The sequence below is a fragment of the Coregonus lavaretus genome (genome assembly GCF_964263955.1).
Source record: "Coregonus lavaretus genome assembly, chromosome: 22".
Classification (NCBI taxonomy): Eukaryota; Metazoa; Chordata; class Actinopteri; order Salmoniformes; family Salmonidae; genus Coregonus; species Coregonus lavaretus.
The window spans coordinates 46,534,416-46,606,504 of NC_140009.1; positions in this window are offsets into that span (position 1 = coordinate 46,534,416).

Below are 72,089 nucleotides of genomic sequence, written 5' to 3' on the forward strand. Positions count from 1 at the left end.
TGCGATTTTGAAATCGATTGTGGATTTGAAAAGCAGAGTAGTAGGGGAATATTTCATTATATGATACCATTTTTCTCAAACTTGTTGCGTTAGTGGTCAAATCGGCAGTTTTTTGGGATGTAGTGAATCTGCTATTTTCTGACAAGATTTACAGCAGATAGTAACCCACCAACAGTGCCTTTCTAAAACAGCTCTAGTTTCTGATTGGTTGATGCGATTTTGAAATCGATTGTGGATTTGAAAAGCAGAGTAGTAGGGGAAGATTTCATTATATGATACCATTTTTCTCAAACTTGTTGCGTTAGTGGTCAAATCGGCAGTTGTTTGGGATGTAGTGAATCTGCTATTTTCTGACAAGATTTACAGCAGATAGTAACCCACCAACAGTGCCTTTCTAAAACAGCTCTAGTTTCTGATTGGTTGATGCGATTTTGAAATCGATTGTGGATTTGAAAAGCAGAGTAGTAGGGGAAGATTTCATTATATGATACCATTTTTCTCAAACTTGTTGCGTTAGTGGTCAAATCGGCAGTTGTTTGGAATGTAGTGAATCTGCTATTTTCTGACAAGATTTACAGCAGATAGTAACCCACCAACAGTGCCTTTCTAAAACAGCTCTAGTTTCTGATTGGTTGATGCGATTTTGAAATCGATTGTGGATTTGAAAAGCAGAGTAGTAGGGGAAGATTTCATTATATGATACCATTTTTCTCAAACTTGTTGCGTTAGTGGTCAAATCGGCAGTTGTTTGGAATGTAGTGAATCTGCTAATTTTTGACAAGATTTACAGCAGATAGTAACCCACCAACAGTGCCTTTCTAAAACAGCTCTAGTTTCTGATTGGTTGATGCGATTTTGAAATCGATTGTGGATTTGAAAAGCAGAGTAGTAGGGGAAGATTTCATTATATGACACCATTTTTCTCAAACTTGTTGCGTTAGTGGTCAAATCGGCAGTTGTTTTGAATGTAGTGAATCTGCTAATTTTTGACAAGATTTACAGCAGATAGTAACCCACCAACAGTGCCTTTCTAAAACAGCTCTAGTTTCTGATTGGTTGATGCGATTTTGAAATCGATTGTGGATTTGAAAAGCAGAGTAGTAGGGGAAGATTTCATTATATGATACCATTTTTCTCAAACTTGTTGCGTTAGTGGTCAAATCGGCAGTTGTTTGGAATGTAGTGAATCTGCTAATTTTTGACAAGATTTACAGCAGATAGTAACCCACCAACAGTGCCTTTCTAAAACAGCTCTAGTTTCTGATTGGTTGATGCGATTTTGAAATCGATTGTGGATTTGAAAAGCAGAGTAGTAGGGGAAGATTTTATTATATCATACCATTTTTCTCAAATTGGTTGCGTTAGTGGTCAAATCGGCAGTTGTTTGGGATGTAGTGAATCTGCTATTTTCTGACAAGATTTACAGCAGATAGTAACCCACCAACAGTGCCTTTCTAAAACAGCTCTAGTTTCTGATTGGTTGATGCGATTTTGAAATCGATTGTGGATTTGAAAAGCAGAGTAGTAGGGGAAGGTTTCATTATATGATACCATTTTTCTCAAACTTGTTGCGTTAGTGGTCAAATCGGCAGTTGTTTGGAATGTAGTGAATCTGCTAATTTTTGACAAGATTTACAGCAGATAGTAACCCACCAATATTGCCTTTCTAAAACAGCTCTAGTTTCTGATTGGTTGATGCGATTTTGAAATCGATTGTGGATTTGAAAAGCAGAGTAGTAGGGGAAGATTTCATTATATGATACCATTTTTCTCAAACTTGTTGCGTTAGTGGTCAAATCGGCAGTTGTTTGGGATGTAGTGAATCTGCTATTTTCTGACAAGATTTACAGCAGATAGTAACCCACCAACAGTGCCTTTCTAAAACAGCTCTAGTTTCTGATTGGTTGATGCGATTTTGAAATCGATTGTGGATTTGAAAAGCAGAGTAGTAGGGGAAGATTTCATTATATGATACCATTTTTCTCAAACTTGTTGCGTTAGTGGTCAAATCGGCAGTTGTTTGGAATGTAGTGAATCTGCTATTTTCTGACAAGATTTACAGCAGATAGTAACCCACCAACAGTGCCTTTCTAAAACAGCTCTAGTTTCTGATTGGATGATGCGATTTTGAAATCGATTGTGGATTTGAAAAGCAGAGTAGTAGGGGAAGATTTCATTAAATGATACAATTTTTCTCAAACTTGTTGCGTTAGTGGTCAAATCGGCAGTTGTTTGGAATGTAGTGAATCTGCTAATTTTTGAAAAGATTTACAGCAGATAGTAACCCACCAACAGTGCCTTTCTAAAACAGCTCTAGTTTCTGATTGGTTGATGCGATTTTGAAATCGATTGTGGATTTGAAAAGCAGAGTAGTAGGGGAAGATTTCATTATATGATACCATTTTTCTCAAACTTGTTGCGTTAGTGGTCAAATCGGCAGTTGTTTGGGATGTAGTGAATCTGCTATTTTCTGACAAGATTTACAGCAGATAGTAACCCACCAACAGTGCCTTTCTAAAACAGCTCTAGTTTCTGATTGGTTGATGCGATTTTGAAATCGATTGTGGATTTGAAAAGCAGAGTAGTAGGGGAAGATTTCATTATATGATACCATTTTTCTCAAACTTGTTGCGTTAGTGGTCAAATCGGCAGTTGTTTGGAATGTAGTGAATCTGCTATTTTCTGACAAGATTTACAGCAGATAGTAACCCACCAACAGTGCCTTTCTAAAACAGCTCTAGTTTCTGATTGGTTGATGCGATTTTGAAATCGATTGTGGATTTGAAAAGCAGAGTAGTAGGGGAAGATTTCATTATATGATACCATTTTTCTCAAACTTGTTGCGTTAGTGGTCAAATCGGCAGTTTTTTGGGATGTAGTGAATCTGCTATTTTCTGACAAGATTTACAGCAGATAGTAACCCACCAACAGTGCCTTTCTAAAACAGCTCTAGTTTCTGATTGGTTGATGCGATTTTGAAATCGATTGTGGATTTGAAAAGCAGAGTAGTAGGGGAAGATTTCATTATATGATACCATTTTTCTCAAACTTGTTGCGTTAGTGGTCAAATCGGCAGTTGTTTGGGATGTAGTGAATCTGCTATTTTCTGACAAGATTTACAGCAGATAGTAACCCACCAACAGTGCCTTTCTAAAACAGCTCTAGTTTCTGATTGGTTGATGCGATTTTGAAATCGATTGTGGATTTGAAAAGCAGAGTAGTAGGGGAAGATTTCATTATATGATACCATTTTTCTCAAACTTGTTGCGTTAGTGGTCAAATCGGCAGTTGTTTGGAATGTAGTGAATCTGCTATTTTCTGACAAGATTTACAGCAGATAGTAACCCACCAACAGTGCCTTTCTAAAACAGCTCTAGTTTCTGATTGGTTGATGCGATTTTGAAATCGATTGTGGATTTGAAAAGCAGAGTAGTAGGGGAAGATTTCATTATATGATACCATTTTTCTCAAACTTGTTGCGTTAGTGGTCAAATCGGCAGTTGTTTGGAATGTAGTGAATCTGCTAATTTTTGACAAGATTTACAGCAGATAGTAACCCACCAACAGTGCCTTTCTAAAACAGCTCTAGTTTCTGATTGGATGATGCAATTTTGAAATCGATTGTGGATTTGAAAAGCAGAGTAGTAGGGGAATATTTCATTATATGATACCATTTTTCTCAAACATGTTGCGTTAGTGGTCAAATCGGCAGTTGTTTGGAATGTAGTGAATCTGCTAATTTTTGACAAGATTTACAGCAGATAGTGACCCACCAACAGTGCCTTTCTAAAACAGCTCTAGTTTCTGATTGGTTGATGCGATTTTGAAATCGATTGTGGATTTGAAAAGCAGAGTAGTAGGGGAATATTTCATTATATGATACCATTTTTCTCAAACTTGTTGCGTTAGTGGTCAAATCGGCAGTTTTTTGGGATGTAGTGAATCTGCTATTTTCTGACAAGATTTACAGCAGATAGTAACCCACCAACAGTGCCTTTCTAAAACAGCTCTAGTTTCTGATTGGTTGATGCGATTTTGAAATCGATTGTGGATTTGAAAAGCAGAGTAGTAGGGGAAGATTTCATTATATGATACCATTTTTCTCAAACTTGTTGCGTTAGTGGTCAAATCGACAGTTGTTTGGGATGTAGTGAATCTGCTATTTTCTGACAAGATTTACAGCAGATAGTAACCCACCAACAGTGCCTTTCTAAAACAGCTCTAGTTTCTGATTGGTTGATGCGATTTTGAAATCGATTGTGGATTTGAAAAGCAGAGTAGTAGGGGAAGATTTCATTATATGATACCATTTTTCTCAAACTTGTTGCGTTAGTGGTCAAATCGGCAGTTGTTTGGAATGTAGTGAATCTGCTATTTTCTGACAAGATTTACAGCAGATAGTAACCCACCAACAGTGCCTTTCTAAAACAGCTCTAGTTTCTGATTGGTTGATGCGATTTTGAAATCGATTGTGGATTTGAAAAGCAGAGTAGTAGGGGAAGATTTCATTATATGATACCATTTTTCTCAAACTTGTTGCGTTAGTGGTCAAATCGGCAGTTGTTTGGAATGTAGTGAATCTGCTAATTTTTGACAAGATTTACAGCAGATAGTAACCCACCAACAGTGCCTTTCTAAAACAGCTGTAGTTTCTGATTGGATGATGCAATTTTGAAATCGATTGTGGATTTGAAAAGCAGAGTAGTAGGGGAAGATTTCATTATATGATACCATTTTTCTCAAACTTGTTGCGTTAGTGGTCAAATCGGCAGTTGTTTGGAATGTAGTGAATCTGCTCATTTTTGACAAGATTTACAGCAGATAGTAACCCACCAACAGTGCCTTTCTAAAACAGCTCTAGTTTCTGATTGGTTGATGCGATTTTGAAATCGATTGTGGATTTGAAAAGCAGAGTAGTAGGGGAATATTTCATTATATGATACCATTTTTCTCAAACATGTTGCGTTAGTGGTCAAATCGGCAGTTGTTTGGAATGTAGTGAATCTTCTAATTTTTGACAAGATTTACAGCAGATAGTGACCCACCAACAGTGCCTTTCTAAAACAGCTCTAGTTTCTGATTGGTTGATGCGATTTTGAAATCGATTGTGGATTTGAAAAGCAGAGTGGTAGGGGAATATTTCATTATATGATACCATTTTTCTCAAACTTGTTGCGTTAGTGGTCAAATCGGCAGTTTTTTGGGATGTAGTGAATCTGCTATTTTCTGACAAGATTTACAGCAGATAGTAACCCACCAACAGTGCCTTTCTAAAACAGCTCTAGTTTCTGATTGGTTGATGCGATTTTGAAATCGATTGTGGATTTGAAAAGCAGAGTAGTAGGGGAAGATTTCATTATATGATACCATTTTTTTCAAACTTGTTGCGTTAGTGGTCAAATCGGCAGTTGTTTGGAATGTAGTGAATCTGCTATTTTCTGACAAGATTTACAGCAGATAGTAACCCACCAACAGTGCCTTTCTAAAACAGCTCTAGTTTCTGATTGGATGATGCGATTTTGAAATCGATTGTGGATTTGAAAAGCAGAGTAGTAGGGGAAGATTTCATTAAATGATACCATTTTTCTCAAACTTGTTGCGTTAGTGGTCAAATCGGCAGTTGTTTGGAATGTAGTGAATCTGCTAATTTTTGACAAGATTTACAGCAGATAGTAACCCACCAACAGTGCCTTTCTAAAACAGCTCTAGTTTCTGATTGGTTGATGCGATTTTGAAATCGATTGTGGATTTGAAAAGCAAAGTAGTAGGGGAAGATTTCATTATATGATACCATTTTTCTCAAACTTGTTGCGTTAGTGGTCAAATCGGCAGTTGTTTGGAATGTAGTGAATCTGCTAATTTTTGACAAGATTTACAGCAGATAGTAACCCACCAACAGTGCCTTTCTAAAACAGCTCTAGTTTCGGATTGGTTGATGCGATTTTGAAATCGATTGTGGATTTGAAAAGCAGAGTAGTAGGGGAAGATTTCATTATATGATACCATTTTTCTCAAACTTGTTGCGTTAGTGGTCAAATCGGCAGTTGTTTGGAATGTAGTGAATCTGCTAATTTTTGACAAGATTTACAGCAGATAGTAACCCACCAACAGTGCCTTTCTAAAACAGCTCTAGTTTCTGATTGGATGATGCAATTTTGAAATCGATTGTGGATTTGAAAAGCAGAGTAGTAGGGGAAGATTTCATTATATGATACCATTTTTCTCAAACTTGTTGCGTTAGTGGTCAAATCGGCAGTTGTTTGGAATGTAGTGAATCTGCTAATTTTTGACAAGATTTACAGCAGATAGTAACCCACCAACAGTGCCTTTCTAAAACAGCTCTAGTTTCTGATTGGTTGATGCGATTTTGAAATCGATTGTGGATTTGAAAAGCAGAGTAGTAGGGGAAGATTTCATTATATGATACCATTTTTCTCAAACTTGTTGCGTTAGTGGTCAAATTGGCAGTTGTTTGGAATGTAGTGAATCTGCTAATTTTTGACAAGATTTACAGCAGATAGTAACCCACCAACAGTGCCTTTCTAAAACAGCTCTAGTTTCTGATTGGTTGATGCGATTTTGAAATCGATTGTGGATTTGAAAAGCAGAGTAGTAGGGGAAGATTTCATTATATGATACCATTTTTCTCAAACTTGTTGCGTTAGTGGTCAAATCGGCAGTTGTTTGGAATGTAGTGAATCTGCAAATTTTTGACAAGATTTACAGCAGATAGTAACCCACCAACAGTGCCTTTCTAAAACAGCTCTAGTTTCCGATTGGATGATGCAATTTTGAAATCGATTGTGGATTTGAAAAGCAGAGTAGTAGGGGAAGATTTCATTATATGATACCATTTTTCTCAAACTTGTTGCGTTAGTGGTCAAATCGGCAGTTGTTTGGAATGTAGTGAATCTGCTAATTTTTGACAAGATTTACAGCAGATAGTAACCCACCAACAGTGCCTTTCTAAAACAGCTCTAGTTTCTGATTGGTTGATGCGATTTTGAAATCGATTGTGGATTTGAAAAGCAGAGTAGTAGAGGAATATTTCATTATATGATACCATTTTTCTCAAACATGTTGCGTTAGTGGTCAAATCGGCAGTTGTTTGGAATGTAGTGAATCTTCTAATTTTTGACAAGATTTACAGCAGATAGTGACCCACCAACAGTGCCTTTCTAAAACAGCTCTAGTTTCTGATTGGTTGATGCGATTTTGAAATCGATTGTGGATTTGAAAAGCAGAGTGGTAGGGGAATATTTCATTATATGATACCATTTTTCTCAAACTTGTTGCGTTAGTGGTCAAATCGGCAGTTTTTTGGGATGTAGTGAATCTGCTATTTTCTGACAAGATTTACAGCAGATAGTAACCCACCAACAGTGCCTTTCTAAAACAGCTCTAGTTTCTGATTGGTTGATGCGATTTTGAAATCGATTGTGGATTTGAAAAGCAGAGTAGTAGGGGAAGATTTCATTATATGATACCATTTTTTTCAAACTTGTTGCGTTAGTGGTCAAATCGGCAGTTATTTGGAATGTAGTGAATCTGCTATTTTCTGACAAGATTTACAGCAGATAGTAACCCACCAACAGTGCCTTTCTAAAACAGCTCTAGTTTCTGATTGGATGATGCGATTTTGAAATCGATTGTGGATTTGAAAAGCAGAGTAGTAGGGGAAGATTTCATTAAATGATACCATTTTTCTCAAACTTGTTGCGTTAGTGGTCAAATCGGCAGTTGTTTGGAATGTAGTGAATCTGCTAATTTTTGACAAGATTTACAGCAGATAGTAACCCACCAACAGTGCCTTTCTAAAACAGCTCTAGTTTCTGATTGGTTGATGCGATTTTGAAATCGATTGTGGATTTGAAAAGCAAAGTAGTAGGGGAAGATTTCATTATATGATACCATTTTTCTCAAACTTGTTGCGTTAGTGGTCAAATCGGCAGTTGTTTGGAATGTAGTGAATCTGCTAATTTTTGACAAGATTTACAGCAGATAGTAACCCACCAATAGTGCCTTTCTAAAACAGCTCTAGTTTCGGATTGGTTGATGCGATTTTGAAATCGATTGTGGATTTGAAAAGCAGAGTAGTAGGGGAAGATTTCATTATATGATACCATTTTTCTCAAACTTGTTGCGTTAGTGGTCAAATCGGCAGTTGTTTGGAATGTAGTGAATCTGCTAATTTTTGACAAGATTTACAGCAGATAGTAACCCACCAACAGTGCCTTTCTAAAACAGCTCTAGTTTCTGATTGGATGATGCAATTTTGAAATCGATTGTGGATTTGAAAAGCAGAGTAGTAGGGGAAGATTTCATTATATGATACCATTTTTCTCAAACTTGTTGCGTTAGTGGTCAAATCGGCAGTTGTTTGGAATGTAGTGAATCTGCTAATTTTTGACAAGATTTACAGCAGATAGTAACCCACCAACAGTGCCTTTCTAAAACAGCTCTAGTTTCTGATTGGTTGATGCGATTTTGAAATCGATTGTGGATTTGAAAAGCAGAGTAGTAGGGGAAGATTTCATTATATGATACCATTTTTCTCAAACTTGTTGCGTTAGTGGTCAAATCGGCAGTTGTTTGGAATGTAGTGAATCTGCTAATTTTTGACAAGATTTACAGCAGATAGTAACCCACCAACAGTGCCTTTCTAAAACAGCTCTAGTTTCTGATTGGTTGATGCGATTTTGAAATCGATTGTGGATTTGAAAAGCAGAGTAGTAGAGGAATATTTCATTATATGATACCATTTTTCTCAAACATGTTGCGTTAGTGGTCAAATCGGCAGTTGTTTGGAATGTAGTGAATCTTCTAATTTTTGACAAGATTTACAGCAGATAGTGACCCACCAACAGTGCCTTTCTAAAACAGCTCTAGTTTCTGATTGGTTGATGCGATTTTGAAATCGATTGTGGATTTGAAAAGCAGAGTGGTAGGGGAATATTTCATTATATGATACCATTTTTCTCAAACTTGTTGCGTTAGTGGTCAAATCGGCAGTTTTTTGGGATGTAGTGAATCTGCTATTTTCTGACAAGATTTACAGCAGATAGTAACCCACCAACAGTGCCTTTCTAAAACAGCTCTAGTTTCTGATTGGTTGATGCGATTTTGAAATCGATTGTGGATTTGAAAAGCAGAGTAGTAGGGGAAGATTTCATTATATGATACCATTTTTTTCAAACTTGTTGCGTTAGTGGTCAAATCGGCAGTTGTTTGGAATGTAGTGAATCTGCTATTTTCTGACAAGATTTACAGCAGATAGTAACCCACCAACAGTGCCTTTCTAAAACAGCTCTAGTTTCTGATTGGATGATGCGATTTTGAAATCGATTGTGGATTTGAAAAGCAGAGCAGTAGGGGAAGATTTCATTAAATGATACCATTTTTCTCAAACTTGTTGCGTTAGTGGTCAAATCGGCAGTTGTTTGGAATGTAGTGAATCTGCTAATTTTTGACAAGATTTACAGCAGATAGTAACCCACCAACAGTGCCTTTCTAAAACAGCTCTAGTTTCTGATTGGTTGATGCGATTTTGAAATCGATTGTGGATTTGAAAAGCAAAGTAGTAGGGGAAGATTTCATTATATGATACCATTTTTCTCAAACTTGTTGCGTTAGTGGTCAAATCGGCAGTTGTTTGGAATGTAGTGAATCTGCTAATTTTTGACAAGATTTACAGCAGATAGTAACCCACCAATAGTGCCTTTCTAAAACAGCTCTAGTTTCGGATTGGTTGATGCGATTTTGAAATCGATTGTGGATTTGAAAAGCAGAGTAGTAGGGGAAGATTTCATTATATGATACCATTTTTCTCAAACTTGTTGCGTTAGTGGTCAAATCGGCAGTTGTTTGGAATGTAGTGAATCTGCTAATTTTTGACAAGATTTACAGCAGATAGTAACCCACCAACAGTGCCTTTCTAAAACAGCTCTAGTTTCTGATTGGTTGATGCGATTTTGAAATCGATTGTGGATTTGAAAAGCAGAGTAGTAGGGGAAGATTTCATTATATGATACCATTTTTCTCAAACTTGTTGCGTTAGTGGTCAAATCGGCAGTTGTTTGGAATGTAGTGAATCTGCTAATTTTTGACAAGATTTACAGCAGATAGTAACCCACCAACAGTGCCTTTCTAAAACAGCTCTAGTTTCTGATTGGTTGATGCGATTTTGAAATCGATTGTGGATTTGAAAAGCAGAGTAGTAGAGGAATATTTCATTATATGATACCATTTTTCTCAAACATGTTGCGTTAGTGGTCAAATCGGCAGTTGTTTGGAATGTAGTGAATCTTCTAATTTTTGACAAGATTTACAGCAGATAGTGACCCACCAACAGTGCCTTTCTAAAACAGCTCTAGTTTCTGATTGGTTGATGCGATTTTGAAATCGATTGTGGATTTGAAAAGCAGAGTGGTAGGGGAATATTTCATTATATGATACCATTTTTCTCAAACTTGTTGCGTTAGTGGTCAAATCGGCAGTTTTTTGGGATGTAGTGAATCTGCTATTTTCTGACAAGATTTACAGCAGATAGTAACCCACCAACAGTGCCTTTCTAAAACAGCTCTAGTTTCTGATTGGTTGATGCGATTTTGAAATCGATTGTGGATTTGAAAAGCAGAGTAGTAGGGGAAGATTTCATTATATGATACCATTTTTTTCAAACTTGTTGCGTTAGTGGTCAAATCGGCAGTTGTTTGGAATGTAGTGAATCTGCTATTTTCTGACAAGATTTACAGCAGATAGTAACCCACCAACAGTGCCTTTCTAAAACAGCTCTAGTTTCTGATTGGATGATGCGATTTTGAAATCGATTGTGGATTTGAAAAGCAGAGCAGTAGGGGAAGATTTCATTAAATGATACCATTTTTCTCAAACTTGTTGCGTTAGTGGTCAAATCGGCAGTTGTTTGGAATGTAGTGAATCTGCTAATTTTTGACAAGATTTACAGCAGATAGTAACCCACCAACAGTGCCTTTCTAAAACAGCTCTAGTTTCTGATTGGTTGATGCGATTTTGAAATCGATTGTGGATTTGAAAAGCAAAGTAGTAGGGGAAGATTTCATTATATGATACCATTTTTCTCAAACTTGTTGCGTTAGTGGTCAAATCGGCAGTTGTTTGGAATGTAGTGAATCTGCTAATTTTTGACAAGATTTACAGCAGATAGTAACCCACCAATAGTGCCTTTCTAAAACAGCTCTAGTTTCGGATTGGTTGATGCGATTTTGAAATCGATTGTGGATTTGAAAAGCAGAGTAGTAGGGGAAGATTTCATTATATGATACCATTTTTCTCAAACTTGTTGCGTTAGTGGTCAAATCGGCAGTTGTTTGGAATGTAGTGAATCTGCTAATTTTTGACAAGATTTACAGCAGATAGTAACCCACCAACAGTGCCTTTCTAAAACAGCTCTAGTTTCTGATTGGATGATGCAATTTTGAAATCGATTGTGGATTTGAAAAGCAGAGTAGTAGGGGAAGATTTCATTATATGATACCATTTTTCTCAAACTTGTTGCGTTAGTGGTCAAATCGGCAGTTGTTTGGAATGTAGTGAATCTGCTAATTTTTGACAAGATTTACAGCAGATAGTAACCCACCAACAGTGCCTTTCTAAAACAGCTCTAGTTTCTGATTGGTTGATGCGATTTTGAAATCGATTGTGGATTTGAAAAGCAGAGTAGTAGGGGAAGATTTCATTATATGATACCATTTTTCTCAAACTTGTTGCGTTAGTGGTCAAATCGGCAGTTGTTTGGAATGTAGTGAATCTGCTAATTTTTTACAAGATTTACAGCAGATAGTAACCCACCAACAGTGCCTTTCTAAAACAGCTCTAGTTTCTGATTGGTTGATGCGATTTTGAAATCAATTGTGGATTTGAAAAGCAGCGTAGTAGGGGAAGATTTCATTATATGATACCATTTTTCTCAAACTTGTTGCGTTAGTGGTCAAATTGGCAGTTGTTTGGAATGTAGTGAATCTGCTAATTTTTGACAAGATTTACAGCAGATAGTAACCCACCAACAGTGCCTTTCTAAAACAGCTCTAGTTTCTGATTGGTTGATGCGATTTTGAAATCGATTGTGGATTTGAAAAGCAGAGTAGTAGGGGAAGATTTCATTATATGATACCATTTTTCTCAAACTTGTTGCGTTAGTGGTCAAATCGGCAGTTGTTTGGAATGTAGTGAATCTGCTAATTTTTGACAAGATTTACAGCAGATAGTAACCCACCAACAGTGCCTTTCTAAAACAGCTCTAGTTTCTGATTGGTTGATGCGATTTTGAAATCGATTGTGGATTTGAAAAGCAGAGTAGTAGAGGAATATTTCATTATATGATACCATTTTTCTCAAACATGTTGCGTTAGTGGTCAAATCGGCAGTTGTTTGGAATGTAGTGAATCTGCTAATTTTTGACAAGATTTACAGCAGATAGTTACCCACCAACAGTGCCTTTCTAAAACAGCTCTAGTTTCTGATTGGTTGATGCGATTTTGAAATCGATTGTGGATTTGAAAAGCAGAGTAGTAGGGGAAGATTTCATTATATGATACCATTTTTCTCAAACTTGTTGCGTTAGTGGTCAAATCGGCAGTTTTTTGGGATGTAGTGAATCTGCTATTTTCTGACAAGATTTACAGCAGATAGTAACCCACCAACAGTGCCTTTCTAAAACAGCTCTAGTTTCTGATTGGTTGATGCGATTTTGAAGTCGATTGTGGATTTGAAAAGCAGAGTAGTAGGGGAAGATTTCATTATATGATACCATTTTTCTCAAACTTGTTGCGTTAGTGGTCAAATTGGCAGTTGTTTGGAATGTAGTGAATCTTCTAATTTTTGACAAGATTTACAGCAGATAGTGACCCACCAACAGTGCCTTTCTAAAACAGCTCTAGTTTCTGATTGGTTGATGCGATTTTGAAATCGATTGTGGATTTGAAAAGCAGAGTGGTAGGGGAATATTTCATTATATGATACCATTTTTCTCAAACTTGTTGCGTTAGTGGTCAAATCGGCAGTTTTTTGGGATGTAGTGAATCTGCTATTTTCTGACAAGATTTACAGCAGATAGTAACCCACCAACAGTGCCTTTCTAAAACAGCTCTAGTTTCTGATTGGTTGATGCGATTTTGAAATCGATTGTGGATTTGAAAAGCAGAGTAGTAGGGGAAGATTTCATTATATGATACCATTTTTTTCAAACTTGTTGCGTTAGTGGTCAAATCGGCAGTTGTTTGGAATGTAGTGAATCTGCTATTTTCTGACAAGATTTACAGCAGATAGTAACCCACCAACAGTGCCTTTCTAAAACAGCTCTAGTTTCTGATTGGAGGATGCGATTTTGAAATCGATTGTGGATTTGAAAAGCAGAGCAGTAGGGGAAGATTTCATTAAATGATACCATTTTTCTCAAACTTGTTGCGTTAGTGGTCAAATCGGCAGTTGTTTGGAATGTAGTGAATCTGCTAATTTTTGACAAGATTTACAGCAGATAGTAACCCACCAACAGTGCCTTTCTAAAACAGCTCTAGTTTCTGATTGGTTGATGCGATTTTGAAATCGATTGTGGATTTGAAAAGCAAAGTAGTAGGGGAAGATTTCATTATATGATACCATTTTTCTCAAACTTGTTGCGTTAGTGGTCAAATCGGCAGTTGTTTGGAATGTAGTGAATCTGCTAATTTTTGACAAGATTTACAGCAGATAGTAACCCACCAATAGTGCCTTTCTAAAACAGCTCTAGTTTCGGATTGGTTGATGCGATTTTGAAATCGATTGTGGATTTGAAAAGCAGAGTAGTAGGGGAAGATTTCATTATATGATACCATTTTTCTCAAACTTGTTGCGTTAGTGGTCAAATCGGCAGTTGTTTGGAATGTAGTGAATCTGCTAATTTTTGACAAGATTTACAGCAGATAGTAACCCACCAACAGTGCCTTTCTAAAACAGCTCTAGTTTCTGATTGGATGATGCAATTTTGAAATCGATTGTGGATTTGAAAAGCAGAGTAGTAGGGGAAGATTTCATTATATGATACCATTTTTCTCAAACTTGTTGCGTTAGTGGTCAAATCGGCAGTTGTTTGGAATGTAGTGAATCTGCTAATTTTTTACAAGATTTACAGCAGATAGTAACCCACCAACAGTGCCTTTCTAAAACAGCTCTAGTTTCTGATTGGTTGATGCGATTTTGAAATCAATTGTGGATTTGAAAAGCAGCGTAGTAGGGGAAGATTTCATTATATGATACCATTTTTCTCAAACTTGTTGCGTTAGTGGTCAAATCGGCAGTTGTTTGGAATGTAGTGAATCTGCTAATTTTTTACAAGATTTACAGCAGATAGTAACCCACCAACAGTGCCTTTCTAAAACAGCTCTAGTTTCTGATTGGTTGATGCGATTTTGAAATCGATTGTGGATTTGAAAAGCAGAGTAGTAGGGGAAGATTTCATTATATGATACCATTTTTCTCAAACTTGTTGCGTTAGTGGTCAAATCGGCAGTTGTTTGGAATGTAGTGAATCTGCTAATTTTTGACAAGATTTACAGCAGATAGTAACCCACCAACAGTGCCTTTCTAAAACAGCTCTAGTTTCTGATTGGTTGATGCGATTTTGAAATCGATTGTGGATTTGAAAAGCAGAGTAGTAGAGGAATATTTCATTATATGATACCATTTTTCTCAAACATGTTGCGTTAGTGGTCAAATCGGCAGTTGTTTGGAATGTAGTGAATCTTCTAATTTTTGACAAGATTTACAGCAGATAGTGACCCACCAACAGTGCCTTTCTAAAACAGCTCTAGTTTCTGATTGGTTGATGCGATTTTGAAATCGATTGTGGATTTGAAAAGCAGAGTGGTAGGGGAATATTTCATTATATGATACCATTTTTCTCAAACTTGTTGCGTTAGTGGTCAAATCGGCAGTTTTTTGGGATGTAGTGAATCTGCTATTTTCTGACAAGATTTACAGCAGATAGTAACCCACCAACAGTGCCTTTCTAAAACAGCTCTAGTTTCTGATTGGTTGATGCGATTTTGAAATCGATTGTGGATTTGAAAAGCAGAGTAGTAGGGGAAGATTTCATTATATGATACCATTTTTTTCAAACTTGTTGCGTTAGTGGTCAAATCGGCAGTTGTTTGGAATGTAGTGAATCTGCTATTTTCTGACAAGATTTACAGCAGATAGTAACCCACCAACAGTGCCTTTCTAAAACAGCTCTAGTTTCTGATTGGATGATGCGATTTTGAAATCGATTGTGGATTTGAAAAGCAGAGCAGTAGGGGAAGATTTCATTAAATGATACCATTTTTCTCAAACTTGTTGCGTTAGTGGTCAAATCGGCAGTTGTTTGGAATGTAGTGAATCTGCTAATTTTTGACAAGATTTACAGCAGATAGTAACCCACCAACAGTGCCTTTCTAAAACAGCTCTAGTTTCTGATTGGTTGATGCGATTTTGAAATCGATTGTGGATTTGAAAAGCAAAGTAGTAGGGGAAGATTTCATTATATGATACCATTTTTCTCAAACTTGTTGCGTTAGTGGTCAAATCGGCAGTTGTTTGGAATGTAGTGAATCTGCTAATTTTTGACAAGATTTACAGCAGATAGTAACCCACCAATAGTGCCTTTCTAAAACAGCTCTAGTTTCGGATTGGTTGATGCGATTTTGAAATCGATTGTGGATTTGAAAAGCAGAGTAGTAGGGGAAGATTTCATTATATGATACCATTTTTCTCAAACTTGTTGCGTTAGTGGTCAAATCGGCAGTTGTTTGGAATGTAGTGAATCTGCTAATTTTTGACAAGATTTACAGCAGATAGTAACCCACCAACAGTGCCTTTCTAAAACAGCTCTAGTTTCTGATTGGATGATGCAATTTTGAAATCGATTGTGGATTTGAAAAGCAGAGTAGTAGGGGAAGATTTCATTATATGATACCATTTTTCTCAAACTTGTTGCGTTAGTGGTCAAATCGGCAGCTGTTTGGAATGTAGTGAATCTGCTAATTTTTGACAAGATTTACAGCAGATAGTAACCCACCAACAGTGCCTTTCTAAAACAGCTCTAGTTTCTGATTGGTTGATGCGATTTTGAAATCGATTGTGGATTTGAAAAGCAGAGTAGTAGGGGAAGATTTCATTATATGATACCATTTTTCTCAAACTTGTTGCGTTAGTGGTCAAATCGGCAGTTGTTTGGAATGTAGTGAATCTGCTAATTTTTTACAAGATTTACAGCAGATAGTAACCCACCAACAGTGCCTTTCTAAAACAGCTCTAGTTTCTGATTGGTTGATGCGATTTTGAAATCAATTGTGGATTTGAAAAGCAGCGTAGTAGGGGAAGATTTCATTATATGATACCATTTTTCTCAAACTTGTTGCGTTAGTGGTCAAATTGGCAGTTGTTTGGAATGTAGTGAATCTGCTAATTTTTGACAAGATTTACAGCAGATAGTAACCCACCAACAGTGCCTTTCTAAAACAGCTCTAGTTTCTGATTGGTTGATGCGATTTTGAAATCGATTGTGGATTTGAAAAGCAGAGTAGTAGGGGAAGATTTCATTATATGATACCATTTTTCTCAAACTTGTTGCGTTAGTGGTCAAATCGGCAGTTGTTTGGAATGTAGTGAATCTGCTAATTTTTGACAAGATTTACAGCAGATAGTAACCCACCAACAGTGCCTTTCTAAAACAGCTCTAGTTTCTGATTGGTTGATGCGATTTTGAAATCGATTGTGGATTTGAAAAGCAGAGTAGTAGAGGAATATTTCATTATATGATACCATTTTTCTCAAACATGTTGCGTTAGTGGTCAAATCGGCAGTTGTTTGGAATGTAGTGAATCTGCTAATTTTTGACAAGATTTACAGCAGATAGTTACCCACCAACAGTGCCTTTCTAAAACAGCTCTAGTTTCTGATTGGTTGATGCGATTTTGAAATCGATTGTGGATTTGAAAAGCAGAGTAGTAGGGGAAGATTTCATTATATGATACCATTTTTCTCAAACTTGTTGCGTTAGTGGTCAAATCGGCAGTTTTTTGGGATGTAGTGAATCTGCTATTTTCTGACAAGATTTACAGCAGATAGTAACCCACCAACAGTGCCTTTCTAAAACAGCTCTAGTTTCTGATTGGTTGATGCGATTTTGAAGTCGATTGTGGATTTGAAAAGCAGAGTAGTAGGGGAAGATTTCATTATATGATACCATTTTTCTCAAACTTGTTGCGTTAGTGGTCAAATTGGCAGTTGTTTGGAATGTAGTGAATCTTCTAATTTTTGACAAGATTTACAGCAGATAGTGACCCACCAACAGTGCCTTTCTAAAACAGCTCTAGTTTCTGATTGGTTGATGCGATTTTGAAATCGATTGTGGATTTGAAAAGCAGAGTGGTAGGGGAATATTTCATTATATGATACCATTTTTCTCAAACTTGTTGCGTTAGTGGTCAAATCGGCAGTTTTTTGGGATGTAGTGAATCTGCTATTTTCTGACAAGATTTACAGCAGATAGTAACCCACCAACAGTGCCTTTCTAAAACAGCTCTAGTTTCTGATTGGTTGATGCGATTTTGAAATCGATTGTGGATTTGAAAAGCAGAGTAGTAGGGGAAGATTTCATTATATGATACCATTTTTTTCAAACTTGTTGCGTTAGTGGTCAAATCGGCAGTTGTTTGGAATGTAGTGAATCTGCTATTTTCTGACAAGATTTACAGCAGATAGTAACCCACCAACAGTGCCTTTCTAAAACAGCTCTAGTTTCTGATTGGAGGATGCGATTTTGAAATCGATTGTGGATTTGAAAAGCAGAGCAGTAGGGGAAGATTTCATTAAATGATACCATTTTTCTCAAACTTGTTGCGTTAGTGGTCAAATCGGCAGTTGTTTGGAATGTAGTGAATCTGCTAATTTTTGACAAGATTTACAGCAGATAGTAACCCACCAACAGTGCCTTTCTAAAACAGCTCTAGTTTCTGATTGGTTGATGCGATTTTGAAATCGATTGTGGATTTGAAAAGCAAAGTAGTAGGGGAAGATTTCATTATATGATACCATTTTTCTCAAACTTGTTGCGTTAGTGGTCAAATCGGCAGTTGTTTGGAATGTAGTGAATCTGCTAATTTTTGACAAGATTTACAGCAGATAGTAACCCACCAATAGTGCCTTTCTAAAACAGCTCTAGTTTCGGATTGGTTGATGCGATTTTGAAATCGATTGTGGATTTGAAAAGCAGAGTAGTAGGGGAAGATTTCATTATATGATACCATTTTTCTCAAACTTGTTGCGTTAGTGGTCAAATCGGCAGTTGTTTGGAATGTAGTGAATCTGCTAATTTTTGACAAGATTTACAGCAGATAGTAACCCACCAACAGTGCCTTTCTAAAACAGCTCTAGTTTCTGATTGGATGATGCAATTTTGAAATCGATTGTGGATTTGAAAAGCAGAGTAGTAGGGGAAGATTTCATTATATGATACCATTTTTCTCAAACTTGTTGCGTTAGTGGTCAAATCGGCAGTTGTTTGGAATGTAGTGAATCTGCTAATTTTTGACAAGATTTACAGCAGATAGTAACCCACCAACAGTGCCTTTCTAAAACAGCTCTAGTTTCTGATTGGTTGATGCGATTTTGAAATCGATTGTGGATTTGAAAAGCAGAGTAGTAGGGGAAGATTTCATTATATGATACCATTTTTCTCAAACTTGTTGCGTTAGTGGTCAAATCGGCAGTTGTTTGGAATGTAGTGAATCTGCTAATTTTTTACAAGATTTACAGCAGATAGTAACCCACCAACAGTGCCTTTCTAAAACAGCTCTAGTTTCTGATTGGTTGATGCGATTTTGAAATCAATTGTGGATTTGAAAAGCAGCGTAGTAGGGGAAGATTTCATTATATGATACCATTTTTCTCAAACTTGTTGCGTTAGTGGTCAAATTGGCAGTTGTTTGGAATGTAGTGAATCTGCTAATTTTTGACAAGATTTACAGCAGATAGTAACCCACCAACAGTGCCTTTCTAAAACAGCTCTAGTTTCTGATTGGTTGATGCGATTTTGAAATCGATTGTGGATTTGAAAAGCAGAGTAGTAGGGGAAGATTTCATTATATGATACCATTTTTCTCAAACTTGTTGCGTTAGTGGTCAAATCGGCAGTTGTTTGGAATGTAGTGAATCTGCTAATTTTTGACAAGATTTACAGCAGATAGTAACCCACCAACAGTGCCTTTCTAAAACAGCTCTAGTTTCTGATTGGTTGATGCGATTTTGAAATCGATTGTGGATTTGAAAAGCAGAGTAGTAGAGGAATATTTCATTATATGATACCATTTTTCTCAAACATGTTGCGTTAGTGGTCAAATCGGCAGTTGTTTGGAATGTAGTGAATCTGCTAATTTTTGACAAGATTTACAGCAGATAGTTACCCACCAACAGTGCCTTTCTAAAACAGCTCTAGTTTCTGATTGGTTGATGCGATTTTGAAATCGATTGTGGATTTGAAAAGCAGAGTAGTAGGGGAAGATTTCATTATATGATACCATTTTTCTCAAACTTGTTGCGTTAGTGGTCAAATCGGCAGTTTTTTGGGATGTAGTGAATCTGCTATTTTCTGACAAGATTTACAGCAGATAGTAACCCACCAACAGTGCCTTTCTAAAACAGCTCTAGTTTCTGATTGGTTGATGCGATTTTGAAGTCGATTGTGGATTTGAAAAGCAGAGTAGTAGGGGAAGATTTCATTATATGATACCATTTTTCTCAAACTTGTTGCGTTAGTGGTCAAATTGGCAGTTGTTTGGAATGTAGTGAATCTTCTAATTTTTGACAAGATTTACAGCAGATAGTGACCCACCAACAGTGCCTTTCTAAAACAGCTCTAGTTTCTGATTGGTTGATGCGATTTTGAAATCGATTGTGGATTTGAAAAGCAGAGTGGTAGGGGAATATTTCATTATATGATACCATTTTTCTCAAACTTGTTGCGTTAGTGGTCAAATCGGCAGTTTTTTGGGATGTAGTGAATCTGCTATTTTCTGACAAGATTTACAGCAGATAGTAACCCACCAACAGTGCCTTTCTAAAACAGCTCTAGTTTCTGATTGGTTGATGCGATTTTGAAATCGATTGTGGATTTGAAAAGCAGAGTAGTAGGGGAAGATTTCATTATATGATACCATTTTTTTCAAACTTGTTGCGTTAGTGGTCAAATCGGCAGTTGTTTGGAATGTAGTGAATCTGCTATTTTCTGACAAGATTTACAGCAGATAGTAACCCACCAACAGTGCCTTTCTAAAACAGCTCTAGTTTCTGATTGGAGGATGCGATTTTGAAATCGATTGTGGATTTGAAAAGCAGAGCAGTAGGGGAAGATTTCATTAAATGATACCATTTTTCTCAAACTTGTTGCGTTAGTGGTCAAATCGGCAGTTGTTTGGAATGTAGTGAATCTGCTAATTTTTGACAAGATTTACAGCAGATAGTAACCCACCAACAGTGCCTTTCTAAAACAGCTCTAGTTTCTGATTGGTTGATGCGATTTTGAAATCGATTGTGGATTTGAAAAGCAAAGTAGTAGGGGAAGATTTCATTATATGATACCATTTTTCTCAAACTTGTTGCGTTAGTGGTCAAATCGGCAGTTGTTTGGAATGTAGTGAATCTGCTAATTTTTGACAAGATTTACAGCAGATAGTAACCCACCAATAGTGCCTTTCTAAAACAGCTCTAGTTTCGGATTGGTTGATGCGATTTTGAAATCGATTGTGGATTTGAAAAGCAGAGTAGTAGGGGAAGATTTCATTATATGATACCATTTTTCTCAAACTTGTTGCGTTAGTGGTCAAATCGGCAGTTGTTTGGAATGTAGTGAATCTGCTAATTTTTGACAAGATTTACAGCAGATAGTAACCCACCAACAGTGCCTTTCTAAAACAGCTCTAGTTTCTGATTGGATGATGCAATTTTGAAATCGATTGTGGATTTGAAAAGCAGAGTAGTAGGGGAAGATTTCATTATATGATACCATTTTTCTCAAACTTGTTGCGTTAGTGGTCAAATCGGCAGTTGTTTGGAATGTAGTGAATCTGCTAATTTTTTACAAGATTTACAGCAGATAGTAACCCACCAACAGTGCCTTTCTAAAACAGCTCTAGTTTCTGATTGGTTGATGCGATTTTGAAATCAATTGTGGATTTGAAAAGCAGCGTAGTAGGGGAAGATTTCATTATATGATACCATTTTTCTCAAACTTGTTGCGTTAGTGGTCAAATCGGCAGTTGTTTGGAATGTAGTGAATCTGCTAATTTTTTACAAGATTTACAGCAGATAGTAACCCACCAACAGTGCCTTTCTAAAACAGCTCTAGTTTCTGATTGGTTGATGCGATTTTGAAATCAATTGTGGATTTGAAAAGCAGCGTAGTAGGGGAAGATTTCATTATATGATACCATTTTTCTCAAACTTGTTGCGTTAGTGGTCAAATTGGCAGTTGTTTGGAATGTAGTGAATCTGCTAATTTTTGACAAGATTTACAGCAGATAGTAACCCACCAACAGTGCCTTTCTAAAACAGCTCTAGTTTCTGATTGGTTGATGCGATTTTGAAATCGATTGTGGATTTGAAAAGCAGAGTAGTAGGGGAAGATTTCATTATATGATACCATTTTTCTCAAACTTGTTGCGTTAGTGGTCAAATCGGCAGTTGTTTGGAATGTAGTGAATCTGCTAATTTTTGACAAGATTTACAGCAGATAGTAACCCACCAACAGTGCCTTTCTAAAACAGCTCTAGTTTCTGATTGGATGATGCAATTTTGAAATCGATTGTGGATTTGAAAAGCAGAGTAGTAGGGGAAGATTTCATTATATGATACCATTTTTCTCAAACTTGTTGCGTTAGTGGTCAAATCGGCAGTTGTTTGGAATGTAGTGAATCTGCTAATTTTTGACAAGATTTACAGCAGATAGTAACCCACCAACAGTGCCTTTCTAAAACAGCTCTAGTTTCTGATTGGTTGATGCGATTTTGAAATCGATTGTGGATTTGAAAAGCAGAGTAGTAGAGGAATATTTCATTATATGATACCATTTTTCTCAAACATGTTGCGTTAGTGGTCAAATCGGCAGTTGTTTGGAATGTAGTGAATCTGCTAATTTTTGACAAGATTTACAGCAGATAGTTACCCACCAACAGTGCCTTTCTAAAACAGCTCTAGTTTCTGATTGGTTGATGCGATTTTGAAATCGATTGTGGATTTGAAAAGCAGAGTAGTAGGGGAAGATTTCATTATATGATACCATTTTTCTCAAACTTGTTGCGTTAGTGGTCAAATCGGCAGTTTTTTGGGATGTAGTGAATCTGCTATTTTCTGACAAGATTTACAGCAGATAGTAACCCACCAACAGTGCCTTTCTAAAACAGCTCTAGTTTCTGATTGGTTGATGCGATTTTGAAGTCGATTGTGGATTTGAAAAGCAGAGTAGTAGGGGAAGATTTCATTATATGATACCATTTTTCTCAAACTTGTTGCGTTAGTGGTCAAATTGGCAGTTGTTTGGAATGTAGTGAATCTTCTAATTTTTGACAAGATTTACAGCAGATAGTGACCCACCAACAGTGCCTTTCTAAAACAGCTCTAGTTTCTGATTGGTTGATGCGATTTTGAAATCGATTGTGGATTTGAAAAGCAGAGTGGTAGGGGAATATTTCATTATATGATACCATTTTTCTCAAACTTGTTGCGTTAGTGGTCAAATCGGCAGTTTTTTGGGATGTAGTGAATCTGCTATTTTCTGACAAGATTTACAGCAGATAGTAACCCACCAACAGTGCCTTTCTAAAACAGCTCTAGTTTCTGATTGGTTGATGCGATTTTGAAATCGATTGTGGATTTGAAAAGCAGAGTAGTAGGGGAAGATTTCATTATATGATACCATTTTTTTCAAACTTGTTGCGTTAGTGGTCAAATCGGCAGTTGTTTGGAATGTAGTGAATCTGCTATTTTCTGACAAGATTTACAGCAGATAGTAACCCACCAACAGTGCCTTTCTAAAACAGCTCTAGTTTCTGATTGGATGATGCGATTTTGAAATCGATTGTGGATTTGAAAAGCAGAGCAGTAGGGGAAGATTTCATTAAATGATACCATTTTTCTCAAACTTGTTGCGTTAGTGGTCAAATCGGCAGTTGTTTGGAATGTAGTGAATCTGCTAATTTTTTACAAGATTTACAGCAGATAGTAACCCACCAACAGTGCCTTTCTAAAACAGCTCTAGTTTCTGATTGGTTGATGCGATTTTGAAATCAATTGTGGATTTGAAAAGCAGCGTAGTAGGGGAAGATTTCATTATATGATACCATTTTTCTCAAACTTGTTGCGTTAGTGGTCAAATTGGCAGTTGTTTGGAATGTAGTGAATCTGCTAATTTTTGACAAGATTTACAGCAGATAGTAACCCACCAACAGTGCCTTTCTAAAACAGCTCTAGTTTCTGATTGGTTGATGCGATTTTGAAATCGATTGTGGATTTGAAAAGCAGAGTAGTAGGGGAAGATTTCATTATATGATACCATTTTTCTCAAACTTGTTGCGTTAGTGGTCAAATCGGCAGTTGTTTGGAATGTAGTGAATCTGCTAATTTTTGACAAGATTTACAGCAGATAGTAACCCACCAACAGTGCCTTTCTAAAACAGCTCTAGTTTCTGATTGGATGATGCAATTTTGAAATCGATTGTGGATTTGAAAAGCAGAGTAGTAGGGGAAGATTTCATTATATGATACCATTTTTCTCAAACTTGTTGCGTTAGTGGTCAAATCGGCAGTTGTTTGGAATGTAGTGAATCTGCTAATTTTTGACAAGATTTACAGCAGATAGTAACCCACCAACAGTGCCTTTCTAAAACAGCTCTAGTTTCTGATTGGTTGATGCGATTTTGAAATCGATTGTGGATTTGAAAAGCAGAGTAGTAGAGGAATATTTCATTATATGATACCATTTTTCTCAAACATGTTGCGTTAGTGGTCAAATCGGCAGTTGTTTGGAATGTAGTGAATCAGCTAATTTTTGACAAGATTTACAGCAGATAGTTACCCACCAACAGTGCCTTTCTAAAACAGCTCTAGTTTCTGATTGGTTGATGCGATTTTGAAATCGATTGTGGATTTGAAAAGCAGAGTAGTAGGGGAAGATTTCATTATATGATACCATTTTTCTCAAACTTGTTGCGTTAGTGGTCAAATCGGCAGTTTTTTGGGATGTAGTGAATCTGCTATTTTCTGACAAGATTTACAGCAGATAGTAACCCACCAACAGTGCCTTTCTAAAACAGCTCTAGTTTCTGATTGGTTGATGCGATTTTGAAGTCGATTGTGGATTTGAAAAGCAGAGTAGTAGGGGAAGATTTCATTATATGATACCATTTTTCTCAAACTTGTTGCGTTAGTGGTCAAATTGGCAGTTGTTTGGAATGTAGTGAATCTGCTAATTTTTGACAAGATTTACAGCAGATAGTAACCCACCAACAGTGCCTTTCTAAAACAGCTCTAGTTTCTGATTGGTTGATGCGATTTTGAAATCGATTGTGGATTTGAAAAGCAGAGTAGTAGGGGAAGATTTCATTATATGATACCATTTTTCTCAAACTTGTTGCGTTAGTGGTCAAATCGGCAGTTGTTTGGAATGTAGTGAATCTGCTAATTTTTGACAAGATTTACAGCAGATAGTAACCCACCAACAGTGCCTTTCTAAAACAGCTCTAGTTTCTGATTGGTTGATGCGATTTTGAAATCGATTGTGGATTTGAAAAGCAGAGTAGTAGGGGAAGATTTCATTATATGATACCATTTTTCTCAAACTTGTTGCGTTAGTGGTCAAATCGGCAGTTTTTTGGGATGTAGTGAATCTGCTATTTTCTGACAAGATTTACAGCAGATAGTAACCCACCAACAGTGCCTTTCTAAAACAGCTCTAGTTTCTGATTGGTTGATGCGATTTTGAAGTCGATTGTGGATTTGAAAAGCAGAGTAGTAGGGGAAGATTTCATTATATGATACCATTTTTTTCAAACTTGTTGCGTTAGTGGTCAAATCGGCAGTTGTTTGGAATGTAGTGAATCTGCTATTTTCTGACAAGATTTACAGCAGATAGTAACCCACCAACAGTGCATTTCTAAAACAGCTCTAGTTTCTGATTGGATGATGCGATTTTGAAATCGATTGTGGATTTGAAAAGCAGAGTAGTAGGGGAAGATTTCATTAAATGATACCATTTTTCTCAAACTTGTTGCGTTAGTGGTCAAATCGGCAGTTGTTTGGAATGTAGTGAATCTGCTAATTTTTGACAAGATTTACAGCAGATAGTAACCCACCAACAGTGCCTTTCTAAAACAGCTCTAGTTTCTGATTGGTTGATGCGATTTTGAAATCGATTGTGGATTTGAAAAGCAGAGTAGTAGAGGAATATTTCATTATATGATACCATTTTTCTCAAACATGTTGCGTTAGTGGTCAAATCGGCAGTTGTTTGGAATGTAGTGAATCTTCTAATTTTTGACAAGATTTACTGCAGATAGTGACCCACCAACAGTGCCTTTCTAAAACAGCTCTAGTTTCTGATTGGTTGATGCGATTTTGAAATCGATTGTGGATTTGAAAAGCAGAGTGGTAGGGGAATATTTCATTATATGATACCATTTTTCTCAAACTTGTTGCGTTAGTGGTCAAATCGGCAGTTTTTTGGGATGTAGTGAATCTGCTATTTTCTGACAAGATTTACAGCAGATAGTAACCCACCAACAGTGCCTTTCTAAAACAGCTCTAGTTTCTGATTGGTTGATGCGATTTTGAAATCGATTGTGGATTTGAAAAGCAGAGTAGTAGGGGAAGATTTCATTATATGATACCATTTTTTTCAAACTTGTTGCGTTAGTGGTCAAATCGGCAGTTGTTTGGAATGTAGTGAATCTGCTATTTTCTGACAAGATTTACAGCAGATAGTAACCCACCAACAGTGCCTTTCTAAAACAGCTCTAGTTTCTGATTGGTTGATGCGATTTTGAAATCGATTGTGGATTTGAAAAGCAGAGTAGTAGGGGAAGATTTCATTATATGATACCATTTTTCTCAAACTTGTTGCGTTAGTGGTCAAATCGGCAGTTTTTTGGGATGTAGTGAATCTGCTATTTTCTGACAAGATTTACAGCAGATAGTAACCCACCAACAGTGCCTTTCTAAAACAGCTCTAGTTTCTGATTGGTTGATGCGATTTTGAAGTCGATTGTGGATTTGAAAAGCAGAGTAGTAGGGGAAGATTTCATTATATGATACCATTTTTTTCAAACTTGTTGCGTTAGTGGTCAAATCGGCAGTTGTTTGGAATGTAGTGAATCTGCTATTTTCTGACAAGATTTACAGCAGATAGTAACCCACCAACAGTGCATTTCTAAAACAGCTCTAGTTTCTGATTGGATGATGCGATTTTGAAATCGATTGTGGATTTGAAAAGCAGAGTAGTAGGGGAAGATTTCATTAAATGATACCATTTTTCTCAAACTTGTTGCGTTAGTGGTCAAATCGGCAGTTGTTTGGAATGTAGTGAATCTGCTAATTTTTGACAAGATTTACAGCAGATAGTAACCCACCAACAGTGCCTTTCTAAAACAGCTCTAGTTTCTGATTGGTTGATGCGATTTTGAAATCGATTGTGGATTTGAAAAGCAGAGTAGTAGAGGAATATTTCATTATATGATACCATTTTTCTCAAACATGTTGCGTTAGTGGTCAAATCGGCAGTTGTTTGGAATGTAGTGAATCTTCTAATTTTTGACAAGATTTACTGCAGATAGTGACCCACCAACAGTGCCTTTCTAAAACAGCTCTAGTTTCTGATTGGTTGATGCGATTTTGAAATCGATTGTGGATTTGAAAAGCAGAGTGGTAGGGGAATATTTCATTATATGATACCATTTTTCTCAAACTTGTTGCGTTAGTGGTCAAATCGGCAGTTTTTTGGGATGTAGTGAATCTGCTATTTTCTGACAAGATTTACAGCAGATAGTAACCCACCAACAGTGCCTTTCTAAAACAGCTCTAGTTTCTGATTGGTTGATGCGATTTTGAAATCGATTGTGGATTTGAAAAGCAGAGTAGTAGGGGAAGATTTCATTATATGATACCATTTTTTTCAAACTTGTTGCGTTAGTGGTCAAATCGGCAGTTGTTTGGAATGTAGTGAATCTGCTATTTTCTGACAAGATTTACAGCAGATAGTAACCCACCAACAGTGCCTTTCTAAAACAGCTCTAGTTTCTGATTGGATGATGCGATTTTGAAATCGATTGTGGATTTGAAAAGCAGAGTAGTAGGGGAAGATTTCATTAAATGATACCATTTTTCTCAAACTTGTTGCGTTAGTGGTCAAATCGGCAGTTGTTTGGAATGTAGTGAATCTGCTAATTTTTGACAAGATTTACAGCAGATAGTAACCCACCAACAGTGCCTTTCTAAAACAGCTCTAGTTTCTGATTGGTTGATGCGATTTTGAAATCGATTGTGGATTTGAAAAGCAAAGTAGTAGGGGAAGATTTCATTATATGATACCATTTTTCTCAAACTTGTTGCGTTAGTGGTCAAATCGGCAGTTGTTTGGAATGTAGTGAATCTGCTAATTTTTGACAAGATTTACAGCAGATAGTAACCCACCAATAGTGCCTTTCTAAAACAGCTCTAGTTTCGGATTGGTTGATGCGATTTTGAAATCGATTGTGGATTTGAAAAGCAGAGTAGTAGGGGAAGATTTCATTATATGATACCATTTTTCTCAAACTTGTTGCGTTAGTGGTCAAATCGGCAGTTGTTTGGAATGTAGTGAATCTACTAATTTTTGACAAGATTTACAGCAGATAGTAACCCACCAACAGTGCCTTTCTAAAACAGCTCTAGTTTCTGATTGGATGATGCAATTTTGAAATCGATTGTGGATTTGAAAAGCAGAGTAGTAGGGGAAGATTTCATTATATGATACCATTTTTCTCAAACTTGTTGCGTTAGTGGTCAAATCGGCAGTTGTTTGGAATGTAGTGAATCTGCTAATTTTTGACAAGATTTACAGCATATAGTAACCCACCAACAGTGCCTTTCTAAAACAGCTCTAGTTTCTGATTGGTTGATGCGATTTTGAAATCGATTGTGGATTTGAAAAGCAGAGTAGTAGGGGAAGATTTCATTATATGATACCATTTTTCTCAAACTTGTTGCGTTAGTGGTCAAATCGGCAGTTGTTTGGAATGTAGTGAATCTGCTAATTTTTGACAAGATTTACAGCAGATAGTAACCCACCAACAGTGCCTTTCTAAAACAGCTCTAGTTTCTGATTGGTTGATGCGATTTTGAAATCGATTGTGGATTTGAAAAGCAGAGTAGTAGAGGAATATTTCATTATATGATACCATTTTTCTCAAACATGTTGCGTTAGTGGTCAAATCGGCAGTTGTTTGGAATGTAGTGAATCTTCTAATTTTTGACAAGATTTACAGCAGATAGTGACCCACCAACAGTGCCTTTCTAAAACAGCTCTAGTTTCTGATTGGTTGATGCGATTTTGAAATCGATTGTGGATTTGAAAAGCAGAGTGGTAGGGGAATATTTCATTATATGATACCATTTTTCTCAAACTTGTTGCGTTAGTGGTCAAATCGGCAGTTTTTTGGGATGTAGTGAATCTGCTATTTTCTGACAAGATTTACAGCAGATAGTAACCCACCAACAGTGCCTTTCTAAAACAGCTCTAGTTTCTGATTGGTTGATGCGATTTTGAAATCGATTGTGGATTTGAAAAGCAGAGTAGTAGGGGAAGATTTCATTATATGATACCATTTTTTTCAAACTTGTTGCGTTAGTGGTCAAATCGGCAGTTGTTTGGAATGTAGTGAATCTGCTATTTTCTGACAAGATTTACAGCAGATAGTAACCCACCAACAGTGCCTTTCTAAAACAGCTCTAGTTTCTGATTGGATGATGCGATTTTGAAATCGATTGTGGATTTGAAAAGCAGAGTAGTAGGGGAAGATTTCATTAAATGATACCATTTTTCTCAAACTTGTTGCGTTAGTGGTCAAATCGGCAGTTGTTTGGAATGTAGTGAATCTGCTAATTTTTGACAAGATTTACAGCAGATAGTAACCCACCAACAGTGCCTTTCTAAAACAGCTCTAGTTTCTGATTGGTTGATGCGATTTTGAAATCGATTGTGGATTTGAAAAGCAAAGTAGTAGGGGAAGATTTCATTATATGATACCATTTTTCTCAAACTTGTTGCGTTAGTGGTCAAATCGGCAGTTGTTTGGAATGTAGTGAATCTGCTAATTTTTGACAAGATTTACAGCAGATAGTAACCCACCAATAGTGCCTTTCTAAAACAGCTCTAGTTTCGGATTGGTTGATGCGATTTTGAAATCGATTGTGGATTTGAAAAGCAGAGTAGTAGGGGAAGATTTCATTATATGATACCATTTTTCTCAAACTTGTTGCGTTAGTGGTCAAATCGGCAGTTGTTTGGAATGTAGTGAATCTGCTAATTTTTGACAAGATTTACAGCAGATAGTAACCCACCAACAGTGCCTTTCTAAAACAGCTCTAGTTTCTGATTGGATGATGCAATTTTGAAATCGATTGTGGATTTGAAAAGCAGAGTAGTAGGGGAAGATTTCATTATATGATACCATTTTTCTCAAACTTGTTGCGTTAGTGGTCAAATCGGCAGTTGTTTGGAATGTAGTGAATCTGCTAATTTTTGACAAGATTTACAGCAGATAGTAACCCACCAACAGTGCCTTTCTAAAACAGCTCTAGTTTCTGATTGGTTGATGCGATTTTGAAATCGATTGTGGATTTGAAAAGCAGAGTAGTAGGGGAAGATTTCATTATATGATACCATTTTTCTCAAACTTGTTGCGTTAGTGGTCAAATCGGCAGTTGTTTGGAATGTAGTGAATCTGCTAATTTTTTACAAGATTTACAGCAGATAGTAACCCACCAACAGTGCCTTTCTAAAACAGCTCTAGTTTCTGATTGGTTGATGCGATTTTGAAATCAATTGTGGATTTGAAAAGCAGCGTAGTAGGGGAAGATTTCATTATATGATACCATTTTTCTCAAACTTGTTGCGTTAGTGGTCAAATTGGCAGTTGTTTGGAATGTAGTGAATCTGCTAATTTTTGACAAGATTTACAGCAGATAGTAACCCACCAACAGTGCCTTTCTAAAACAGCTCTAGTTTCTGATTGGTTGATGCGATTTTGAAATCGATTGTGGATTTGAAAAGCAGAGTAGTAGGGGAAGATTTCATTATATGATACCATTTTTCTCAAACTTGTTGCGTTAGTGGTCAAATCGGCAGTTGTTTGGAATGTAGTGAATCTGCTAATTTTTGACAAGATTTACAGCAGATAGTAACCCACCAACAGTGCCTTTCTAAAACAGCTCTAGTTTCTGATTGGATGATGCAATTTTGAAATCGATTGTGGATTTGAAAAGCAGAGTAGTAGGGGAAGATTTCATTATATGATACCATTTTTCTCAAACTTGTTGCGTTAGTGGTCAAATCGGCAGTTGTTTGGAATGTAGTGAATCTGCTAATTTTTGACAAGATTTACAGCAGATAGTAACCCACCAACAGTGCCTTTCTAAAACAGCTCTAGTTTCTGATTGGTTGATGCGATTTTGAAATCGATTGTGGATTTGAAAAGCAGAGTAGTAGAGGAATATTTCATTATATGATACCATTTTTCTCAAACATGTTGCGTTAGTGGTCAAATCGGCAGTTGTTTGGAATGTAGTGAATCTGCTAATTTTTGACAAGATTTACAGCAGATAGTTACCCACCAACAGTGCCTTTCTAAAACAGCTCTAGTTTCTGATTGGTTGATGCGATTTTGAAATCGATTGTGGATTTGAAAAGCAGAGTAGTAGGGGAAGATTTCATTATATGATACAATTTTTCTCAAACTTGTTGCGTTAGTGGTCAAATCGGCAGTTTTTTGGGATGTAGTGAATCTGCTATTTTCTGACAAGATTTACAGCAGATAGTAACCCACCAACAGTGCCTTTCTAAAACAGCTCTAGTTTCTGATTGGTTGATGCGATTTTGAAGTCGATTGTGGATTTGAAAAGCAGAGTAGTAGGGGAAGATTTCATTATATGATACCATTTTTCTCAAACTTGTTGCGTTAGTGGTCAAATTGGCAGTTGTTTGGAATGTAGTGAATCTGCTAATTTTTGACAAGATTTACAGCAGATAGTAACCCACCAACAGTGCCTTTCTAAAACAGCTCTAGTTTCTGATTGGTTGATGCGATTTTGAAATCGATTGTGGATTTGAAAAGCAGAGTAGTAGGGGAAGATTTCATTATATGATACCATTTTTCTCAAACTTGTTGCGTTAGTGGTCAAATCGGCAGTTGTTTGGAATGTAGTGAATCTGCTAATTTTTGACAAGATTTACAGCAGATAGTAACCCACCAACAGTGCCTTTCTAAAACAGCTCTAGTTTCTGATTGGTTGATGCGATTTTGAAATCGATTGTGGATTTGAAAAGCAGAGTAGTAGGGGAAGATTTCATTATATGATACCATTTTTCTCAAACTTGTTGCGTTAGTGGTCAAATCGGCAGTTGTTTGGAATGTAGTGAATCTGCTAATTTTTGACAAGATTTACAGCAGATAGTAACCCACCAACAGTGCCTTTCTAAAACAGCTCTAGTTTCTGATTGGATGATGCAATTTTGAAATCGATTGTGGATTTGAAAAGCAGAGTAGTAGGGGAAGATTTCATTATATGATACCATTTTTCTCAAACTTGTTGCGTTAGTGGTCAAATCGGCAGTTGTTTGGAATGTAGTGAATCTGCTAATTTTTGACAAGATTTACAGCAGATAGTAACCCACCAACAGTGCCTTTCTAAAACAGCTCTAGTTTCTGATTGGTTGATGCGATTTTGAAATCGATTGTGGATTTGAAAAGCAGAGTAGTAGAGGAATATTTCATTATATGATACCATTTTTCTCAAACATGTTGCGTTAGTGGTCAAATCGGCAGTTGTTTGGAATGTAGTGAATCTGCTAATTTTTGACAAGATTTACAGCAGATAGTTACCCACCAACAGTGCCTTTCTAAAACAGCTCTAGTTTCTGATTGGTTGATGCGATTTTGAAATCGATTGTGGATTTGAAAAGCAGAGTAGTAGGGGAAGATTTCATTATATGATACAATTTTTCTCAAACTTGTTGCGTTAGTGGTCAAATCGGCAGTTTTTTGGGATGTAGTGAATCTGCTATTTTCTGACAAGATTTACAGCAGATAGTAGCCCACCAACAGTGCCTTTCTAAAACAGCTCTAGTTTCTGATTGGTTGATGCGATTTTGAAGTCGATTGTGGATTTGAAAAGCAGAGTAGTAGGGGAAGATTTCATTATATGATACCATTTTTCTCAAACTTGTTGCGTTAGTGGTCAAATTGGCAGTTGTTTGGAATGTAGTGAATCTGCTAATTTTTGACAAGATTTACAGCAGATAGTAACCCACCAACAGTGCCTTTCTAAAACAGCTCTAGTTTCTGATTGGTTGATGCGATTTTGAAATCGATTGTGGATTTGAAAAGCAGAGTAGTAGGGGAAGATTTCATTATATGATACCATTTTTCTCAAACTTGTTGCGTTAGTGGTCAAATCGGCAGTTGTTTGGAATGTAGTGAATCTGCTAATTTTTGACAAGATTTACAGCAGATAGTAACCCACCAACAGTGCCTTTCTAAAACAGCTCTAGTTTCTGATTGGTTGATGCGATTTTGAAATCGATTGTGGATTTGAAAAGCAGAGTAGTAGGGGAAGATTTCATTATATGATACCATTTTTCTCAAACTTGTTGCGTTAGTGGTCAAATCGGCAGTTTTTTGGGATGTAGTGAATCTGCTATTTTCTGACAAGATTTACAGCAGATAGTAACCCACCAACAGTGCCTTTCTAAAACAGCTCTAGTTTCTGATTGGTTGATGCGATTTTGAAGTCGATTGTGGATTTGAAAAGCAGAGTAGTAGGGGAAGATTTCATTATATGATACCATTTTTTTCAAACTTGTTGCGTTAGTGGTCAAATCGGCAGTTGTTTGGAATGTAGTGAATCTGCTATTTTCTGACAAGATTTACAGCAGATAGTAACCCACCAACAGTGCATTTCTAAAACAGCTCTAGTTTCTGATTGGATGATGCGATTTTGAAATCGATTGTGGATTTGAAAAGCAGAGTAGTAGGGGAAGATTTCATTAAATGATACCATTTTTCTCAAACTTGTTGCGTTAGTGGTCAAATCGGCAGTTGTTTGGAATGTAGTGAATCTGCTAATTTTTGACAAGATTTACAGCAGATAGTAACCCACCAACAGTGCCTTTCTAAAACAGCTCTAGTTTCTGATTGGTTGATGCGATTTTGAAATCGATTGTGGATTTGAAAAGCAAAGTAGTAGGGGAAGATTTCATTATATTATACCATTTTTCTCAAACTTGTTGCGTTAGTGGTCAAATCGGCAGTTGTTTGGAATGTAGTGAATCTGCTAATTTTTGACAAGATTTACAGCAGATAGTAACCCACCAACAGTGCCTTTCTAAAACAGCTCTAGTTTCGGATTGGTTGATGCGATTTTGAAATCGATTGTGGATTTGAAAAGCAGAATAGTAGGGGAAGATTTCATTATATGATACCATTTTTCTCAAACTTGTTGCGTTAGTGGTCAAATCGGCAGTTTTTTGGGATGTAGTGAATCTGCTATTTTCTGACAAGATTTACAGCAGATAGTAACCCACCAACAGTGCCTTTCTAAAACAGCTCTAGTTTCTGATTGGTTGATGCGATTTTGAAGTCGATTGTGGATTTGAAAAGCAGAGTAGTAGGGGAAGATTTCATTATATGATACCATTTTTCTCAAACTTGTTGCGTTAGTGGTCAAATTGGCAGTTGTTTGGAATGTAGTGAATCTGCTAATTTTTGACAAGATTTACAGCAGATAGTAACCCACCAACAGTGCCTTTCTAAAACAGCTCTAGTTTCTGATTGGTTGATGCGATTTTGAAATCGATTGTGGATTTGAAAAGCAGAGTAGTAGGGGAAGATTTCATTATATGATACCATTTTTCTCAAACTTGTTGCGTTAGTGGTCAAATCGGCAGTTGTTTGGAATGTAGTGAATCTGCTAATTTTTGACAAGATTTACAGCAGATAGTAACCCACCAACAGTGCCTTTCTAAAACAGCTCTAGTTTCTGATTGGTTGATGCGATTTTGAAATCGATTGTGGATTTGAAAAGCAGAGTAGTAGGGGAAGATTTCATTATATGATACCATTTTTCTCAAACTTGTTGCGTTAGTGGTCAAATCGGCAGTTTTTTGGGATGTAGTGAATCTGCTATTTTCTGACAAGATTTACAGCAGATAGTAACCCACCAACAGTGCCTTTCTAAAACAGCTCTAGTTTCTGATTGGTTGATGCGATTTTGAAGTCGATTGTGGATTTGAAAAGCAGAGTAGTAGGGGAAGATTTCATTATATGATACCATTTTTTTCAAACTTGTTGCGTTAGTGGTCAAATCGGCAGTTGTTTGGAATGTAGTGAATCTGCTATTTTCTGACAAGATTTACAGCAGATAGTAACCCACCAACAGTGCATTTCTAAAACAGCTCTAGTTTCTGATTGGATGATGCGATTTTGAAATCGATTGTGGATTTGAAAAGCAGAGTAGTAGGGGAAGATTTCATTAAATGATACCATTTTTCTCAAACTTGTTGCGTTAGTGGTCAAATCGGCAGTTGTTTGGAATGTAGTGAATCTGCTAATTTTTGACAAGATTTACAGCAGATAGTAACCCACCAACAGTGCCTTTCTAAAACAGCTCTAGTTTCTGATTGGTTGATGCGATTTTGAAATCGATTGTGGATTTGAAAAGCAAAGTAGTAGGGGAAGATTTCATTATATTATACCATTTTTCTCAAACTTGTTGCGTTAGTGGTCAAATCGGCAGTTGTTTGGAATGTAGTGAATCTGCTAATTTTTGACAAGATTTACAGCAGATAGTAACCCACCAACAGTGCCTTTCTAAAACAGCTCTAGTTTCGGATTGGTTGATGCGATTTTGAAATCGATTGTGGATTTGAAAAGCAGAATAGTAGGGGAAGATTTCATTATATGATACCATTTTTCTCAAACTTGTTGCGTTAGTGGTCAAATCGGCAGTTGTTTGGAATGTAGTGAATCTGCTAATTTTTGACAAGATTTACAGCAGATAGTAACCCACCAACAGTGCCTTTCTAAAACAGCTCTAGTTTCTGATTGGATGATGCAATTTTGAAATCGATTGTGGATTTGAAAAGCAGAGTAGTAGGGGAAGATTTCATTATTTGATACCATTTTTCTCAAACTTGTTGCGTTAGTGGTCAAATCGGCAGTTGTTTGGAATGTAGTGAATCTGCTAATTTTTGACAAGATTTACAGCAGATAGTAACCCACCAACAGTGCCTTTCTAAAACAGCTCTAGTTTCTGATTGGTTGATGCGATTTTGAAATCGATTGTGGATTTGAAAAGCAGAGTAGTAGGGGAAGATTTCATTATATGATACCATTTTTCTCAAACTTAATGCGTTAGTGGTCAAATCGGCAGTTGTTTGGAATGTAGTGAATCTGCTAATTTTTGACAAGATTTACAGCAGATAGTAACCCACCAACAGTGCCTTTCTAAAACAGATCTAGTTTCTGATTGGTTGATGCGATTTTGAAATCAATTGTGGATTTGAAAAGCAGAGTAGTAGGGGAAGATTTCATTATATGATACCATTTTTCTCAAACTTGTTGCGTTAGTGGTCAAATCGGCAGTTGTTTGGAATGTAGTGAATCTGCTAATTTTTGACAAGATTTACAGCAGATAGTAACCCACCAACAGTGCCTTTCTAAAACAGCTCTAGTTTCTGATTGGTTGATGCGATTTTGAAATCGAATGTGGATTTGAAAAGCAGAGTAGTAGGGGAAGATTTCATTATATGATACCATTTTTCTCAAACTTGTTGCGTTAGTGGTCAAATCGGCAGTTGTTTGGAATGTAGTGAATCTGCTAATTTTTGACAAGATTTACAGCAGATAGTAACCCACCAACAGTGCCTTTCTAAAACAGCTCTAGTTTCTGATTGGTTGATGCGATTTTGAAATCGATTTTGGATTTGAAAAGCAGCGTAGTAGGGGAAGATTTCATTATATGATACCATTTTTCTCAAACTTGTTGCGTTAGTGGTCAAATCGGCAGTTGTTTGGAATGTAGTGAATCTGCTAATTTTTGACAAGATTTACAGCAGATAGTAACCCACCAACAGTGCCTTTCTAAAACAGCTCTAGTTTCTGATTGGTTGATGCGATTTTGAAATCGATTGTGGATTTGAAAAGCAGAGTAGTAGGGGAAGATTTCATTATATGATACCATTTTTCTCAAACTTGTTGCGTTAGTGGTCAAATCGGCAGTTGTTTGGAATGTAGTGAATCTGCTAATTTTTGACAAGATTTACAGCAGATAGTAACCCACCAACAGTGCCTTTCTAAAACAGATCTAGTTTCTGATTGGTTGATGCGATTTTGAAATCAATTGTGGATTTGAAAAGCAGCGTAGTAGGGGAAGATTTCATTATATGATACCACTTTTCTCAAACTTGTTGCGTTAGTGGTCAAATTGGCAGTTGTTTGGAATGTAGTGAATATGCTAATTTTTGACAAGATTTACAGCAGATAGTAACCCACCAACAGTGCCTTTCTAAAACAGCTCTAGTTTCTGATTGGTTGATGCGATTTTGAAATCGATTCTGGATTTGAAAAGCAGAGTAGTAGGGCAAGATTTCATTATATGATACCATTTTTCTCAAACTTGTTGCGTTAGTGGTCAAATCGGCAGTTGTTTGGAATGTAGTGAATCTGCTAATTTTTGACAAGATTTACAGCAGATAGTAAACCCACCAACAGTGCCTTTCTAAAACAGATCTAGTTTCTGATTGGTTGATGCGATTTTGAAATCAATTGTGGATTTGAAAAGCAGAGTAGTAGGGGAAGATTTCATTATATGATACCATTTTTCTCAAACTTGTTGCGGTTGCGTTAGTGGTCAAATCGGCAGTTGTTTGGAATGTAGTGAATCTGCTAATTTTTGACAAGATTTACAGCAGATAGTAACCCACCAACAGTGCCTTTCTAAAACAGCTCTAGTTTCTGATTGGTTGATGCGATTTTGAAATCGATTGTGGATTTGAAAAGCAGAGTAGTAGGGGAAGATTTCATTATATGATACCATTTTTCTCAAACTTGTTGCGTTAGTGGTCAAATCGGCAGTTGTTTGGAATGTAGTGAATCTGCTAATTTTTGACAAGATTTACAGCAGATAGTAACCCACCAACAGTGCCTTTCTAAAACAGCTCTAGTTTCTGATTGGTTGATGCGATTTTGAAATCGATTTTGGATTTGAAAAGCAGAGTAGTAGGGGAAGATTTCATTATATGATACCGTTTTTCTCAAACTTGTTGCGTTAGTGGTCAAATCGGCAGTTGTTTGGAATATAGTGAATCTGCTAATTTTTGACAAGATTTACAGCAGATAGTAACCCACCAACAGTGCCTTTCTAAAACAGCTCTAGTTTCTGATTGGATGATTCGATTTTGAAATCGATTGTGGATTTGAAAAGCAGAGTAGTAGGGGAAGATTTCATTATATGATACCATTTTTCTCAAACTTGTTGCGTTAGTGGTCAAATCGGCAGTTGTTTGGAATGTAGTGAATCTGCTAATTTTTGACAAGATTTACAGCAGATAGTAACCCACCAACAGTGCCTTTCTAAAACAGCTCTAGTTTCTGATTGGTTGATGCGATTTTGAAATCGATTGTGGATTTGAAAAGCAGAGTAGTAGGGGAAGATTTCATTATATGATACCATTTTTCTCAAACTTGTTGCGTTAGTGGTCAAATCGGCAGTTGTTTGGAATGTAGTGAATCTGCTAATTTTTGACAAGATTTACAGCAGATAGTAACCCACCAACAGTGCCTTTCTAAAACAGATCTAGTTTCTGATTGGTTGATGCGATTTTGAAATCAATTGTGAATTTGAAAAGCAGCGTAGTAGGGGAAGATTTCATTATAAGATACCATTTTTCTCAAACGTGTTGCGTTAGTGGTCAAATTGGCAGTTGTTTGGAATGTAGTGAATCTGCTAATTTTTGACAAGATTTACAGCAGATAGTAACCCACCAACAGTGCCTTTCTAAAACAGCTCTAGTTTCTGATTGGTTGATGCGATTTTGAAATCGATTCTGGATTTGAAAAGCAGAGTAGTAGGGGAAGATTTCATTATATGATTCCATTTTTCTCAAACTTGTTGCGTTAGTGGTCAAATCGGCAGTTGTTTGGAATGTAGTGAATCTGCTAATTTTTGACAAGATTTACAGCAGATAGTAACCCACCAACAGTGCCTTTCTAAAACAGCTCTAGTTTCTGATTGGTTGATGCGATTTTGAAATCGATTGTGGATTTGAAAAGCAGAGTAGTAGGGGAAGATTTCATTATATGATACCATTTTTCTCAAACTTGTTGCGTTAGTGGTCAAATCGGCAGTTGTTTGGAATGTAGTGAATCTGCTAATTTTTGACAAGATTTACAGCAGATAGTAACCCACCAACAGTGCCTTTCTAAAACAGCTCTAGTTTCTGATTGGTTGATGCGATTTTGAAATCGATTCTGGATTTGAAAAGCAGAGTAGTAGGGGAAGATTTCATTATATGATACCATTTTTCTCAAACTTGTTGCGTTAGTGGTCAAATCGGCAGTTGTTTGGAATGTAGTGAATCTGCTAATTTTTGACAAGATTTACAGCAGATAGTAACCCACCAACAGTGCCTTTCTAAAACAGCTCTAGTTTCTGATTGGTTGATGCGATTTTGAAATCGATTTTGGATTTGAAAAGCAGCGTAGTAGGGGAAGATTTCATTATATGATACCATTTTTCTCAAACTTGTTGCGTTAGTGTTCAAATTGGCACTTGTTTGGAATGTAGTGAATATGCTAATTTTTGACAAGATTTACAGCAGATAGTAACCCACCAACAGTGCCTTTCTAAAACAGCTCTAGTTTCTGATTGGTTGATGCGATTTTGAAATCGATTCTGGATTTGAAAAGCAGAGTAGTAGGGGAAGATTTCATTATATGATACCATTTTTCTCAAACTTGTTGCGTTAGTGGTCAAATCGGCAGTTGTTTGGAATGTAGTGAATCTGCTAATTTTTGACAAGATTTACAGCAGATAGTAACCCACAAACAGTGCCTTTCTAAAACAGCTCTAGTTTCTGATTGGTTGATGCGATTTTGAAATCGATTGTGGATTTGAAAAGCAGAGTAGTAGGGGAAGATTTCATTATATGATACCATTTTTCTCAAACTTGTTGCGTTAGTGGTCAAATCGGCAGTTGTTTGGAATGTAGTGAATCTGCTAATTTTTGACAAGATTTACAGCAGATAGTAACCCACAAACAGTGCCTTTCTAAAACAGCTCTAGTTTCTGATTGGTTGATGCGATTTTGAAATCGATTTTGGATTTGAAAAGCAGAGTAGTAGGGGAAGATTTCATTATATGATACCGTTTTTCTCAAACTTGTTGCGTTAGTGGTCAAATCGGCAGTTGTTTGGAATGTAGTGAATCTGCTAATTTTTGACAAGATTTACAGCAGATAGTAACCCACCAACAGTGCCTTTCTAAAACAGATCTAGTTTCTGATTGGTTGATGCGATTTTGAAATCAATTGTGGATTTGAAAAGCAGCGTAGTAGGGGAAGATTTCATTATATGATACCACTTTTCTCAAACTTGTTGCGTTAGTGGTCAAATTGGCAGTTGTTTGGAATGTAGTGAATATGCTAATTTTTGACAAGATTTACAGCAGATAGTAACCCACCAACAGTGCCTTTCTAAAACAGCTCTAGTTTCTGATTGGTTGATGCGATTTTGAAAACGATTGTGGATTTGAAAAGCAGAGTAGTAGGGGAAGATTTCATTATATGATACCATTTTTCTCAAACTTGTTGCGTTAGTGGTCAAATCGGCAGTTGTTTGGAATGTAGTGAATCTGCTAATTTTTGACAAGATTTACAGCAGATAGTAACCCACCAACAGTGCCTTTCTAAAACAGCTCTAGTTTCTGATTGGTTGATGCGATTTTGAAATCAATTGTGAATTTGAAAAGCAGCGTAGTAGGGGAAGATTTCATTATATGATACCATTTTTCTCAAACGTGTTGCGTTAGTGGTCAAATTGGCAGTTGTTTGGAATGTAGTGAATCTGCTAATTTTTGACAAGATTTACAGCAGATAGTAACCCACCAACAGTGCCTTTCTAAAACAGCTCTAGTTTCTGATTGGTTGATGCGATTTTGAAATCGATTCTGGATTTGAAAAGCAGAGTAGTAGGGGAAGATTTCATTATATGATACCATTTTTCTCAAACTTGTTGCGTTAGTGGTCAAATCGGCAGTTGTTTGGAATGTAGTGAATCTGCTAATTTTTGACAAGATTTACAGCAGATAGTAACCCACCAACAGTGCCTTTCTAAAACAGCTCTAGTTTCTGATTGGTTGATGCGATTTTGAAATCGATTGTGGATTTGAAAAGCAGAGTAGTAGGGGAAGATTTCATTATATGATACCATTTTTCTCAAACTTGTTGCGTTAGTGGTCAAATCGGCAGTTGTTTGGAATGTAGTGAATCTGCTAATTTTTGACAAGATTTACAGCAGATAGTAACCCATCAACAGTGCCTTTCTAAAACAGCTCTAGTTTCTGATTGGTTGATGCGATTTTGAAATCAATTGTGGATTTGAAAAGCAGAGTAGTAGGGGAAGATTTCATTATATGATACCATTTTTCTCAAACTTGTTGCGTTAGTGGTCAAATCGGCAGTTGTTTGGAATGTAGTGAATCTGCTAATTTTTGACAAGATTTACAGCAGATAGTAACCCACCAACAGTGCCTTTCTAAAACAGCTCTAGTTTCTGATTGGTTGATGCGATTTTGAAATCGATTGTGGATTTGAAAAGCAGAGTAGTAGGGGAATATTTCATTATATGATACCATTTTTCTCAAACTTGTTGCGTTAGTGGTCAAATCGGCAGTTGTTTGGAATGTAGTGAATCTGCTAATTTTTGACAAGATTTACAGCAGATAGTAACCCACCAACAGTGCCTTTCTAAAACAGATCTAGTTTCTGATTGGTTGATGCGATTTTGAAATCAATTGTGAATTTGAAAAGCAGCGTAGTAGGGGAAGATTTCATTATATGATACCATTTTTCTCAAACGTGTTGCGTTAGTGGTCAAATTGGCAGTTGTTTGGAATGTAGTGAATCTGCTAATTTTTGACAAGATTTACAGCAGATAGTAACCCACCAACAGTGCCTTTCTAAAACAGCTCTAGTTTCTGATTGGTTGATGCGATTTTGAAATCGATTGTGGATTTGAAAAGCAGAGTAGTAGGGGAAGATTTCATTATATGATACCATTTTTCTCAAACTTGTTGCGTTAGAGGTCAAAATGGCAGTTGTTTGGAATGTAGTGAATCTGCTAATTTTTGACAAGATTTACAGCAGATAGTAACCCACCAACAGTGCCTTTCTAAAACAGCTCTAGTTTCTGATTGGTTGATGCGATTTTGAAATCGATTCTGGATTTGAAAAGCAGAGTAGTAGGGGAAGATTTCATTATATGATACAATTTTTCTCAAACTTGTTGCGTTAGTGGTCAAATCGGCAGTTGTTTGGAATGTAGTGAATCTGCTAATTTTTGACAAGATTTACAGCAGATAGTAACCCACCAACAGTGCCTTTCTAAAACAGCTCTAGTTTCTGATTGGTTGATGCGATTTTGAAATCGATTTTGGATTTGAAAAGCAGCGTAGTAGGGGAAGATTTCATTATATGATACCATTTTTCTCAAACTTGTTGCGTTAGTGGTCAAATCGGCAGTTGTTTGGAATGTAGTGAATCTGCTAATTTTTGACAAGATTTACAGCAGATAGTAACCCACCAACAGTGCCTTTCTAAAACAGATCTAGTTTCTGATTGGTTGATGCGATTTTGAAATCAATTGTGGATTTGAAAAGCAGCGTAGTAGGGGAAGATTTCATTATATGATACCACTTTTCTCAAACTTGTTGCGTTAGTGGTCAAATTGGCAGTTGTTTGGAATGTAGTGAATATGCTAATTTTTGACAAGATTTACAGCAGATAGTAACCCACCAACAGTGCCTTTCTAAAACAGCTCTAGTTTCTGATTGGTTGATGCGATTTTGAAATCGATTCTGGATTTGAAAAGCAGAGTAGTAGGGCAAGATTTCATTATATGATACCATTTTTCTCAAACTTGTTGCGTTAGTGGTCAAATCGGCAGTTGTTTGGAATGTAGTGAATCTGCTAATTTTTGACAAGATTTACAGCAGATAGTAAACCCACCAACAGTGCCTTTCTAAAACAGATCTAGTTTCTGATTGGTTGATGCGATTTTGAAATCAATTGTGGATTTGAAAAGCAGAGTAGTAGGGGAAGATTTCATTATATGATACCATTTTTCTCAAACTTGTTGCGTTAGTGGTCAAATCGGCAGTTGTTTGGAATGTAGTGAATCTGCTAATTTTTGACAAGATTTACAGCAGATAGTAACCCACCAACAGTGCCTTTCTAAAACAGCTCTAGTTTCTGATTGGTTGATGCGATTTTGAAATCGATTGTGGATTTGAAAAGCAGAGTAGTAGGGGAAGATTTCATTATATGATACCATTTTTCTCAAACTTGTTGCGTTAGTGGTCAAATCGGCAGTTGTTTGGAATGTAGTGAATCTGCTAATTTTTGACAAGATTTACAGCAGATAGTAACCCACCAACAGTGCCTTTCTAAAACAGATCTAGTTTCTGATTGGTTGATGCGATTTTGAAATCAATTGTGAATTTGAAAAGCAGCGTAGTAGGGGAAGATTTCATTATATGATACCATTTTTCTCAAACGTGTTGCGTTAGTGGTCAAATTGGCAGTTGTTTGGAATGTAGTGAATCTGCTAATTTTTGACAAGATTTACAGCAGATAGTAACCCACCAACAGTGCCTTTCTAAAACAGCTCTAGTTTCTGATTGGTTGATGCGATTTTGAAATCGATTGTGGATTTGAAAAGCAGAGTAGTAGGGGAAGATTTCATTATATGATACCATTTTTCTCAAACTTGTTGCGTTAGAGGTCAAAATGGCAGTTGTTTGGAATGTAGTGAATCTGCTAATTTTTGACAAGATTTACAGCAGATAGTAACCCACCAACAGTGCCTTTCTAAAACAGCTCTAGTTTCTGATTGGTTGATGCGATTTTGAAATCGATTCTGGATTTGAAAAGCAGAGTAGTAGGGGAAGATTTCATTATATGATACAATTTTTCTCAAACTTGTTGCGTTAGTGGTCAAATCGGCAGTTGTTTGGAATGTAGTGAATCTGCTAATTTTTGACAAGATTTACAGCAGATAGTAACCCACCAACAGTGCCTTTCTAAAACAGCTCTAGTTTCTGATTGGTTGATGCGATTTTGAAATCGATTTTGGATTTGAAAAGCAGCGTAGTAGGGGAAGATTTCATTATATGATACCATTTTTCTCAAACTTGTTGCGTTAGTGGTCAAATCGGCAGTTGTTTGGAATGTAGTGAATCTGCTAATTTTTGACAAGATTTACAGCAGATAGTAACCCACCAACAGTGCCTTTCTAAAACAGCTCTAGTTTCTGATTGGTTGATGCGATTTTGAAATCGATTGTGGATTTGAAAAGCAGAGTAGTAGGGGAAGATTTCATTATATGATACCATTTTTCTCAAACTTGTTGCGTTAGTGGTCAAATCGGCAGTTGTTTGGAATGTAGTGAATCTGCTAATTTTTGACAAGATTTACAGCAGATAGTAACCCACCAACAGTGCCTTTCTAAAACAGATCTAGTTTCTGATTGGTTGATGCGATTTTGAAATCAATTGTGGATTTGAAAAGCAGCGTAGTAGGGGAAGATTTCATTATATGATACCACTTTTCTCAAACTTGTTGCGTTAGTGGTCAAATTGGCAGTTGTTTGGAATGTAGTGAATATGCTAATTTTTGACAAGATTTACAGCAGATAGTAACCCACCAACAGTGCCTTTCTAAAACAGCTCTAGTTTCTGATTGGTTGATGCGATTTTGAAATCGATTCTGGATTTGAAAAGCAGAGTAGTAGGGCAAGATTTCATTATATGATACCATTTTTCTCAAACTTGTTGCGTTAGTGGTCAAATCGGCAGTTGTTTGGAATGTAGTGAATCTGCTAATTTTTGACAAGATTTACAGCAGATAGTAAACCCACCAACAGTGCCTTTCTAAAACAGATCTAGTTTCTGATTGGTTGATGCGATTTTGAAATCAATTGTGGATTTGAAAAGCAGAGTAGTAGGGGAAGATTTCATTATATGATACCATTTTTCTCAAACTTGTTGCGTTAGTGGTCAAATCGGCAGTTGTTTGGAATGTAGTGAATCTGCTAATTTTTGACAAGATTTACAGCAGATAGTAACCCACCAACAGTGCCTTTCTAAAACAGCTCTAGTTTCTGATTGGTTGATGCGATTTTGAAATCGATTGTGGATTTGAAAAGCAGAGTAGTAGGGGAAGATTTCATTATATGATACCATTTTTCTCAAACTTGTTGCGTTAGTGGTCAAATCGGCAGTTGTTTGGAATGTAGTGAATCTGCTAATTTTTGACAAGATTTACAGCAGATAGTAACCCACCAACAGTGCCTTTCTAAAACAGCTCTAGTTTCTGATTGGTTGATGCGATTTTGAAATCGATTTTGGATTTGAAAAGCAGAGTAGTAGGGGAAGATTTCATTATATGATACCGTTTTTCTCAAACTTGTTGCGTTAGTGGTCAAATCGGCAGTTGTTTGGAATATAGTGAATCTGCTAATTTTTGACAAGATTTACAGCAGATAGTAACCCACCAACAGTGCCTTTCTAAAACAGCTCTAGTTTCTGATTGGATGATTCGATTTTGAAATCGATTGTGGATTTGAAAAGCAGAGTAGTAGGGGAAGATTTCATTATATGATACCATTTTTCTCAAACTTGTTGCGTTAGTGGTCAAATCGGCAGTTGTTTGGAATGTAGTGAATCTGCTAATTTTTGACAAGATTTACAGCAGATAGTAAACCCACCAACAGTGCCTTTCTAAAACAGATCTAGTTTCTGATTGGTTGATGCGATTTTGAAATCAATTGTGGATTTGAAAAGCAGAGTAGTAGGGGAAGATTTCATTATATGATACCATTTTTCTCAAACTTGTTGCGTTAGTGGTCAAATCGGCAGTTGTTTGGAATGTAGTGAATCTGCTAATTTTTGACAAGATTTACAGCAGATAGTAACCCACCAACAGTGCCTTTCTAAAACAGCTCTAGTTTCTGATTGGTTGATGCGATTTTGAAATCGATTGTGGATTTGAAAAGCAGAGTAGTAGGGGAAGATTTCATTATATGATACCATTTTTCTCAAACTTGTTGCGTTAGTGGTCAAATCGGCAGTTGTTTGGAATGTAGTGAATCTGCTAATTTTTGACAAGATTTACAGCAGATAGTAACCCACCAACAGTGCCTTTCTAAAACAGCTCTAGTTTCTGATTGGTTGATGCGATTTTGAAATCGATTTTGGATTTGAAAAGCAGAGTAGTAGGGGAAGATTTCATTATATGATACCGTTTTTCTCAAACTTGTTGCGTTAGTGGTCAAATCGGCAGTTGTTTGGAATATAGTGAATCTGCTAATTTTTGACAAGATTTACAGCAGATAGTAACCCACCAACAGTGCCTTTCTAAAACAGCTCTAGTTTCTGATTGGATGATTCGATTTTGAAATCGATTGTGGATTTGAAAAGCAGAGTAGTAGGGGAAGATTTCATTATATGATACCATTTTTCTCAAACTTGTTGCGTTAGTGGTCAAATCGGCAGTTGTTTGGAATGTAGTGAATCTGCTAATTTTTGACAAGATTTACAGCAGATAGTAACCCACCAACAGTGCCTTTCTAAAACAGCTCTAGTTTCTGATTGGTTGATGCGATTTTGAAATCGATTGTGGATTTGAAAAGCAGAGTAGTAGGGGAAGATTTCATTATATGATACCATTTTTCTCAAACTTGTTGCGTTAGTGGTCAAATCGGCAGTTGTTTGGAATGTAGTGAATCTGCTAATTTTTGACAAGATTTACAGCAGATAGTAACCCACCAACAGTGCCTTTCTAAAACAGATCTAGTTTCTGATTGGTTGATGCGATTTTGAAATCAATTGTGAATTTGAAAAGCAGCGTAGTAGGGGAAGATTTCATTATAAGATACCATTTTTCTCAAACGTGTTGCGTTAGTGGTCAAATTGGCAGTTGTTTGGAATGTAGTGAATCTGCTAATTTTTGACAAGATTTACAGCAGATAGTAACCCACCAACAGTGCCTTTCTAAAACAGCTCTAGTTTCTGATTGGTTGATGCGATTTTGAAATCGATTCTGGATTTGAAAAGCAGAGTAGTAGGGGAAGATTTCATTATATGATTCCATTTTTCTCAAACTTGTTGCGTTAGAGGTCAAATCGGCAGTTGTTTGGAATGTAGTGAATCTGCTAATTTTTGACAAGATTTACAGCAGATAGTAACCCACCAACAGTGCCTTTCTAAAACAGCTCTAGTTTCTGATTGGTTGATGCGATTTTGAAATCGATTGTGGATTTGAAAAGCAGAGTAGTAGGGGAAGATTTCATTATATGATACCATTTTTCTCAAACTTGTTGCGTTAGTGGTCAAATCGGCAGTTGTTTGGAATGTAGTGAATCTGCTAATTTTTGACAAGATTTACAGCAGATAGTAACCCACCAACAGTGCCTTTCTAAAACAGCTCTAGTTTCTGATTGGTTGATGCGATTTTGAAATCGATTCTGGATTTGAAAAGCAGAGTAGTAGGGGAAGATTTCATTATATGATACCATTTTTCTCAAACTTGTTGCGTTAGTGGTCAAATCGGCAGTTGTTTGGAATGTAGTGAATCTGCTAATTTTTGACAAGATTTACAGCAGATAGTAACCCACCAACAGTGCCTTTCTAAAACAGCTCTAGTTTCTGATTGGTTGATGCGATTTTGAAATCGATTGTGGATTTGAAAAGCAGAGTAGTAGGGGAAGATTTCATTATATGATACCATTTTTCTCAAACTTGTTGCGTTAGTGGTCAAATCGGCAGTTGTTTGGAATGTAGTGAATCTGCTAATTTTTGACAAGATTTACAGCAGATAGTAACCCACCAACAGTGCCTTTCTAAAACAGCTCTAGTTTCTGATTGGTTGATGCGATTTTGAAATCGATTTTGGATTTGAAAAGCAGCGTAGTAGGGGAAGATTTCATTATATGATACCATTTTTCTCAAACTTGTTGCGTTAGTGTTCAAATTGGCACTTGTTTGGAATGTAGTGAATATGCTAATTTTTGACAAGATTTACAGCAGATAGTAACCCACCAACAGTGCCTTTCTAAAACAGCTCTAGTTTCTGATTGGTTGATGCGATTTTGAAATCGATTCTGGATTTGAAAAGCAGAGTAGTAGGGGAAGATTTCATTATATGATACCATTTTTCTCAAACTTGTTGCGTTAGTGGTCAAATCGGCAGTTGTTTGGAATGTAGTGAATCTGCTAATTTTTGACAAGATTTACAGCAGATAGTAACCCACCAACAGTGCCTTTCTAAAACAGCTCTAGTTTCTGATTGGTTGATGCGATTTTGAAATCGATTGTGGATTTGAAAAGCAGAGTAGTAGGGGAAGATTTCATTATATGATACCATTTTTCTCAAACTTGTTGCGTTAGTGGTCAAATCGGCAGTTGTTTGGAATGTAGTGAATATGCTAATTTTTGACAAGATTTACAGCAGATAGTAACCCACCAACAGTGCCTTTCTAAAACAGCTCTAGTTTCTGATTGGTTGATGCGATTTTGAAATCGATTCTGGATTTGAAAAGCAGAGTAGTAGGGCAAGATTTCATTATATGATACCATTTTTCTCAAACTTGTTGCGTTAGTGGTCAAATCGGCAGTTGTTTGGAATGTAGTGAATCTGCTAATTTTTGACAAGATTTACAGCAGATAGTAAACCCACCAACAGTGCCTTTCTAAAACAGATCTAGTTTCTGATTGGTTGATGCGATTTTGAAATCAATTGTGGATTTGAAAAGCAGAGTAGTAGGGGAAGATTTCATTATATGATACCATTTTTCTCAAACTTGTTGCGTTAGTGGTCAAATCGGCAGTTGTTTGGAATGTAGTGAATCTGCTAATTTTTGACAAGATTTACAGCAGATAGTAACCCACCAACAGTGCCTTTCTAAAACAGCTCTAGTTTCTGATTGGTTGATGCGATTTTGAAATCGATTGTGGATTTGAAAAGCAGAGTAGTAGGGGAAGATTTCATTATATGATACCGTTTTTCTCAAACTTGTTGCGTTAGTGGTCAAATCGGCAGTTGTTTGGAATATAGTGAATCTGCTAATTTTTGACAAGATTTACAGCAGATAGTAACCCACCAACAGTGCCTTTCTAAAACAGCTCTAGTTTCTGATTGGATGATTCGATTTTGAAATCGATTGTGGATTTGAAAAGCAGAGTAGTAGGGGAAGATTTCATTATATGATACCATTTTTCTCAAACTTGTTGCGTTAGTGGTCAAATCGGCAGTTGTTTGGAATGTAGTGAATCTGCTAATTTTTGACAAGATTTACAGCAGATAGTAACCCACCAACAGTGCCTTTCTAAAACAGCTCTAGTTTCTGATTGGTTGATGCGATTTTGAAATCGATTGTGGATTTGAAAAGCAGAGTAGTAGGGGAAGATTTCATTATATGATACCATTTTTCTCAAACTTGTTGCGTTAGTGGTCAAATCGGCAGTTGTTTGGAATGTAGTGAATCTGCTAATTTTTGACAAGATTTACAGCAGATAGTAACCCACCAACAGTGCCTTTCTAAAACAGATCTAGTTTCTGATTGGTTGATGCGATTTTGAAATCAATTGTGAATTTGAAAAGCAGCGTAGTAGGGGAAGATTTCATTATAAGATACCATTTTTCTCAAACGTGTTGCGTTAGTGGTCAAATTGGCAGTTGTTTGGAATGTAGTGAATCTGCTAATTTTTGACAAGATTTACAGCAGATAGTAACCCACCAACAGTGCCTTTCTAAAACAGCTCTAGTTTCTGATTGGTTGATGCGATTTTGAAATCGATTCTGGATTTGAAAAGCAGAGTAGTAGGGGAAGATTTCATTATATGATTCCATTTTTCTCAAACTTGTTGCGTTAGTGGTCAAATCGGCAGTTGTTTGGAATGTAGTGAATCTGCTAATTTTTGACAAGATTTACAGCAGATAGTAACCCACCAACAGTGCCTTTCTAAAACAGCTCTAGTTTCTGATTGGTTGATGCGATTTTGAAATCGATTGTGGATTTGAAAAGCAGAGTAGTAGGGGAAGATTTCATTATATGATACCATTTTTCTCAAACTTGTTGCGTTAGTGGTCAAATCGGCAGTTGTTTGGAATGTAGTGAATCTGCTAATTTTTGACAAGATTTACAGCAGATAGTAACCCACCAACAGTGCCTTTCTAAAACAGCTCTAGTTTCTGATTGGTTGATGCGATTTTGAAATCGATTCTGGATTTGAAAAGCAGAGTAGTAGGGGAAGATTTCATTATATGATACCATTTTTCTCAAACTTGTTGCGTTAGTGGTCAAATCGGCAGTTGTTTGGAATGTAGTGAATCTGCTAATTTTTGACAAGATTTACAGCAGATAGTAACCCACCAACAGTGCCTTTCTAAAACAGCTCTAGTTTCTGATTGGTTGATGCGATTTTGAAATCGATTGTGGATTTGAAAAGCAGAGTAGTAGGGGAAGATTTCATTATATGATACCATTTTTCTCAAACTTGTTGCGTTAGTGGTCAAATCGGCAGTTGTTTGGAATGTAGTGAATCTGCTAATTTTTGACAAGATTTACAGCAGATAGTAACCCACCAACAGTGCCTTTCTAAAACAGCTCTAGTTTCTGATTGGTTGATGCGATTTTGAAATCGATTTTGGATTTGAAAAGCAGCGTAGTAGGGGAAGATTTCATTATATGATACCATTTTTCTCAAACTTGTTGCGTTAGTGGTCAAATCGGCAGTTGTTTGGAATGTAGTGAATCTGCTAATTTTTGACAAGATTTACAGCAGATAGTAACCCACCAACAGTGCCTTTCTAAAACAGCTCTAGTTTCTGATTGGTTGATGCGATTTTGAAATCGATTGTGGATTTGAAAAGCAGAGTAGTAGGGGAAGATTTCATTATATGATACCATTTTTCTCAAACTTGTTGCGTTAGTGGTCAAATCGGCAGTTGTTTGGAATGTAGTGAATATGCTAATTTTTGACAAGATTTACAGCAGATAGTAACCCACCAACAGTGCCTTTCTAAAACAGCTCTAGTTTCTGATTGGTTGATGCGATTTTGAAATCGATTCTGGATTTGAAAAGCAGAGTAGTAGGGCAAGATTTCATTATATGATACCATTTTTCTCAAACTTGTTGCGTTAGTGGTCAAATCGGCAGTTGTTTGGAATGTAGTGAATCTGCTAATTTTTGACAAGATTTACAGCAGATAGTAACCCACCAACAGTGCCTTTCTAAAACAGCTCTAGTTTCTGATTGGTTGATGCGATTTTGAAATCGATTGTGGATTTGAAAAGCAGAGTAGTAGGGGAAGATTTCATTATATGATACCATTTTTCTCAAACTTGTTGCGTTAGTGGTCAAATCGGCAGTTGTTTGGAATGTAGTGAATCTGCTAATTTTTGACAAGATTTACAGCAGATAGTAACCCACCAACAGTGCCTTTCTAAAACAGCTCTAGTTTCTGATTGGTTGATGCGATTTTGAAATCGATTTTGGATTTGAAAAGCAGAGTAGTAGGGGAAGATTTCATTATATGATACCGTTTTTCTCAAACTTGTTGCGTTAGTGGTCAAATCGGCAGTTGTTTGGAATATAGTGAATCTGCTAATTTTTGACAAGATTTACAGCAGATAGTAACCCACCAACAGTGCCTTTCTAAAACAGCTCTAGTTTCTGATTGGATGATTCGATTTTGAAATCGATTGTGGATTTGAAAAGCAGAGTAGTAGGGGAAGATTTCATTATATGATACCATTTTTCTCAAACTTGTTGCGTTAGTGGTCAAATCGGCAGTTGTTTGGAATGTAGTGAATCTGCTAATTTTTGACAAGATTTACAGCAGATAGTAACCCACCAACAGTGCCTTTCTAAAACAGCTCTAGTTTCTGATTGGTTGATGCGATTTTGAAATCGATTGTGGATTTGAAAAGCAGAGTAGTAGGGGAAGATTTCATTATATGATACCATTTTTCTCAAACTTGTTGCGTTAGTGGTCAAATCGGCAGTTGTTTGGAATGTAGTGAATCTGCTAATTTTTGACAAGATTTACAGCAGATAGTAACCCACCAACAGTGCCTTTCTAAAACAGATCTAGTTTCTGATTGGTTGATGCGATTTTGAAATCAATTGTGAATTTGAAAAGCAGCGTAGTAGGGGAAGATTTCATTATAAGATACCATTTTTCTCAAACGTGTTGCGTTAGTGGTCAAATTGGCAGTTGTTTGGAATGTAGTGAATCTGCTAATTTTTGACAAGATTTACAGCAGATAGTAACCCACCAACAGTGCCTTTCTAAAACAGCTCTAGTTTCTGATTGGTTGATGCGATTTTGAAATCGATTCTGGATTTGAAAAGCAGAGTAGTAGGGGAAGATTTCATTATATGATTCCATTTTTCTCAAACTTGTTGCGTTAGTGGTCAAATCGGCAGTTGTTTGGAATGTAGTGAATCTGCTAATTTTTGACAAGATTTACAGCAGATAGTAACCCACCAACAGTGCCTTTCTAAAACAGCTCTAGTTTCTGATTGGTTGATGCGATTTTGAAATCGATTGTGGATTTGAAAAGCAGAGTAGTAGGGGAAGATTTCATTATATGATACCATTTTTCTCAAACTTGTTGCGTTAGTGGTCAAATCGGCAGTTGTTTGGAATGTAGTGAATCTGCTAATTTTTGACAAGATTTACAGCAGATAGTAACCCACCAACAGTGCCTTTCTAAAACAGCTCTAGTTTCTGATTGGTTGATGCGATTTTGAAATCGATTCTGGATTTGAAAAGCAGAGTAGTAGGGGAAGATTTCATTATATGATACCATTTTTCTCAAACTTGTTGCGTTAGTGGTCAAATCGGCAGTTGTTTGGAATGTAGTGAATCTGCTAATTTTTGACAAGATTTACAGCAGATAGTAACCCACCAACAGTGCCTTTCTAAAACAGCTCTAGTTTCTGATTGGTTGATGCGATTTTGAAATCGATTGTGGATTTGAAAAGCAGAGTAGTAGGGGAAGATTTCATTATATGATACCATTTTTCTCAAACTTGTTGCGTTAGTGGTCAAATCGGCAGTTGTTTGGAATGTAGTGAATCTGCTAATTTTTGACAAGATTTACAGCAGATAGTAACCCACCAACAGTGCCTTTCTAAAACAGCTCTAGTTTCTGATTGGTTGATGCGATTTTGAAATCGATTTTGGATTTGAAAAGCAGCGTAGTAGGGGAAGATTTCATTATATGATACCATTTTTCTCAAACTTGTTGCGTTAGTGTTCAAATTGGCACTTGTTTGGAATGTAGTGAATATGCTAATTTTTGACAAGATTTACAGCAGATAGTAACCCACCAACAGTGCCTTTCTAAAACAGCTCTAGTTTCTGATTGGTTGATGCGATTTTGAAATCGATTCTGGATTTGAAAAGCAGAGTAGTAGGGGAAGATTTCATTATATGATACCATTTTTCTCAAACTTGTTGCGTTAGTGGTCAAATCGGCAGTTGTTTGGAATGTAGTGAATCTGCTAATTTTTGACAAGATTTACAGCAGATAGTAACCCACCAACAGTGCCTTTCTAAAACAGCTCTAGTTTCTGATTGGTTGATGCGATTTTGAAATCGATTGTGGATTTGAAAAGCAGAGTAGTAGGGGAAGATTTCATTATATGATACCATTTTTCTCAAACTTGTTGCGTTAGTGGTCAAATCGGCAGTTGTTTGGAATGTAGTGAATCTGCTAATTTTTGACAAGATTTACAGCAGATAGTAACCCACAAACAGTGCCTTTCTAAAACAGCTCTAGTTTCTGATTGGTTGATGCGATTTTGAAATCGATTTTGGATTTGAAAAGCAGAGTAGTAGGGGAAGATTTCATTATATGATACCGTTTTTCTCAAACTTGTTGCGTTAGTGGTCAAATCGGCAGTTGTTTGGAATGTAGTGAATCTGCTAATTTTTGACAAGATTTACAGCAGATAGTAACCCACCAACAGTGCCTTTCTAAAACAGATCTAGTTTCTGATTGGTTGATGCGATTTTGAAATCAATTGTGGATTTGAAAAGCAGCGTAGTAGGGGAAGATTTCATTATATGATACCACTTTTCTCAAACTTGTTGCGTTAGTGGTCAAATTGGCAGTTGTTTGGAATGTAGTGAATATGCTAATTTTTGACAAGATTTACAGCAGATAGTAACCCACCAACAGTGCCTTTCTAAAACAGCTCTAGTTTCTGATTGGTTGATGCGATTTTGAAATCGATTCTGGATTTGAAAAGCAGAGTAGTAGGGGAAGATTTCATTATATGATACCATTTTTCTCAAACTTGTTGCGTTAGTGGTCAAATCGGCAGTTGTTTGGAATGTAGTGAATCTGCTAATTTTTGACAAGATTTACAGCAGATAGTAAACCCACCAACAGTGCCTTTCTAAAACAGATCTAGTTTCTGATTGGTTGATGCGATTTTGAAATCAATTGTGGATTTGAAAAGCAGAGTAGTAGGGGAAGATTTCATTATATGATACCATTTTTCTCAAACTTGTTGCGTTAGTGGTCAAATCGGCAGTTGTTTGGAATGTAGTGAATCTGCTAATTTTTGACAAGATTTACAGCAGATAGTAACCCACCAACAGTGCCTTTCTAAAACAGCTCTAGTTTCTGATTGGTTGATGCGATTTTGAAATCGATTGTGGATTTGAAAAGCAGAGTAGTAGGGGAAGATTTCATTATATGATACCATTTTTCTCAAACTTGTTGCGTTAGTGGTCAAATCGGCAGTTGTTTGGAATGTAGTGAATCTGCTAATTTTTGACAAGATTTACAGCAGATAGTAACCCACCAACAGTGCCTTTCTAAAACAGCTCTAGTTTCTGATTGGTTGATGCGATTTTGAAATCGATTTTGGATTTGAAAAGCAGAGTAGTAGGGGAAGATTTCATTATATGATACCGTTTTTCTCAAAATTGTTGCGTTAGTGGTCAAATCGGCAGTTGTTTGGAATGTAGTGAATCTGCTAATTTTTGACAAGATTTACAGCAGATAGTAACCCACCAACAGTGCCTTTCTAAAACAGCTCTAGTTTCTGATTGGTTGATGCGATTTTGAAATCAATTGTGAATTTGAAAAGCAGCGTAGTAGGGGAAGATTTCATTATAAGATACCATTTTTCTCAAACGTGTTGCGTTAGTGGTCAAATTGGCAGTTGTTTGGAATGTAGTGAATCTGCTAATTTTTGACAAGATTTACAGCAGATAGTAACCCACCAACAGTGCCTTTCTAAAACAGCTCTAGTTTCTGATTGGTTGATGCGATTTTGAAATCGATTCTGGATTTGAAAAGCAGAGTAGTAGGGGAAGATTTCATTATATGATACCATTTTTCTCAAACTTGTTGCGTTAGTGGTCAAATCGGCAGTTGTTTGGAATGTAGTGAATCTGCTAATTTTTGACAAGATTTACAGCAGATAGTAACCCACCAACAGTGCCTTTCTAAAACAGATCTAGTTTCTGATTGGTTGATGCGATTTTGAAATCAATTGTGAATTTGAAAAGCAGCGTAGTAGGGGAAGATTTCATTATAAGATACCATTTTTCTCAAACGTGTTGCGTTAGTGGTCAAATTGGCAGTTGTTTGGAATGTAGTGAATCTGCTAATTTTTGACAAGATTTACAGCAGATAGTAACCCACCAACAGTGCCTTTCTAAAACAGCTCTAGTTTCTGATTGGTTGATGCGATTTTGAAATCGATTCTGGATTTGAAAAGCAGAGTAGTAGGGGAAGATTTCATTATATGATACCATTTTTCTCAAACTTGTTGCGTTAGTGGTCAAATCGGCAGTTGTTTGGAATGTAGTGAATCTGCTAATTTTTGACAAGATTTACAGCAGATAGTAACCCACCAACAGTGCCTTTCTAAAACAGCTCTAGTTTCTGATTGGTTGATGCGATTTTGAAATCGATTGTGGATTTGAAAAGCAGAGTAGTAGGGGAAGATTTCATTATATGATACCATTTTTCTCAAACTTGTTGCGTTAGTGGTCAAATCGGCAGTTGTTTGGAATGTAGTGAATCTGCTAATTTTTGACAAGATTTACAGCAGATAGTAACCCATCAACAGTGCCTTTCTAAAACAGCTCTAGTTTCTGATTGGTTGATGCGATTTTGAAATCGATTGTGGATTTGAAAAGCAGAGTAGTAGGGGAAGATTTCATTATATGATACCGTTTTTCTCAAACTTGTTGCGTTAGTGGTGAAATCGGCAGTTGTTTGGAATGTAGTGAATCTGCTAATTTTTGACAAGATTTACAGCAGATAGTAACCCACCAACAGTGCCTTTCTAAAACAGCTCTAGTTTCTGATAGGATGATGCGATTTTGAAATCGATTTTGGATTTGAAAAGCAGAGTAGTAGGGGAAGATTTCATTATATGATACCGTTTTTCTCAAACTTGTTGCGTTAGTGGTGAAATCGGCAGTTGTTTGGAATGTAGTGAATCTGCTAATTTTTGACAAGATTTACAGCAGATAGTAACCCACCAACAGTGCCTTTCTAAAACAGCTCTAGTTTCTGATTGGTTGATGCGATTTTGAAAACGATTGTGGATTTGAAAAGCAGAGTAGTAGGGGAAGATTTCATTATATGATACCATTTTTCTCAAACTTGTTGCGTTAGTGGTCAAATCGGCAGTTGTTTGGAATGTAGTGAATCTGCTAATTTTTGACAAGATTTACAGCAGATAGTAACCCACCAACAGTGCCTTTCTAAAACAGATCTAGTTTCTGATTGGTTGATGCGATTTTGAAATCAATTGTGAATTTGAAAAGCAGCGTAGTAGGGGAAGATTTCATTATATGATACCATTTTTCTCAAACGTGTTGCGTTAGTGGTCAAATTGGCAGTTGTTTGGAATGTAGTGAATCTGCTAATTTTTGACAAGATTTACAGCAGATAGTAACCCACCAACAGTGCCTTTCTAAAACAGCTCTAGTTTCTGATTGGTTGATGCGATTTTGAAATCGATTCTGGATTTGAAAAGCAGAGTAGTAGGGGAAGATTTCATTATATGATACCATTTTTCTCAAACTTGTTGCGTTAGTGGTCAAATCGGCAGTTGTTTGGAATGTAGTGAATCTGCTAATTTTTGACAAGATTTACAGCAGATAGTAACCCACCAACAGTGCCTTTCTAAAACAGCTCTAGTTTCTGATAGGATGATGCGATTTTGAAATCGATTTTGGATTTGAAAAGCAGAGTAGTAGGGGAAGATTTCATTATATGATACCGTTTTTCTCAAACTTGTTGCGTTAGTGGTGAAATCGGCAGTTGTTTGGAATGTAGTGAATCTGCTAATTTTTGACAAGATTTACAGCAGATAGTAACCCACCAACAGTGCCTTTCTAAAACAGCTCTAGTTTCTGATTGGTTGATGCGATTTTGAAAACGATTGTGGATTTGAAAAGCAGAGTAGTAGGGGAAGATTTCATTATATGATACCATTTTTCTCAAACTTGTTGCGTTAGTGGTCAAATCGGCAGTTGTTTGGAATGTAGTGAATCTGCTAATTTTTGACAAGATTTACAGCAGATAGTAACCCACCAACAGTGCCTTTCTAAAACAGCTCTAGTTTCTGATTGGTTGATGCGATTTTGAAATCAATTGTGAATTTGAAAAGCAGCGTAGTAGGGGAAGATTTCATTATATGATACCATTTTTCTCAAACGTGTTGCGTTAGTGGTCAAATTGGCAGTTGTTTGGAATGTAGTGAATCTGCTAATTTTTGACAAGATTTACAGCAGATAGTAACCCACCAACAGTGCCTTTCTAAAACAGCTCTAGTTTCTGATTGGTTGATGCGATTTTGAAATCGATTCTGGATTTGAAAAGCAGAGTAGTAGGGGAAGATTTCATTATATGATACCATTTTTCTCAAACTTGTTGCGTTAGTGGTCAAATCGGCAGTTGTTTGGAATGTAGTGAATCTGCTAATTTTTGACAAGATTTACAGCAGATAGTAACCCACCAACAGTGCCTTTCTAAAACAGCTCTAGTTTCTGATTGGTTGATGCGATTTTGAAATCGATTGTGGATTTGAAAAGCAGAGTAGTAGGGGAAGATTTCATTATATGATACCATTTTTCTCAAACTTGTTGCGTTAGTGGTCAAATCGGCAGTTGTTTGGAATGTAGTGAATCTGCTAATTTTTGACAAGATTTACAGCAGATAGTAACCCATCAACAGTGCCTTTCTAAAACAGCTCTAGTTTCTGATTGGTTGATGCGATTTTGAAATCAATTGTGGATTTGAAAAGCAGAGTAGTAGGGGAAGATTTCATTATATGATACCATTTTTCTCAAACTTGTTGCGTTAGTGGTCAAATCGGCAGTTGTTTGGAATGTAGTGAATCTGCTAATTTTTGACAAGATTTACAGCAGATAGTAACCCACCAACAGTGCCTTTCTAAAACAGCTCTAGTTTCTGATTGGTTGATGCGATTTTGAAATCGATTGTGGATTTGAAAAGCAGAGTAGTAGGGGAAGATTTCATTATATGATACCATTTTTCTCAAACTTGTTGCGTTAGTGGTCAAATCGGCAGTTGTTTGGAATGTAGTGAATCTGCTAATTTTTGACAAGATTTACAGCAGATAGTAACCCACCAACAGTGCCTTTCTAAAACAGATCTAGTTTCTGATTGGTTGATGCGATTTTGAAATCAATTGTGAATTTGAAAAGCAGCGTAGTAGGGGAAGATTTCATTATATGATACCATTTTTCTCAAACGTGTTGCGTTAGTGGTCAAATTGGCAGTTGTTTGGAATGTAGTGAATCTGCTAATTTTTGACAAGATTTACAGCAGATAGTAACCCACCAACAGTGCCTTTCTAAAACAGCTCTAGTTTCTGATTGGTTGATGCGATTTTGAAATCGATTCTGGATTTGAAAAGCAGAGTAGTAGGGGAAGATTTCATTATATGATACCATTTTTCTCAAACTTGTTGCGTTAGTGGTCAAATCGGCAGTTGTTTGGAATGTAGTGAATCTGCTAATTTTTGACAAGATTTACAGCAGATAGTAACCCACCAACAGTGCCTTTCTAAAACAGCTCTAGTTTCTGATTGGTTGATGCGATTTTGAAATCGATTGTGGATTTGAAAAGCAGAGTAGTAGGGGAAGATTTCATTATATGATACCATTTTTCTCAAACTTGTTGCGTTAGAGGTCAAAATGGCAGTTGTTTGGAATGTAGTGAATCTGCTAATTTTTGACAAGATTTACAGCAGATAGTAACCCACCAACAGTGCCTTTCTAAAACAGCTCTAGTTTCTGATTGGTTGATGCGATTTTGAAATCGATTGTGGATTTGAAAAGCAGAGTAGTAGGGGAAGATTTCATTATATGATACAATTTTTCTCAAACTTGTTGCGTTAGTGGTCAAATCGGCAGTTGTTTGGAATGTAGTGAATCTGCTAATTTTTGACAAGATTTACAGCAGATAGTAACCCACAAAACAGTGCCTTTCTAAAACAGCTCTAGTTTCTGATTGGTTGATGCGATTTTGAAATCGATTGTGGATTTGAAAAGCAGAGTAGTAGGGGAAGATTTCATTATATGATACCATTTTTCTCAAACTTGTTGCGTTAGTGGTCAAATCGGCAGTTGTTTGGAATGTAGTGAATCTGCTAATTTTTGACAAGATTTACAGCAGATAGTAACCCACCAACAGTGCCTTTCTAAAACAGCTCTAGTTTCTGATTGGTTGATGCGATTTTGAAATCGATTGTGGATTTGAAAAGCAGAGTAGTAGGGGAAGATTTCATTATATGATACCATTTTTCTCAAACTTGTTGCGTTAGTGGTCAAATCGGCAGTTGTTTGGAATGTAGTGAATCTGCTAATTTTTGACAAGATTTACAGCAGATAGTAACCCATCAACAGTGCCTTTCTAAAACAGCTCTAGTTTCTGATTGGTTGATGCGATTTTGAAATCAATTGTGGATTTGAAAAGCAGAGTAGTAGGGGAAGATTTCATTATATGATACCGTTTTTCTCAAACTTGTTGCGTTAGTGGTGAAATCGGCAGTTGTTTGGAATGTAGTGAATCTGCTAATTTTTGACAAGATTTACAGCAGATAGTAACCCACCAACAGTGCCTTTCTAAAACAGCTCTAGTTTCTGATAGGATGATGCGATTTTGAAATCGATTGTGGATTTGAAAAGCAGAGTAGTAGGGGAAGATTTCATTATATGATACCATTTTTCTCAAACTTGTTGCGTTAGTGGTCAAATCGGCAGTTGTTTGGAATGTAGTGAATCTGCTAATTTTTGACAAGATTTACAGCAGATAGTAACCCACCAACAGTGCCTTTCTAAAACAGCTCTAGTTTCTGATTGGTTGATGCGATTTTGAAATCGATTGTGGATTTGAAAAGCAGAGTAGTAGGGGAAGATTTCATTATATGATACCATTTTTCTCAAACTTGTTGCGTTAGTGGTCAAATCGGCAGTTGTTTGGAATGTAGTGAATCTGCTAATTTTTGACAAGATTTACAGCAGATAGTAACCCACCAACAGTGCCTTTCTAAAACAGCTCTAGTTTCTGATTGGTTGATGCGATTTTGAAATCAATTGTGGATTTGAACAGCAGCGTAGTAGGGGAAGATTTCATTATATGATACCATTTTTCTCAAACTTGTTGCGTTAGAGGTCAAAATGGCAGTTGTTTGGAATGTAGTGAATCTGCTAATTTTTGACCAGATTTACAGCAGATAGTAACCCACCAACAGTGCCTTTCTAAAACAGCTCTAGTTTCTGATTGGTTGATGCGATTTTGAAATCGATTCTGGATTTGAAAAGCAGAGTAGTAGGGGAAGATTTCATTATATGATACCATTTTTCTCAAACTGGTTGCGTTAGTGGTCAAATCGGCAGTTGTTTGGAATGTAGTGAATCTGCTAATTTTTGACAAGATTTACAGCAGATAGTAACCCACCAACAGTGCCTTTCTAAAACAGCTCTAGTTTCTGATAGGATGATGCGATTTTGAAATCGATTGTGGATTTGAAAAGCAGAGTAGTAGGGGAAGATTTCACTATATGATACCATTTTTCTCAAACTTGTTGCGTTAGTGGTCAAATCGGCAGTTGTTTGGAATGTAGTTAATCTGCTAATTTTTGACAAGATTAACAGCAGATAGTATCCCACCAACAGTGCCTTTCTAAAACAGCTCTAGTTTCTGATTGGTTGATGCGATTTTGAAATCGATTGTGGATTTGAAAAGCAGAGAAGTAGGGGAAGATTTCATCATATGATACCATTTTTCTCAAACTTGTTGCGTTAGTGGTCAAATCGGCAGTTGTTTGGGATGTAGTAAATCTGCTATTTTCTGACAAGATTTACAGCAGATAGTAACCCACCAACAGTGCCTTTCTAAAACAGCTCTAGTTTCTGATTGGTTGATGCGATTTTGAAATCGATTGTTGATTTGAAAAGCAGAGTAGTAGGGGAAGATTTCATTATATGATACCATTTTTCTCAAACTTGTTGCGTTAGTGGTCAAATCGGCAGTTGTTTGGAATGTAGTGAATCTGCTAATTTTTGACAAGATTTACAGCAGATAGTAACCCACCAACAGTGCCTTTCTAAAACAGCTCTAGTTTCTGATTGGTTGATGCGTTTTTGAAATCGATTTTGGATTTGAAAAGCAGAGTAGTAGGGGAAGATTTCATTATATGATACCGTTTTTCTCAAACTTGTTGCGTTAGTGGTCAAATCGGCAGTTGTTTGGAATGTAGTGAATCTGCTAATTTTTGACAAGATTTACAGCAGATAGTAACCCACCAACAGTGCCTTTCTAAAACAGCTCTAGTTTCTGATTGGATGATTCGATTTTGAAATCGATTGTGGATTTGAAAAGCAGAGTAGTAGGGGAAGATTTCATTATATGATACCATTTTTCTCAAACTTGTTGCGTTAGTGGTCAAATCGGCAGTTGTTTGGAATGTAGTGAATCTGCTAATTTTTGACAAGATTTACAGCAGATAGTAACCCACCAACAGTGCCTTTCTAAAACAGCTCTAGTTTCTGATTGGTTGATGCGATTTTGAAATCGATTGTGGATTTGAAAAGCAGAGTAGTAGGGGAAGATTTCATTATATGATACCATTTTTCTCAAACTTGTTGCGTTAGTGGTCAAATCGGCAGTTGTTTGGAATGTAGTGAATCTGCTAATTTTTGACAAGATTTACAGCAGATAGTAACCCACCAACAGTGCCTTTCTAAAACAGCTCTAGTTTCTGATTGGTTGATGCGATTTTGAAATCAATTGTGGATTTGAACAGCAGCGTAGTAGGGGAAGATTTCATTATATGATACCATTTTTCTCAAACTTGTTGCGTTAGAGGTCAAAATGGCAGTTGTTTGGAATGTAGTGAATCTGCTAATTTTTGACAAGATTTACAGCAGATAGTAACCCACCAACAGTGCCTTTCTAAAACAGCTCTAGTTTCTGATTGGTTGATGCGATTTTGAAATCGATTCTGGATTTGAAAAGCAGAGTAGTAGGGGAAGATTTCATTATATGATACCATTTTTCTCAAACTGGTTGCGTTAGTGGTCAAATCGGCAGTTGTTTGGAATGTAGTGAATCTGCTAATTTTTGACAAGATTTACAGCAGATAGTAACCCACAAAACAGTGCCTTTCTAAAACAGCTCTAGTTTCTGATTGGTTGATGCGATTTTGAAATCGATTGTGGATTTGAAAAGCAGAGTAGTAGGGGAATATTTCATTATATGATACCGTTTTTCTCAAACTTGTTGCGTTAGTGGTGAAATCGGCAGTTGTTTGGAATGTAGTGAATCTGCTAATTTTTGACAAGATTTACAGCAGATAGTAACCCACCAACAGTGCCTTTCTAAAACAGCTCTAGTTTCTGATAGGATGATGCGATTTTGAAATCGATTGTGGATTTGAAAAGCAGAGTAGTAGGGGAAGATTTCACTATATGATACCATTTTTCTCAAACTTGTTGCGTTAGTGGTCAAATCGGCAGTTGTTTGGAATGTAGTTAATCTGCTAATTTTTGACAAGATTAACAGCAGATAGTATCCCACCAACAGTGCCTTTCTAAAACAGCTCTAGTTTCTGATTGGTTGATGCGATTTTGAAATCGATTGTGGATTTGAAAAGCAGAGAAGTAGGGGAAGATTTCATCATATGATACCATTTTTCTCAAACTTGTTGCGTTAGTGGTCAAATCGGCAGTTGTTTGGGATGTAGTGAATCTGCTATTTTCTGACAAGATTTACAGCAGATAGTAACCCACCAACAGTGCCTTTCTAAAACAGCTCTAGTTTCTGATTGGTTGATGCGATTTTGAAATCGATTGTTGATTTGAAAAGCAGAGTAGTAGGGGAAGATTTCATTATATGATACCATTTTTCTCAAACTTGTTGCGTTAGTGGTCAAATCGGCAGTTGTTTGGAATGTAGTGAATCTGCTATTTTCTGACAAGATTTACAGCAGATAGTAACCCACCAACAGTGCCTTTCTAAAACAGCTCTAGTTTCTGATTGGTTGATGCGATTTTGAAATCGATTGTGGATTTGAAAAGCAGAGAAGTAGGGGAAGATTTCATCATATGATACCGTTTTTCTCAAACTTGTTGCGTTAGTGGTCAAATCGGCAGTTGTTTGGAATGTAGTGAATCTGCTAATTTTTGACAAGATTTACAGCAGATAGTAACCCACCAACAGTGCCTTTCTAAAACAGCTCTAGTTTCTGATTGGATGATTCGATTTTGAAATCGATTGTGGATTTGAAAAGCAGAGTAGTAGGGGAAGATTTCATTATATGATACCATTTTTCTCAAACTTGTTGCGTTAGTGGTCAAATCGGCAGTTGTTTGGAATGTAGTGAATCTGCTAATTTTTGACAAGATTTACAGCAGATAGTAACCCACCAACAGTGCCTTTCTAAAACAGCTCTAGTTTCTGATTGGTTGATGCGATTTTGAAATCGATTGTGGATTTGAAAAGCAGAGTAGTAGGGGAAGATTTCATTATATGATACCATTTTTCTCAAACTTGTTGCGTTAGTGGTCAAATCGGCAGTTGTTTGGAATGTAGTGAATCTGCTAATTTTTGACAAGATTTACAGCAGATAGTAACCCACAAAACAGTGCCTTTCTAAAACAGCTCTAGTTTCTGATTGGTTGATGCGATTTTGAAATCGATTGTGGATTTGAAAAGCAGAGTAGTAGGGGAATATTTCATTATATGATACCGTTTTTCTCAAACTTGTTGCGTTAGTGGTGAAATCGGCAGTTGTTTGGAATGTAGTGAATCTGCTAATTTTTGACAAGATTTACAGCAGATAGTAACCCACCAACAGTGCCTTTCTAAAACAGCTCTAGTTTCTGATAGGATGATGCGATTTTGAAATCGATTGTGGATTTGAAAAGCAGAGTAGTAGGGGAAGATTTCACTATATGATACCATTTTTCTCAAACTTGTTGCGTTAGTGGTCAAATCGGCAGTTGTTTGGAATGTAGTTAATCTGCTAATTTTTGACAAGATTAACAGCAGATAGTATCCCACCAACAGTGCCTTTCTAAAACAGCTCTAGTTTCTGATTGGTTGATGCGATTTTGAAATCGATTGTGGATTTGAAAAGCAGAGAAGTAGGGGAAGATTTCATCATATGATACCATTTTTCTCAAACTTGTTGCGTTAGTGGTCAAATCGGCAGTTGTTTGGGATGTAGTGAATCTGCTATTTTCTGACAAGATTTACAGCAGATAGTAACCCACCAACAGTGCCTTTCTAAAACAGCTCTAGTTTCTGATTGGTTGATGCGATTTTGAAATCGATTGTTGATTTGAAAAGCAGAGTAGTAGGGGAAGATTTCATTATATGATACCATTTTTCTCAAACTTGTTGCGTTAGTGGTCAAATCGGCAGTTGTTTGGAATGTAGTGAATCTGCTAATTTTTGACAAGATTTACAGCAGATAGTAACCCACCAACAGTGCCTTTCTAAAACAGCTCTAGTTTCTGATTGGTTGATGCGTTTTTGAAATCGATTTTGGATTTGAAAAGCAGAGTAGTAGGGGAAGATTTCATTATATGATACCGTTTTTCTCAAACTTGTTGCGTTAGTGGTCAAATCGGCAGTTGTTTGGAATGTAGTGAATCTGCTAATTTTTGACAAGATTTACAGCAGATAGTAACCCACCAACAGTGCCTTTCTAAAACAGCTCTAGTTTCTGATTGGATGATTCGATTTTGAAATCGATTGTGGATTTGAAAAGCAGAGTAGTAGGGGAAGAATTCATTATATGATACCATTTTTTTCAAACTTGTTGCGTTAGTGGTCAAATCGGCAGTTGTTTGGAATGTAGTGAATCTGCTAATTTTTGACAAGATTTACAGCAGAAGTAACCCACCAACAGTGCCTTTCTAAAACAGCTCTAGTTTCTGATTGGTTGATGCGATTTTGAAATCGATTGTGGATTTGAAAAGCAGAGTAGTAGGGGAAGATTTCATTATATGATACCATTTTTCTCAAACTTGTTGCGTTAGTGGTCAAATCGGCAGTTGTTTGGAATGTAGTGAATCTGCTAATTTTTGACAAGATTTACAGCAGATAGTAACCCACCAACAGTGCCTTTCTAAAACAGCTCTAGTTTCTGATTGGTTGATGCGATTTTGAAATCAATTGTGGATTTGAACAGCAGCGTAGTAGGGGAAGATTTCATTATATGATACCATTTTTCTCAAACTTGTTGCGTTAGAGGTCAAAATGGCAGTTGTTTGGAATGTAGTGAATCTGCTAATTTTTGACAAGATTTACAGCAGATAGTAACCCACCAACAGTGCCTTTCTAAAACAGCTCTAGTTTCTGATTGGTTGATGCGATTTTGAAATCGATTCTGGATTTGAAAAGCAGAGTAGTAGGGGAAGATTTCATTATATGATACCATTTTTCTCAAACTGGTTGCGTTAGTGGTCAAATCGGCAGTTGTTTGGAATGTAGTGAATCTGCTAATTTTTGACAAGATTTACAGCAGATAGTAACCCACAAAACAGTGCCTTTCTAAAACAGCTCTAGTTTCTGATTGGTTGATGCGATTTTGAAATCGATTGTGGATTTGAAAAGCAGAGTAGTAGGGGAATATTTCATTATATGATACCGTTTTTCTCAAACTTGTTGCGTTAGTGGTGAAATCGGCAGTTGTTTGGAATGTAGTGAATCTGCTAATTTTTGACAAGATTTACAGCAGATAGTAACCCACCAACAGTGCCTTTCTAAAACAGCTCTAGTTTCTGATAGGATGATGCGATTTTGAAATCGATTGTGGATTTGAAAAGCAGAGTAGTAGGGGAAGATTTCACTATATGATACCATTTTTCTCAAACTTGTTGCGTTAGTGGTCAAATCGGCAGTTGTTTGGAATGTAGTTAATCTGCTAATTTTTGACAAGATTAACAGCAGATAGTATCCCACCAACAGTGCCTTTCTAAAACAGCTCTAGTTTCTGATTGGTTGATGCGATTTTGAAATCGATTGTGGATTTGAAAAGCAGAGAAGTAGGGGAAGATTTCATCATATGATACCATGTTTCTCAAACTTGTTGCGTTAGTGGTCAAATCGGCAGTTGTTTGGGATGTAGTGAATCTGCTATTTTCTGACAAGATTTACAGCAGATAGTAACCCACCAACAGTGCCTTTCTAAAACAGCTCTAGTTTCTGATTGGTTGATGCGATTTTGAAATCGATTGTTGATTTGAAAAGCAGAGTAGTAGGGGAAGATTTCATTATATGATACCATTTTTCTCAAACTTGTTGCGTTAGTGGTCAAATCGGCAGTTGTTTGGAATGTAGTGAATCTGCTAATTTTTGACAAGATTTACAGCAGATAGTAACCCACCAACAGTGCCTTTCTAAAACAGCTCTAGTTTCTGATTGGTAGATGCGATTTTGAAATCGATTGTGGATTTGAAAAGCAGAGTAGTAGGGGAAGATTTCATTATATGATACCATTTTTCTCAAACTTGTTGCGTTAGTGGTCAAATCGGCAGTTGTTTGGAATGTAGTGAATCTGCTATTTTCTGACAAGATTTACAGCAGATAGTAACCCACCAACAGTGCCTTTCTAAAACAGCTCTAGTTTCTGATTGGTTGATGCGATTTTGAAATCGATTGTGGATTTGAAAAGCAGAGAAGTAGGGGAAGATTTCATCATATGATACCGTTTTTCTCAAACTTGTTGCGTTAGTGGTCAAATCGGCAGTTGTTTGGAATGTAGTGAATCTGCTAATTTTTGACAAGATTTACAGCAGATAGTAACCCACCAACAGTGCCTTTCTAAAACAGCTCTAGTTTCTGATTGGATGATTCGATTTTGAAATCGATTGTGGATTTGAAAAGCAGAGTAGTAGGGGAAGATTTCATTATATGATACCATTTTTCTCAAACTTGTTGCGTTAGTGGTCAAATCGGCAGTTGTTTGGAATGTAGTGAATCTGCTAATTTTTGACAAGATTTACAGCAGATAGTAACCCACCAACAGTGCCTTTCTAAAACAGCTCTAGTTTCTGATTGGTTGATGCGATTTTGAAATCGATTGTGGATTTGAAAAGCAGAGTAGTAGGGGAAGATTTCATTATATGATACCATTTTTCTCAAACTTGTTGCGTTAGTGGTCAAATCGGCAGTTGTTTGGAATGTAGTGAATCTGCTAATTTTTGACAAGATTTACAGCAGATAGTAACCCACCAACAGTGCCTTTCTAAAACAGCTCTAGTTTCTGATTGGTTGATGCGATTTTGAAATCAATTGTGGATTTGAACAGCAGCGTAGTAGGGGAAGATTTCATTATATGATACCATTTTTCTCAAACTTGTTGCGTTAGAGGTCAAAATGGCAGTTGTTTGGAATGTAGTGAATCTGCTAATTTTTGACAAGATTTACAGCAGATAGTAACCCACCAACAGTGCCTTTCTAAAACAGCTCTAGTTTCTGATTGGTTGATGCGATTTTGAAATCGATTCTGGATTTGAAAAGCAGAGTAGTAGGGGAAGATTTCATTATATGATACCATTTTTCTCAAACTGGTTGCGTTAGTGGTCAAATCGGCAGTTGTTTGGAATGTAGTGAATCTGCTAATTTTTGACAAGATTTACAGCAGATAGTAACCCACAAAACAGTGCCTTTCTAAAACAGCTCTAGTTTCTGATTGGTTGATGCGATTTTGAAATCGATTGTGGATTTGAAAAGCAGAGTAGTAGGGGAATATTTCATTATATGATACCGTTTTTCTCAAACTTGTTGCGTTAGTGGTGAAATCGGCAGTTGTTTGGAATGTAGTGAATCTGCTAATTTTTGACAAGATTTACAGCAGATAGTAACCCACCAACAGTGCCTTTCTAAAACAGCTCTAGTTTCTGATAGGATGATGCGATTTTGAAATCGATTGTGGATTTGAAAAGCAGAGTAGTAGGGGAAGATTTCACTATATGATACCATTTTTCTCAAACTTGTTGCGTTAGTGGTCAAATCGGCAGTTGTTTGGAATGTAGTTAATCTGCTAATTTTTGACAAGATTAACAGCAGATAGTATCCCACCAACAGTGCCTTTCTAAAACAGCTCTAGTTTCTGATTGGTTGATGCGATTTTGAAATCGATTGTGGATTTGAAAAGCAGAGAAGTAGGGGAAGATTTCATCATATGATACCATTTTTCTCAAACTTGTTGCGTTAGTGGTCAAATCGGCAGTTGTTTGGGATGTAGTGAATCTGCTATTTTCTGACAAGATTTACAGCAGATAGTAACCCACCAACAGTGCCTTTCTAAAACAGCTCTAGTTTCTGATTGGTTGATGCGATTTTGAAATCGATTGTTGATTTGAAAAGCAGAGTAGTAGGGGAAGATTTCATTATATGATACCATTTTTCTCAAACTTGTTGCGTTAGTGGTCAAATCGGCAGTTGTTTGGAATGTAGTGAATCTGCTAATTTTTGACAAGATTTACAGCAGATAGTAACCCACCAACAGTGCCTTTCTAAAACAGCTCTAGTTTCTGATTGGTAGATGCGATTTTGAAATCGATTGTGGATTTGAAAAGCAGAGTAGTAGGGGAAGATTTCATTATATGATACCATTTTTCTCAAACTTGTTGCGTTAGTGGTCAAATCGGCAGTTGTTTGGAATGTAGTGAATCTGCTATTTTCTGACAAGATTTACAGCAGATAGTAACCCACCAACAGTGCCTTTCTAAAACAGCTCTAGTTTCTGATTGGTTGATGCGATTTTGAAATCGATTGTGGATTTGAAAAGCAGAGAAGTAGGGGAAGATTTCATCATATGATACCGTTTTTCTCAAACTTGTTGCGTTAGTGGTCAAATCGGCAGTTGTTTGGAATGTAGTGAATCTGCTAATTTTTGACAAGATTTACAGCAGATAGTAACCCACCAACAGTGCCTTTCTAAAACAGCTCTAGTTTCTGATTGGATGATTCGATTTTGAAATCGATTGTGGATTTGAAAAGCAGAGTAGTAGGGGAAGATTTCATTATATGATACCATTTTTCTCAAACTTGTTGCGTTAGTGGTCAAATCGGCAGTTGTTTGGAATGTAGTGAATCTGCTAATTTTTGACAAGATTTACAGCAGATAGTAACCCACCAACAGTGCCTTTCTAAAACAGCTCTAGTTTCTGATTGGTTGATGCGATTTTGAAATCGATTGTGGATTTGAAAAGCAGAGTAGTAGGGGAAGATTTCATTATATGATACCATTTTTCTCAAACTTGTTGCGTTAGTGGTCAAATCGGCAGTTGTTTGGAATGTAGTGAATCTGCTAATTTTTGACAAGATTTACAGCAGATAGTAACCCACCAACAGTGCCTTTCTAAAACAGCTCTAGTTTCTGATTGGTTGATGCGATTTTGAAATCAATTGTGGATTTGAACAGCAGCGTAGTAGGGGAAGATTTCATTATATGATACCATTTTTCTCAAACTTGTTGCGTTAGAGGTCAAAATGGCAGTTGTTTGGAATGTAGTGAATCTGCTAATTTTTGACAAGATTTACAGCAGATAGTAACCCACCAACAGTGCCTTTCTAAAACAGCTCTAGTTTCTGATTGGTTGATGCGATTTTGAAATCGATTCTGGATTTGAAAAGCAGAGTAGTAGGGGAAGATTTCATTATATGATACCATTTTTCTCAAACTGGTTGCGTTAGTGGTCAAATCGGCAGTTGTTTGGAATGTAGTGAATCTGCTAATTTTTGACAAGATTTACAGCAGATAGTAACCCACAAAACAGTGCCTTTCTAAAACAGCTCTAGTTTCTGATTGGTTGATGCGATTTTGAAATCGATTGTGGATTTGAAAAGCAGAGTAGTAGGGGAATATTTCATTATATGATACCGTTTTTCTCAAACTTGTTGCGTTAGTGGTGAAATCGGCAGTTGTTTGGAATGTAGTGAATCTGCTAATTTTTGACAAGATTTACAGCAGATAGTAACCCACCAACAGTGCCTTTCTAAAACAGCTCTAGTTTCTGATAGGATGATGCGATTTTGAAATCGATTGTGGATTTGAAAAGCAGAGTAGTAGGGGAAGATTTCACTATATGATACCATTTTTCTCAAACTTGTTGCGTTAGTGGTCAAATCGGCAGTTGTTTGGAATGTAGTTAATCTGCTAATTTTTGACAAGATTAACAGCAGATAGTATCCCACCAACAGTGCCTTTCTAAAACAGCTCTAGTTTCTGATTGGTTGATGCGATTTTGAAATCGATTTTGGATTTGAAAAGCAGAGTAGTAGGGGAAGATTTCATTATATGATACCGTTTTTCTCAAACTTGTTGCGTTAGTGGTCAAATCGGCAGTTGTTTGGAATGTAGTGAATCTGCTAATTTTTGACAAGATTTACAGCAGATAGTAACCCACCAACAGTGCCTTTCTAAAACAGCTCTAGTTTCTGATTGGATGATTCGATTTTGAAATCGATTGTGGATTTGAAAAGCAGAGTAGTAGGGGAAGATTTCATTATATGATACAATTTTTCTCAAACTTGTTGCGTTAGTGGTCAAATCGGCAGTTGTTTGGAATGTAGTGAATCTGCTAATTTTTGACAAGATTTACAGCAGATAGTAACCCACCAACAGTGCCTTTCTAAAACAGCTCTAGTTTCTGATTGGTTGATGCGATTTTGAAATCGATTGTGGATTTGAAAAGCAGAGTAGTAGGGGAAGATTTCATTATATGATACCATTTTTCTCAAACTTGTTGCGTTAGTGGTCAAATCGGCAGTTGTTTGGAATGTAGTGAATCTGCTAATTTTTGACAAGATTTACAGCAGATAGTAACCCACCAACAGTGCCTTTCTAAAACAGCTCTAGTTTCTGATTGGTTGATGCGATTTTGAAATCAATTGTGGATTTGAACAGCAGCGTAGTAGGGGAAGATTTCATTATATGATACCATTTTTCTCAAACTTGTTGCGTTAGAGGTCAAAATGGCAGTTGTTTGGAATGTAGTGAATCTGCTAATTTTTGACAAGATTTACAGCAGATAGTAACCCACCAACAGTGCCTTTCTAAAACAGCTCTAGTTTCTGATTGGTTGATGCGATTTTGAAATCGATTCTGGATTTGAAAAGCAGAGTAGTAGGGGAAGATTTCATTATATGATACCATTTTTCTCAAACTGGTTGCGTTAGTGGTCAAATCGGCAGTTGTTTGGAATGTAGTGAATCTGCTAATTTTTGACAAGATTTACAGCAGATAGTAACCCACAAAACAGTGCCTTTCTAAAACAGCTCTAGTTTCTGATTGGTTGATGCGATTTTGAAATCGATTGTGGATTTGAAAAGCAGAGTAGTAGGGGAATATTTCATTATATGATACCGTTTTTCTCAAACTTGTTGCGTTAGTGGTGAAATCGGCAGTTGTTTGGAATGTAGTGAATCTGCTAATTTTTGACAAGATTTACAGCAGATAGTAACCCACCAACAGTGCCTTTCTAAAACAGCTCTAGTTTCTGATAGGATGATGCGATTTTGAAATCGATTGTGGATTTGAAAAGCAGAGTAGTAGGGGAAGATTTCACTATATGATACCATTTTTCTCAAACTTGTTGCGTTAGTGGTCAAATCGGCAGTTGTTTGGAATGTAGTTAATCTGCTAATTTTTGACAAGATTAACAGCAGATAGTATCCCACCAACAGTGCCTTTCTAAAACAGCTCTAGTTTCTGATTGGTTGATGCGATTTTGAAATCGATTGTGGATTTGAAAAGCAGAGAAGTAGGGGAAGATTTCATCATATGATACCATTTTTCTCAAACTTGTTGCGTTAGTGGTCAAATCGGCAGTTGTTTGGGATGTAGTGAATCTGCTATTTTCTGACAAGATTTACAGCAGATAGTAACCCACCAACAGTGCCTTTCTAAAACAGCTCTAGTTTCTG